Below are 72,089 nucleotides of genomic sequence, written 5' to 3' on the forward strand. Positions count from 1 at the left end.
AGTGCTCAATCAAATACAGATATATAGGGGCAGCCATGAATACAGAGGTAAGCCCTCAGGCTACCTCAACAGTGGACCACGATTGCACTGTGGGGAGGTGATCCACCCCACTAGACCCCCAGGGATGTCTATAAGATCCCTTTAGACACCACTGTCAACTTTGACAGTGGCGATCTGAACTGTTAATATCTGGCCGCAGCGATCGCCACATGCCAGGCTATTAGCAGCCATCCATCTATAATTAAAAATTCCCCAAAGGATTTCAAGGGTTAACAATATTTACCAATTCCTTTCTGGGCCTAAGCCCAGCCGGGACTAGAACCCTATTTCCAGGGAACCCCCCTAAAAATTCAATTTTGTGTGAAATTTTAAACACAATGGGTGCAGATCCGAATAGGGAGATATAGCGGCATACCATTCTGAACACCAAATACTAATAAGGGTCATACCCGTTAAAATAACTGCATCGACAGTATAGTTAGGGATCACTCAGAAACCTGGTATTGCTGCAATAAAATCCCCAAATAGGAGTGGACTAATAATATCCACTCAGAAAAGGATCTGTTCTCCCCTCTGTAATTTTAGTTTCGATATCACTGTATATATGAACACACAGGGTGAATAATAATTGTTCTTTTAAGTGAGACATAATAAAAATTGAAATACATTTTTTTTTGGGGGGGGAGGGGTTCCCTAAAAATAGGGATCTAGTCCCGGCTGGGCTATTGGTAAATAGGGCTATTAGTGGCGGCCCCAACTACTGAAATCAGCTGGGGGCCACCATACTCTATACATCCTGAGTGCTGATGTGGAGTGCAGACTTTCGTTCCATACAAGTCTGCGTCTGCTCCTGCACCTTATAACAGCGTTATAAAAATAAAGAGGGAGGTCGGTCCGGCCCTGCTTGCCCAATACGGGGCTAAATCTATGAAGAATTTACCTGCCCGGTGCCTGGAACTACATGTCCCTGGCTTCGGGCGATATGATTTCCACATCCCTGGTATTAGTATTTGTTTAACTTCTATTATAGTTAGAAGGGTATTATTTAAAGGACATCTGTAGCGTGATTAACACTTATCCCCTTTCCTGTGGATAGGGGCAGGGGCGGACACAGACAGCAGAGGGCCCCTGTGCAAAGAATATGCCTGGGCCCCCCAGGTAATATGTTTGCTAGGTAAGCGGGTAGTACGTTTGCAAGTAGTACATTTGCTAGTTAGGTAGGTAGAACATTTTCTAAGTAGGTAGACAAGTAGTAAATTTGCAAGATATTTAGGCAGTTAGTAAGTTCAGTTGGTAGTAAGGCAGGTAAAAGGTTTGGTGCTAGGTAGGTAGGCAGGTATAAGTTTGGTTGGTAGGTGGGTAGCCACGTAACTTTTGGTAGGTAGGCCCTTAGTCCAGTGTTTTCCAAACAGGCTTTGGCTGTTTGGGCATGCTGGGAGTTGTAGTTTTGCAACAGCTGGAGGCACCCAGGTTGGGAAACAATGGACTAAGGACCTACCTACCAAACCTGAGTGCCTCCAACTGTTGCAGAACTAAAACTCCCAGCATGCCTGGACAGCTAAAGACTGTCCGAGGAATGCTAGGAGTTGTAGTTTTGCAACAGCTGGAGGAGCCCAGGTTGGAAAATACTGACTAAGTAGGTGTTTTCAAAACAGTGTCTCTCCAGGTGGTCCAAAACTACAACTCCCAGCATTCCCGGACAGTCTAGTGAATAGTGAGTACAGCTCTGGAGTATAATACAGGATATAAATCAGTACATAAGTAATGTAAAGTGACCCTACATTCACCGCAATAGTGACATCTTGTACAATGTGTGGCACCCATTGTGCAAAATCTAACTATTGGAATAAATGAAGGCTCACTTTACATTACTTATGGTGGAAGCAGCAGGTCACTCACCTCGTCTCCTAAAGAAACTTTTAGATTCGACTGTTGTGATGCTCCTCAGGTTCTGTTATATGAATGGCGGCTCTGGAGTATAATACAGGATACAACTCAGGATCAGTACAGGATAAGTAATGTAATGTATGTACACAGTGACCCCACCAGCAGAATAGTGAGTACAGCTCTGGAGTATAATACAGGATACAACTCAGGATCAGTACAGGATAAGTAATGTAATGTATGTACACAGTGACCCCACCAGCAGAATAGTGAGTACAGGTCTGGAGTATAATACAGGATATAACACAGGATCAGTACAGGATAACTAATGTAATGTATGTACACAGTGACCTCACCAGCAGAATAGTGAGTGCAGCTCTGGAGTATAATACAGGATATAACACAGGATCAGTACAGGATAACTAATGTAATGTATGTACACAGTGACCTCACCAGCAGAATAGTGAGTACAGCTCTGGAGTATAATATAGGATATAACTCAGGATCAGTACAGGATAAGTAATGTAATGTATGTATACAGTGACCTCACCAGCAGAATAGTGAGTACAGCTCTGGAGTATAATACAGGATATAAGTCAGGATCAGTACAGGATAAGTAATGTAATGTATGTATACAGTAACCTCACCAGCAGAATAGTGAGTACAGCTCTGGAATATAATACAGGATATAACGATTATAATTACTAGGTTCACACTGAAAAATCTCCAGACAGCAATGCATTTCTGAGCGGATCTGCAAAAAGATCTGCACGGTCCTAGCGCCACCCAAAGGGATCGCTTCTGGAGATTCATCAATGTGAACCAAGCCTTATACATGTGAGAAGGGGATTATACATGTGAGCAGGAGATTATTATAATCCTCCACTCACATATATGTAACATCTCCCCCTCACATGTATAATCTAATAATTTCCTCCTCACATTTATAATCGCAAAATCAGATTATACATGTGAGGAGGGGATTATACATGTCAGGAGGGGATTATACATGTCAGGAGGGGATTATACACATTAAAGGATTATTATAATCCTCCCCTCACATATATTTATCATATCTCCCTCACATGTATAATCTGATAATCCCCTCTCATGATAATCCCCTCACATATATAATATCATAATCAGATTATATGTGAGGGGATTATACATGTGAGGAGGGGATTATTACAATCCTCCCCTCACATATATGTATTATCTCCCCCTTACATGTATAGTCTGATAATCCCCTCCTCACATTTATAGTCCCCTCACAAGTATAATCTCCTAATAAAATTATATGTGAGGGGGTTATCAGACTATACATGTGAGGGGGAGATGATACATACATGTGAGGGGAGGATTATAATAATCATTATTATCCTCCACTCACATGCATAATTTCTTCTCCCCCCCCCCTCCCCACACACACAATCGCAACCCTGCACCACCCCCCTCCAATCCTCACCCCCCCCCCCTGTCAAACAACCCCCTACCCCTCAACTCACATGTAATCCAGATGATATACCAGTCCATCTGGCGGTGAGTGACGCTGCAGCATGGAGGCCATGTGGGGGCTGTAAATCACTGATCGAGAGGAACGGAGGACTCCTCTCTGCTCCGCTCCTCTCATCTCTATGATGCCCGCCGTTACGTCGCACGTCACGTCAGCGGGCGTGACTATTTCCCAGACAGCCACTGCGGTCCTGGGATAGTGGCTGCCTGTGAAAGATTGACAGGGGAGGCGGCTGCGGCAATAAGTTAAAAAAAAAAAAAAAGGTAGCGGGCGGCAGCAATGAATTAGAAAAAGGCCCCCTCCCTCCCGAAAAAGGTAGCGGGCGGCGGCGGTGGTGGGCCCACTACCTCCCTTAGTCTAAGGGACTAAGCCTGTCATGTCCAGGGCCCCCCGTGGGGCAAAAGGGGCTAGCTGCTTTTGGGCCCCCAGGAATGAGAGGGCCCGGGGCAGCTGCCCCTTTTGCCCAGCGTTAAAGATGGGCCTGGCCCCAGCGGTCAGTGAGTGACTGTCACTCACTGACTCGCTAACAGTTTCAGTTCCGGATGGGCCCCCCTGGGCTCCTGGGCCCCTGTGCAGCTGAACAGGCTGCACATATGGTATGTCCGCCCCTGGATAGGGGATAAGTGTTTGATCGCAGGGGGCCCGACCGCTGGGACCCCCTGTGATCTCCTGTACAGGGCCGCGGCTGTCCCGTGCAGCGGGCGTGCCGGCCACAGCATGACGTTGCAGCCGGCACGCCTCCTCCATACATCTCTATAGGAGAGGCGGGGAGGCAGCGTTCGTCCTCCCCGTCTGCCCCATAGAACTGTATGGGGACGGGGAGGAGACGGGGCGTCACCGTCGACCTCTAGGTCAACGCTACGCGCCTTAGCACTCAACATGAGCGCTAATGGCGGCGCCCAGTTAGGGAGATTGAGGGGGGTCCCAACGGTCGGACCCTCCGCAATCAAACACTTATCCCCTATCCTGTGGATAGGGGATAAGTGTCATACCGCTGCAGTTGTCCTTTAACCATTGTCTAAGAATAGATGTCATCGCCGCTAATAATGTTAAATTAATACCTTTAGATGATGTTATATTTGAAAAGGTGCTATTAAATAGAATAGGTATATAATGGAAAATATGATGTTGGAAAGTGGGAATTTCTTATCCCAAATGTTCTCTATGAAAGATGAACTTCCTTCCAGAAAGAGTTTATTTCATGGCAATTCCATTGAATACATCTGTCTTTGGAAAAAAGGCATTTCGGACAATTACAGTGGGGATCAAAAGTTTGGGCACCCCAGGTAAAAATTTGTACTAATGTGCATAAAGAAGCCATGGAAAGATGGAAAATTCTCCAAAAGGCATCAAATTACAGATTAGACATTCTTATAATATGTCAACAAAAGTTAGATTTTATTTCCATCATTTACACTTTCAAAATAACAGAAAACAAAGAAATGGCGTCTGCAAAAGTTTGGGCACCCTGCAGAATTTATAGCATGCACTGCCCCCTTTGCAAAGCTGAGACCTGCCAGTGTCATGGATTGTTCTCAATCCTCATTTGGGAAGACCAGGTGATGTCAATCTCAAAGGTTTTAAATGACCAGACTCATCTGACCTTGCCCCAACAATCAGCACCATGGGTTCTTCTAAGCAGTTGTCTAGAAATCTGAAACTGAAAATAGTTGACGCTCACAAAGCTGGAGAAGGCTATGAGAAGATAGCAAAAAGTTTTCAGATGTCAATATCCTCTGTTCGTAATGTAATTAAGAAATGGCAGTCATCAGGAACAGTGGAAGATAAAACAAGATCTGGAAGACCAAGAAAAATATCAGACAGAACAGCTCGCAGGATTGTGAGAAAAACAATTCAAAACCCACATTTGACTGCACAATCCCTCCAGAAAGATCTGGCAGACACTGGAGTTGTGGTACCCTATTCCACTATAAAGAGATACTTGTACAAATATGGTCTTCATGGAAGAGTCATCAGAAGAAAACCTCTTCTACGTCCTCACCACAAAAATCAGCGTTTGAACTTTGCAAATGAACATATAGACAAGCCTGAAGCATTTTGGAAACAAGTTCTGTGGACCGATGAGGTTGAAATTGAACTTTTTAGCCGGAATGAGCAAAGGTACGTTTGGAGAAGAAGGGGAACAGAAATTAAAGGGGTACTCTGGTGAAAACCTTTTTTCTTTTAAATCAACTGGTGGCAGAAAGTTAAACATATTTGTAAATTACTTCTATTAAAAAAAATCTTAATCCTTCCTGTACTTATTAGCTGCTGAATACTACAGAGGAAATTCTTTTCTTTTTGGAATGCTCTCTGATGACATCACAAGCACAGTTCTCTCTGCTGACGTTATTATAATAATAATAATAACGCTTTATTTATTGTTGTCCTTAGTGGGATTTGAACCCAAGTCCCCAGGACTGCAAGGCAGCAGTGCTAACCACTGAGCCACCATGCTGCCCTTAACATACATCTGCTATGCATGGTTGCTAAAATGGACAGAGATGTCAGCAGAGAGCACTGTGCTCGTGATGTCATCAGTGTTCCAAAAAGAAAGGAATTTCCTCTGTAGCATTCAGCAGCTAATAAGTACTGGAAGGATTAAGATTTTTTAATAGAAGTCATTTACAAATATATTTAACTTTCTGCCACCAGTTGATTTAAAAGAAAAAAGGTTTTCACCGGAGTACTCCTTTAATGAAAAGAACATCTGTTCAACTGTTAAGCATGGGGGTGGATCAATCATGCTTTGGGGTTGTATTGCAGCCAGTGGCACAGGGAACATCTCACGAGTAGAAGAAAAAATGGATTCAATAAAATGTCAGCAAATTTTGGATGCTAACTTGATGCTGTCTGTGAAAAAGCTGAAGTTAAAGAGAGGATGGCTTCTACAAATGGATAATGATCCTAAACACACCTCGAAATCCACGTGGGATTACATCAAGAGGCGTAAACTGAAGGTTTTGCCAGGGCCTTCACAATCTCCTGACCTCAACATAATTGAAAATCTATTGATAGACCTTAAAAGAGCAGTGCGTGACAGATAGCCCAGAAATCTCAAAGAACTGGAAGACTTTTGTAAGGAAGAATGGGCAAAGATACCTCAAACAAGAATGGTAAGACTCTTGGCTGGCTATAAAAAGGGTTTACAAGCTGTGATACTTGCCAAAGGGGGCAGTACAAGATATTAACTCTGCAGGGTGCCCAAACTTTTGCAAACACCATTTTTTTTGTTTTCTGTTATTTTGAAAGTGTAAATGATGGAAATAAAATCTAACTTTTGTTGACATTTTATAAGAATGTCTAATCTGTAATTTGATGCCTTTTGGAGATTTTTCCATCTTTCCTTGGCTTCTTTATGCACATTAAAACAAATTTTTACTTGGGGTGCCCAAACTTCTGAACCCCACTGTACGAATATAATTTGATGGTGTGTCTTTATATGGAATATTCAAAATTATGCAATGATGCAAAATAAAAAATTGCATTTCTCTCCATGTTTTGTTAATTATTGAGTTTCTTACATGGTTTAGACCTATTAAAAGTGTCTGATTTAAGTTTTCAGTCTCAATAAAACGGTTACTAGTAGAATCAAAAATTTCCCAAAGGTTTGATATTTTTTTTTTTAACTTTATTTAAGAAGAGAAGATGAAGATGAAAGAGAAGATAAAAAAAAAATCTAAATGTAAAAGTTCTAGTTTATCAAAGTTTTGTGTTCTAGAGCTACAGAATTTTTTTAGTTGTATATAAGGGAGGAAGTGAGATATAGGAATATGATAAATTTCTTCAATCATATTCCACGAATATAAATGGTCGGTTTCAGAAGCGAGGAGAACTTTATTTTCAAGACCTTGATGGAATTCAAGGGAGTTCCAAAAAGTAATATGTGGGGAGATACCATATGGTAGTCCAAAGAGTTTTCTTATAGGGTTCCATGTACTCACTGTGTCCTTTATAATAGAGCTATATCTAAGTAAATGAGGTATTTATTTTAATTTAGAACAAATAAGTGCCTTAAGGTCCTATAGGAAGCATTTATTATTTTAATTTTCAGACATAGCTTTCCCATAACATAAGCTTCAGCCGTCTACCAAATAAAGAAGTCCAACATGACTGATCACAATTCTGACAGATTATCTATGGGTTCTGGATTCATACATCACCCAAAGAAAAACACTGTGACCAGATGTTGGCTTAAAATCCTAACTAAAATACATGTTAAGAATGTGTGTTGTGATTGATGCTTTTGTTGCACATTCTTCAATAGACTAGTTACCCAGGTCCATAATATAATTACTCTAAAATGCCCTACATCACTAATTAACCCTTCCGCTCACACCCTGGCATGCCTGCTGCTCTAAGTTGAGCAGGGGCAGTTGGCGAGTGTTTTGATGGAAACAGCCCTTAAAATTTTGCATAGATCCAACTATGTTCCTACAAGACTGCATTCTGCCTACCCATCAGTATCACCTCTTTTCCTTAGGGGTTGCCCTGACATGGACTTCATGGTCAATATTTGGTGGACTTTTCCACTTGTCTCCACCTTCTGGACTAAAACCGTGGATCTTATATCCACTACTACAGAGAGCAGATGCCCACTTGACCTGGCTTTCTACCTTCTGGGACTTAAACCAGATGGCATGGACCCCTCCACTTTTAAATTAGCTCAATTCATTTTACTGGCGACCAGAATTCATATTGTTCCCAAGTGGCGCACCCCAATACTTTCCCTCTGGTGATCTCACGGGTCAATGACATTAAAATATTCTAAACAATTAAAGCCCCTAGGGCAGACACTGTTGAGCTCTTCCAAAAGGTCTGGCACCCTTGGACGTCCTCTTCCCATATGTCTGACATGTCGTATTATATATCCCTATGAATAACAGTTGCTGTACTCTCCTAATGGTTACCTTGACACTTCTATGTTATATGCTGCATGGTTATTATGTTCTACAAATAGCTCTCTTCTCTTGTTCATTCCTTGGATGACATTCCTTCATTCTCTACTTTGCCCCCCCCCCCCCCCTGTGAGTTTTTGTTGTCCCTTTTGTTTGAATGAGCAGCTGATATTGTTTTTTGTTTATTTTTGTTTATTTTTGTTTATTTGTTTTGACTCATGTCATTTTTCTCAATTGACATTATTGATGTTATACCATTTGCACTGTTTCAGTAATGCCGTTCATATTTCTGTTAATAAAATTTCCCCTTTTGAAACTAAAATGCCCTAGCCTATTAGAGTAATTCATAATATCCCAGATTGGCAGAGCCTGCACCAGTAATAGGCTGCCTGCAGTTTAGGCAGCATAAAACTGATTACAGTTTCCCTTTAAAAAACAAAAATGTTCCCGGCCTGCCACCTAATTCAGTAAAGCCTCCTGTACTGACAGACTAACAACAACTGCTATCATTACCATGACAGACCAGTGATGCCCCTACATGCCTAAATAATACCACCACACCATAACCGCTATCATTTCCACTACAGACTGAATAAGTGATTATAATGCAGTTACATCCGGTTACTCACAGGTAACATCTTCTCTAATTGTCTTCTGAAGTCATTCACTTTCCTCTTCTCCATCCAGCCCAAACCATAGTGTCAATTTCTTCCAGCCACAACTTGTCTCAACAGAACCTGCCAGACAAACATTTTAGGCATTTATCCACGACATATAGTGCCCCAAAAAGTCATAATGCCCCCTAGCTGTCCAAGGCAGTAGATTGGGTAGGTAAGTGGGTCAGGGAAGAGTAGGTAGGTCTCCATTAGGTAGCTAGCCCTGTAGGTAATTTCTCTTGTAGGTAGACCCCCTGGAGATAGTTGCCCCATGTAGGAAGTTTGCCCTGTATATAGAACCCCCTGTAGGTAGTTTTCTCCCTGTATATAAGACCCCCCTTGCAGGTAGTATACTCCCTGCATTTAAGACCCCCCTGTAGGTAGTTTTTACCTTGTATAAAAGGACCCCCTGAAGATAGGCCTGCATTTAGGTAGTTCCTTCCTGTAGGTAGTTTCCCCCCTGCAGATAGGTCCCACTATAGTTAGTTCCCTTCTGTAGATAGATATCCCCCTGAAAATAGGTCCCCCATAGGTAGCTCCCTTGTGTAGGTAGTTTGCACCTGTATATAGGTAGGAGGTACCCAAGATGAATAAAAAAAAAAAAAAATACCAAGGCTTCTAGCTCCCATGGTTCAGCTACTCTTCTATCTTCATCTGCTCTGTATGCACACAATAATAAGGTCATCGTGCCCCAAAGTGCAGAAGACAGGATCCAAACCTCTAGTGACGGGGGGAGGACCCAGGTACTCTTCTCTCCTTTAGTGCTGTGAGCTGAGCACCGCTGCATTTAGCTACAAGCACATCATATGGACACGCTTATAGCTGAACACAGTGCGACTGTCAGTGTTGTGATGTAGGTGTTAAGCTATGTTCACGTGACAGAATTTCTGCACTAGGGCTGCACGATATATCGCAACAGCAATCTCGATTTTTGCTTTTTGCGATATAGCGATACGGCCCCCCCAGGAAAACATGTGATTATCTTCTGGTCACTGATTTAAAGCGACCGCAGTAGCGGCTGCTTGTGAAGTATTAGCAGCCTGGCCGCGGCCACTTTAAATCAGTGACCAGCGGCAGCTCCTCCCCGCTGTGCTTTAAATTTTCCTTACCTCCCTCCCTCATCATTCCCCCTTTTCCCCTGCTTTTTATATATTTTTTTAGGTCATGAAGCAGATGAATGACGTCCTCTCCTGTCTCCTCTGCGTGGCATCAGTGTTCGAAGTGCGGCAACTGCAGTAAATGAAAGGTGACGTCACTGATGCCGCGCAGCGAAGCCGGCAGAGGACGTCACTCATCTGCTTCATGACCACACAGCCTGCAAGACTCGCCGCCTGACCTGGAAAGGAAAGGAAAAAAAATATAGATAAAAAGTAGGGGGGGGGGGGGAAGTGATGAGGGAGGGGGGAGGTAGGCAGAATAAAAAAATTTATATATAAAAAGCAGAGGGGGAAGTGATGAGGGAGGGGGGAGGTAGGGAAAATAAAAAATATATATAAAAAGCAGGGGGGAGTGATGAGGGAGGGGGGAGTTAGGGAAAATAAAAAAATATATAAAAAGCAGGGGGGGGAAGTGATGATGGAGGGGGAGGTAGGAAAAAAAAAATATATATATATATATATATATATATATATAAAGTGGAGTGATGAGGGAGAGGGAAGTGATGAGGGAGGGGGAGGTAGGGAAAATATATATAAAAAGCGGGGGGGAGTGATGATGGAGGGGGAGGTAGGGAAAAAATATATATACATATATAAAGCAGGGGAAAAGGGGGAAGGATGAGGGAGGGGGGAGGTAGGGAAAATAAAATATATAAAACGCAGGGGGGGAAGTGATGAGGGAGGGGGGAGGTAGGCAGAATAAAAAAAAATATATATAAAAAGCAGGGGGGAGTGATGAGGGGGGGGTAGGCAGAATAAAAAAAAAAAAAAAAAAATATATATATATATATATATATATATATATATATAAAAAGCAGGGGGGGGAAGTGATGAGGGAGGGGGATGTAGGGAAAATAAAAAAAATATATATAAAAAGCGGAGTGATGAGGGAGAGGGAAGTGATGAGGGAGGTAGGGAAAAAAAAAAAAAAAAAAAAAAAAAATATATATATATATATATATATATATATATATATATAAAAAGCAGGGGGGGGAGGTAGGAAAAATAAAACAAATATATATATATATATATATATATATATATATATATATATAAATAAATAAAGCAGGGGAAAAGGGGGAATGATGAAGCATGGGGTAGGGATGAGGAGGCATGGGAAGAATGGCATAGGAGGAACATGATGGGACACAGAGGGAAATGATGAGGGGGGGAGATTATAAGACATGAGGGGGAGGCAGTGAGAGGGGTAAATGTGGCACAGGGACTGATAAAAGGGGAGCAATGATGTGACACTTGCAGGGGACAAGACCAAACTGAGGTGTAGAAGAAATCAAAGTTGGGGGGATGATGTGGCATTTAGTCCAAGTCATTTATATTTTATTTTTTTTACTTAAATTTCCCTGTTAAAATGGGTGTCCCTGTTATATGCCAGTGTATGTTATACGTCGATAAATACAGTACTAAAAGTCAGTGTTTCCCAACCAGGGTACCTCCAGTTGTTGTAAAAATACAATTCTCAGCATGCCCACAACCGGCAAAGGCTGTCCGGGCATGCTGGGAGTGGTAGTTTCACAACAGCTGGAGGCACCCTGATGGAAAAACACTGAGCTTAGTAAAAGGGTGCAGGGAGAAAAATAAAAAATAAAACTTCTGCTCACCTACTCCCGGTCCCAGCAGACGCTGTTCCCCTCCGTGCGGTCTGGGGTGTCCTCTCTTCACCATTCAACTAGTAGGACCTTTCCCTTTTCAGCCAATCACTGGCCGCAGTGGTGTCATGTGTCAAGCCAGTGATTGGCTGATGGGGAAAGGTCTTTTTCGGCAGCAAACACACTGTGTTTCACGCAGAAGATTTGAAAACCGCCCGGGAAACCTAGTGTATTGCTGCAGTACAAGAATGTGACAGGGGGGGAAGAATGTGACAAGGGGGGGGGGGGGGGGGGGATGTGACAGGGGGAAGAATGAGACAAGGGTGGGGGGATGTGACAAGGGGGAGATGGGAGGTGGGCACAAAATGGGTAGGTAGGTGGGAAATGGGGGCAAATGGACATGAAATGGGGGGATTTCACCATTTAATTTATTATATTGCATCACATATCGAAATTGCAATTTTTAGGCCCAAAATCGCAATCGCACATTTCCCCTATATCGTACAGCCCTAGTCTGCCCAGAGAATCTCCATGCAGCATTCCGGACACTGCGGTGTGTCGGCATAATATGCCGGCGCTAGGACCGCACAGGAATGCGCTGTCTCATAGACACCGCTGTGTACACAGAGCAGCAGAATCCCATTGAAATCAACAGGATTCTGCTGCAGTGGAATTTCGGATGTGTGAACTTAGCCTTAGGTTATGCACACACACAGTATTACCATAAACTGCGCAGTGTACAAACAAAACCCCTCAAAAGTTGCAAAATAGTTTTTATTTTGATTTACCACATAATAATAAAAAAAATAATAATAATAAAGTTTGGTTCGGTATAAAACAAGTTCTCATATAGATCTGCAGGTGACAAATTGGAAGAGTTATGTTTTAAAAAGAAATGATGACAAATAAAAATAACCAGATCATCAAGGGGTTAAATTAATGGCAGATTTTTCCACATGACACTGCTGAGACCAGAGCTGTGAGAGTGCTGCAGTACCGATCCTCCGTACTAGGGGGCAGCACTGTGTCTCCGGAGTCTGCCATATACTGGAAAGTTAGCTGAGAATACCGAGCTGCAGATGTTTCCTCGGTTGTGTCCCGCAGCGGTGAGGGCCCGGGGGTGGGCAGTGACCGTGCTGAGGAGGGGGCTGGCGGGCACAGGGCAGCAGGAACATGTGCCCCTCACCCAGTGCGTGCAGCAGGCTGGCATAAGGTACGGACAGTTCAGTGTCCGGGCACAGCAAGGTAGTGTGTCCGTGTAATGTGGAGCCCTGAGGGTCAGCCGAGTCCCCTGGATAATACAGTGACGTCATCAGCATATATTCAGCTTTCTGGTGTTCAGCTACATTGTGCGGTATTACATTGCTGAGATATTTACATCGCCACTCAGGTATGGAGGAGGGAGTGCACAGGGTGACACACAACTGACCCCTCCCTCCTGCGGGTCACTGCGAGCTGTCAGCCAGGGGGCGGGGCTAAAACCAGTCCACGTGTGCTACTATGCCCCAGAGCCACCTGGGAAATTACATTTTATTATATTCCCTCCATATACACTTTAAGGGTCTATTCACTAGTTTTGGACGCGAATATTCGCATTTCGAATTTTTAACACAAATTCGCGAATATATATTCGAAATTGCGAATATTCACTTTTTTCCCACATATTCGCATATTCCTCCTTTTCCCTTGTGAGCCAATTAGAATGATGCAAATCCATTTGTCAGAGGTTATCAACAACATCCCTAGCAACCAATAGTAACGTTGTCCACCCCCTCACTGTTTTCTTCCAGGAATATGCGAATATAACGAACATGCGAAATTCTCAAATAAATGTATATTTGTCTATATATTCGCGAAATATCGCAAATTCGAATATGGGCAATGCCGCTCATCACTACTATTCACATGTACAGTATTCTACGCGGATTTGACGGGCAGGATTTTTATATTTATCAACTGGCTCCAGAAAGTTAAACAGATTTGTAAATTACTACTATAAAAAAAAAATCTTAATCCTTTCAATAATTATCAGCTGCTGAAGTTGAGCTGTTGTTTTCTGTCTGGCAACAGTGCTCTCTGCTGACATCTCTGTTTGTCTCGGGAACTGCACAGAGTAGAAGAGGTTTGCTATTGGGATTTGCTTCTAAACTGGGCGGTTTCCGAGACAGGTGTCAGAGAGGACTTGGACAGAAAAGAACTCAACTTCAGCAGCTCATAAGTACTGAAAGGATTAAGATTTTCATAGAAGTAATTTATAAATCTGTTTAACTTTCTGCAGCTAATTGAGATATATAATGTTTTTTTTCCTGGATAACCTCTTTTATGATCTATTATTCTATGATCTATTTTCTGCTGCAGATTTCAGTGTAAACTGAACACAGCTTGAAATCCTGCGCATCAAATCTGCGCAGAATACTGTACGTGTGAATAGACCCTTAAGGGGCATTTTCTGTTTGCAAAATGGATAAAAGTAGCTTATGCTGAATATTTTTTAACTGTTCACCTATTTTATTTGCCTGTGTGAATAGTCCCATAGAGTAACCTTAGCTCTGCAAAGTATTGTAATACAAAGGGTAGATACACTTATGTAAAAGCAGCCTGAGGGTATGTTCACACGGTAGGAAAATGTGCAGAATGTCTGCCAGGAAAACACATGAAGACATTCTGCTCATTTGGAAGTTCTGGCGGGTGTTAGGACTGCTCCTAAGGCTAGGTTCAGACTACAGAATTTCCGACAGAAATTCAGTCGTAAAATTTTCGTCAGAAATTCCGCTTGCTAAAATGTCTAGTGTAGTGAATGGTTTTCTGTTCACAAATTCACACTTTGGAATTTGTGAAGTGGAAAATCCGCTTAATAAATCCGCTTAGAAATTTCCGTCTGAAGAAAGGGGTTGCTCTTTCTTCAGGCGGAATTCCTCGCGGAACACATTGCAGTCTATGGGAGACTGCAGTGTCCGCACGGTCCTAGCGCCGACTTATTCAGTCGGCGCAGGCGGAAGTCAGAATCTCCGGGCAGAAATTTTCTGCCCGGAGATTCTGTAGTCTGAACCTAGCCTAAATGCGCTGTCTCCTAGAGGGCGATGCATTTCCGAGCGAAATCCGCAGTAAAAATCTGCGGTGGAAATTCCACCGTGTGCACAGTGCAGCAGAATCACATTAAAATCAATGGGACTCTGCTGAAGTGGAATATTCTGACGGAATTCTGCACGGACAATCCGCTGTGTGAACATGCTCTAAGGGAAGGGTCACACGCTGCGGATTTTGCAACGAACAGACACCCAGGACTCCTTCTCACCCCATACACGTAAACGTTTGGCTCAGCTGAACTTTCATGTGTTCTAAATGGAAAGAGAGGTACTGCCAGACCGCTCCTGAATGCTGCAGCCGGCCTCTTCTTTCTGTCTAAGGCAGTGATTCCCAACCGCGGTGCCGTTCGGCACTGTGCGTGGTGCCGCAGGATTTTGCCGTGATTTATTTTTTTCTTTTATTTTTTTTTAAATGCCCCGCTCTGGCCCGACGGCTTTGCGCACACAGCGTCCCCCTGCGTCCCCTCAGTCCCCCTCTCCCTTGCGGCGCAGTGAGCCAAAAATGGTGCCCTGGGGCGGAACGAGCTGCATCTGCTCCGGACTCCTGTGCCTGCCGTGGAACTGCAAGCTGCGCGGGCCGGCTTGCTTAAGGCACCGTACCCTTTCCACCCCTGTGTTACCCCTTCTCAACCCTGTCCAAACTCCACCACCGTCACCCACCTCTACCCCCCCCCCCCCCGTCACTCATGTCCACTCCCCCTGTCATCCATGTCCTCCCTGTCCATCCCTGTCACCCATGCCCGTCCATCACTGTCACCCATGTCACTCATGTCCACCCTCCTGTCATCTATGTCCGCCTTGTCCACTCCCCTGTCACTCATGTTTACCCCCCTTCTACCCCCGTTGTCTACCCTGTCACCCATGTCCACCCTCCTGTTCAGCCATCTGTCCTTTTTTCACCCCAGTTTACCCCTCTCTGTCACTCCTGTCCCTCTTTTACCCCCTTGTCACCCTTGTCCACCCCCCCATCCATCCCTGTCACCCATGTACACCCTCCATTGTACACCCCTCTGACCACATCCTTGTCACCCATGTCCACCCCCTATTCACACCTGTCCACCCCGCTGTCACCCCCTATGCCCCCGTCACCCATGTTCACTCTTGTACACCTGCCTACACCCCTCTGTACACTCCTCTACACCCCTCTGTCACCCATGTACACTCCTCTATACCCCTCTGTCACCCATGTACACTCCTCTACACCCCTCTGTCACCCATGTACACTCCTCTACACCCCTCTGTCACCCATGTACACCCATCTGTCACCCATGTACACTCCTCTATACCCCTCTGTCACCCATGTACACTCCTCTACACCCCTCTGTCACCCATGTACACTCCTCTACACCCCTCTGTCACCCATGTACACCCATCTGTCACCCATGTACACTCTTCTACACACCTCTGTCACCCATGTACACTCCTCTACACACCTCTGTCACCCATGTACACTCCTCTACACACCTCTGTCACCCATGTACACTCCTCTACACACCTCTGTCACCCATGTACACTCTTCTACACCCCTCTGTCACCCATGTACACTCTTCTACACCCCTCTGTCACCCATGTACACTCTTCTACACCCCTCTGTCACCCATGTACACTCTTCTACACCCCTCTGTCACCCATGTACACTCTTCTACACCCCTCTGTCACCCATGTACACTCTTCTACACCCCTCTGTCACCCATGTAAAAAAAGAAAAAAAAGTGCAGAGCCTAATAGGTTTGTTTTGCAGTTTTAAATTGTGTGTGGAAGAAATCGTGATGATGCCCCGGACCAGATGGAGAAGAGAAGGCAACAATTCAAATTAGAGAAGACGTCATTGGTGAGTTGCTGTATAAAGCAGCACTTACAGCAACTACATCCCCATTTATAAATAGATATAGTGCATTGCGTTTTTTACCATTTTTCCCTTTTTTTTTTTTTCTTTTTCTTTGCTTGTCAACCTCGGTAGCGATGCCCCATGGAAATTTTTTTTCCTGAGGTGTGCCCCGACCCGAAAAAGGTTGGGAAACACTGGTCTAAGGCTATGTTCACACAGCGACTCCCGTTGATTTCAATGGGATTCTGCTACACTATGCACATGGCTGAATTGAAAAAAAAAGGTAATTCTCACCTACACGATTCCCCACAGCTTCTACTCCGAGGGCTACCGATGCCTGCTCTTTACTGCTTCTTCCTGGTTCCTGTAACACGTGGTCCCCAGAAGAACTGCACCACACAGCCAATTACAAACCACAGCAATGTAACCCCTTTTAAACCTCCTGTAATTCTATGTATTTCTGCAATAGCTGAGCCCCCACTCTGTCTGAAAAGCATCAAATCGTACATAGTGCTTGGATTGAATAATTGAAGAATAAAGCCTTTGAAAATGTCAATGGGATGCCGGAATATCTCTGCACAAAACACAGAGATGAAAATAATTAAATTCTATTTTCTCCTGGTTTTGGCTTACAAATACTGATACAAAATACTGACTGAAATAGTACTGTGTGAAGGTACGTTCACATGGGCAGGTTACCCGCGAGTTTACCTCTCTGGGTTTGTGTTTCCTGCTGTGGATTTTCCACAGTGCAATCTCTACAGCAGAAAATCTGCAGCAGACTACATTGACCTCAATGGGAGCTGCTGTGGCTTTTTTGCTGCAGAAGTTCAGCTCTGGGAAATGTGCCGGTAATGCCCATTTGAATGTACCCTGAAAATGGCCTTAGGATAGGGAACATTCACAGCAGACAATAAACTGGTAACTCAGAATGTGCTACTATTTCTGAGTAAGGGGTATGTTCCCACTGCGTAGTTCCCGCGGAATTCCGTGAGCAGTAATCCGTGCTTTGAACATTAGCATCAGTGTGAATTGGTCTTCCACAGACCCCTCCGCTGAGGAATTTCAATGGCGGACAATTCTGCGGCTGAAATTGTTCTGCGCAAAGAATGTATTTGTTCTTTGCGCAGAAGTCCGCGAGCACTGCATAGCCATCAGCAGTGATGGCGCAGTGCTGCGCGGTCCTACCACCAAAGTATTTTTGGTGGCGGCCGACAGATGGAATTCTGCGAGCGGAGATTCCACAGTGTGCACATACCCTTAGAAGTAAACTAAGGCCATGTTCACACAGCAGCATTTCTGAGCGGATTCCAGTGGAAAGATTGTGCTTGGAAACATCTGTTGCAAAGATTTCTACGAAATCTGCTTGAAAATGCATTGATATCTCTGGAGACAGGGCTTTTCTGAGTGGTCTTAGCACCGGCATGTTCTTTTTGCAAAATGTGCGTCAGAAATTTTTTGGGTGGACTTTCTGCAAAAATTCTGCTGTGTTAATATGGCTATAGGCAGCCCCTCCACTACAGTGAATGGAGCTGAACTTCAGTACAAAACATATCCAAATGGATCTATTTGCTCATATATGTCTATTCCCCTGTCTCCTCAATATTCAGCGCCCACCCCGCCCCCATAATGAATATTCAAATTTCTTCACACCTCCCGGCATGTGAGCTCTCTGATCAGACCACAGGCGCCGCTGCCTCTTTACACCCAGGTGTAGCAAAGCAACGCCACCTGCGCTCTGCTCAGAGAGCATAGCACTCACACGCTGGCAGGCTCTCTCATCCTCGTGATGTGAGAGTGAAGACATTTGCATATTCATGAGAGGGGCGGGCTGGCTCACCTCCTCCTTTGTGCACAGCAGTGCAATAGATGAAAAAAACTGACATATCTCTCCACCTATTAAAGTAAGTGCCCTTTTTTTATTTATTTTATGCTGGTCATCCGCACTATAACCCAATATATTGAGTTTAGTGTGGGTTAACAGGCTGTCAGTTTTCCTTTAAAGGGGTACGCCCACCCTAGACATCTTATCCCCTATCCAAAGGATAGGGGATAAGAAGTCTGATCGCTGGGGACCCCCGCATTATTGCTTGCGGCACCCACCTGTGTTCTCACCGGAACCTCTGAGTCGCGACTCCGGGAACGGAAGTCCGTGTCGTCAGGACTCGGCCCCCGTGTGACGTCACGACCGTCCCCTTAATGCAAGTCTGTTGACTAATGCTGACTGAGCAGGGGTCGGACCACCAGTAACCACACACTGATGACTTATTTTATTTTTGTTTTCTGTAGTTGTAAAGCGCTGTAACGCTGGCTTTGTGGGAATAATGGTTGTCATTTTTATCTGTTTCTGTATAGAAAAATTACCATGAATAATCCTCAGAAGAGAAATGCATTGTCACTTGCTATGCTTCAAGCTCTGCAAAAGGACATCCTACATGAAATTGATGACAAGGATTTGAGGGTCATTGTGATTGCAGGTATTCCCAGAATTACAGTCTACATGCCTAGAAGTATAGAAATCATTGTGCATTGTATATGACTAATGTATGGGTCCCACAGCAGTCACCTGTAATCGATGTGGGAAGTGTCCAGTTTCCCTACAGTGCCACTACAGGGCAAGTAAAGCATTACACATGAGGGTTGTCTGCAGGACAGGTCGGGTTCTCCAGAGGGCGATGCCTTGTAGAAATACTCATAGTGGCCAAAAGTAATTCAAGAAATGTTATGGGCTTTTCTATTGCCTACTGACAGCTCTCACAAGAAGCTAGGCAGCAGTGACTTATGTAAAGGTCACTAGGAGTGGCAAATACATTTAGTAATACATTTTTTTTTTTTTACAAGGCTGTTATTTTCTCATGTAATATGATGCACACAATAATGTGAATAATTAAAATATACTATATGGCTAAACATGTGTGCCAGCTCAACTTTTATGTGCTTGTTGGACAACACATTCTAAAACTATGGGTGTTCGTATAGAGTTGGGCAGTAACAACCTCCACTCATTTGGGAAGACTTTCCCCATGGTTTTCAAATGTGTCCTAGGTACTTTTTGAAAATTCAGCCAGAAGAACATTTGTGACGTGAGACAATCATAGTAGATAACATAAACTCCCAAAACAGTCCCTTTCCATTTTAGGGGTCTGGTGAATACCTGAACTCAACCTTCTAAAAAGCATAGGAAGAAATACATCAAAACCCATGTAGAGTTTATAGTGCTGCAGTTGCCCATAGCAACCAATCAGATTGCTTCTTTTATTTTTAAAAAGGGCATCTGAAAATGAAAGAAGCGATCTGATTGGTTGCTATGAGACAGCTGCACCACTATAAATCCCCCCCCCCCCCTATAGTGCCTACTGTAAAATTTGGTGAAGGACATTGTTGGAAATGTCAGAATCAAGAAAACATTTCTCATCTACAATTGAGAAATTATCCTGCCAGGCTTTTATATAAAAAGTAAATTATTTATTAACTAATGAGTAAATATGGCACTTATGCATACATACATAGATATACTGTATCTATTACAATGATTAGTTTATATACTATGTAGGAATTTTCATAGAAATGGTAGAGTTTAATGTCAAGATAATCTCACCATCTCAGGCCTAGTCAGTCCATACAAAATAATGGATTCATCTTGCTCCCTTGTCGAAGATGGCCGCCTCCTTCTTCCATCTGGTCAGTTGTCCTAGCGTCTTCATCCACGCCTCCTCCAGGTTGGCCTGGTCTCCTGAGCTTCCTTCCTCCATGCACTCCCGTTGGCTTTCTCTGGAGCCACTTATTCTCAGATGATGGGTGTGTTTATGATGACTGAAGGAGTGTTTATAAATGTGGACATGTTTATCCTAATTCAGGATGTATTCCCGATCTATAAATATACAGGAGACATAGAAAAAAGAGCCACTCAGCTCACTTACCACATTGGCCCAGTTGTATTCGTGTTGGGAGATGCCTGTTTTCAGAAGCGCTGGAGCTCGGAGAAGCGGGCCGCCTGCCCGTATATAATTTTAGAGAAACAATAGGGGGTATCCAGCTTCACAGCAAACTGTTCAAAGTTCAAGCTTTAATGTAGTCGATTAAAAGAACATGGCAGTGAAGATAAAACAAGCGCACCAACGCGTTTTGAACTTACATGGCCATGACTAAGGACTTATTGTAAGTCTGAAACGCGTTGGTGCGCTTGTTTTATCTTCACTGCCATCCATGTTCTTTTAATCGACTACATTAAAGCTTGAACTTTGAACAGTTTGCTGTGAAGCTGGATACCCCCTATTGTTTCTATAAATATACATATATGGTTTACCATGTGGGTTGATTGAGTATGCATTAACTTGTGGGGGTATGTATTATGTACTCGTTCCTGATTGGAAATTACCAACCATCCACATATGGCCTTGTTCTTCCTCACACTACATGTGTACTTGAAATAGAATGGCAATATGTCATAGATGCCATATCTATATATACTATTCTGTGATATTCTAGAAACTGCTGCTGGTGACCTTGTTATTTTAATACATGGTTGCCATAACTTTTGATACATATATATTCAATGATATTGTATATTGAAAAATATATACATCTCATGATATTTTAAAGACATTAATAGGTGTATGATCAGCAAAGGTCTTCAAGCTGACACCCCCACAGATCACAAGAACAGGTGTCCTGTTTTCCTTTTGGTTGAATGGAGAGGCAGTAGTATGTGTTTACAGTTTAGGCTATCTTTGTGTGCAGGAGCACACATGCCCGTCATTTCTCCATTCAATCAGAAGGAACCCCCATTCTTGTGATTGTTGGGGATCCCAACAGTCATACCCTTATCAGACACTCATTAATGCCCTTCACTAATTTTACATTAGTAGGCACTATACATTTTAGAAGGTTAAGTTCTTCAGGTGTCTGCCAGACCTAGATTTTCTCCATAAACCTGATCAGAGCATGCTGTGTACATAATTTATTATTGACCGTCACTATTATTGTTGCTACATCCTAATGCACAGATGTCTTATCATAATAAACTTTCTCTATTGTTTGCTTTCTAGCAAATGGACCAGTCTTTTCATCTGGACACAATTTGAAAGAATTCACAGCTGCTCATGGCAAGGCCCATCATATTGATGTATTTGATGCCTGTGTCAAGGTGAGCATCGTGTGTTTTAACAAAACTAAAAAAAACTAAAAACTCTGGGTTATTTATTAATTTTTGCTGATATAGTGCAGCATAGGCAATTATTAGAGAAAAATCTAGATGTTGATGTGTAAGCCTTGTAGCTTACCTGTTTTACTATGTGTGGCATGAAGAGAGAGTGAGTGGAGTCTTATCACTGCATTTCTCCTTATGAGATCACCTGCTAATCTCTCTATCACTTGGCTAGACTCCATGGGGGGAATTTATCATTGTATATAGAGCTATTTTGTGTCTATTTTTTTTCCGCAAAAAAAAAAGCGCAAGTGTTTTTTTGCGTCTTTTTTTTTGCGCAAATTTGGATAGAATTCTTCATCACCTTTTCTACGGTTAATTCTACCATAGAGCATTTTCTACTGTAGAATCAATTTACTAACTGCGTTTTTTTTTTTGTATTTTTTTCGCAAAAAAATGTGCAAACTGTATTTTCATGCGCAAATATACACCACCTCGGAGGACACGTACCAAAGTGTCTATTTTGGCACAGTAAGGACTGCTACTCCCATCATGGGACAGACTGGTGGGTAAAGCTGACTGGTGGGTAAAGTTCATTTCCCCTGCTCTCCCCGCCGCTCGAAGTTGGGGCACAGCAGGGGAAGATGACGCCGAGAGCTGCTGGAGGCACACGGGTTGGGGGCAGCGGGTAAGTGGAGGTGGCAGCAGTGAAGCTCTTCACTGCTGCTTCTGGGAGTTGTAGTTTTGCAACATCTGGAGGGCCGCAGTTTGGAGACCACTGTACAGTGGTCTGCAATCTGTGCTCTTCCAGATGTTAAACTACAACTCCCAGCATGCCCAGACAGTCCAGGCATGCTGGGAGATGTAGTTCTGTAACATTGGCCCTTCAGATGTTGCCGAACTACAATTCCCAGTATGCCTTGGCTGCCTGGGCATGCTGGGAGTTGTAGTTTTGCAACAACTGGAGGCACACTGGTTGGGAAACATTGTCTGTTTCCTAACTCAGTATTTCCCTACCTGTGCGCCTCCAGCTGTTGCAAAACTATAACTCCCAGCATGCACTGACAAACCGTACATGCTGGGAGTTGTAGTTTTGCAACAGCTGGAGGTGCACAGGTTGGGAAACACTGAGTTAAAGGGGTACTCCGCCCCTAGACATCTTATCCCCTATCCAAAGGATAGGGGATAAGATGTCAGATTGCCGCGGTCCCACTGCTGGGGACCCCGGGGATCGCTGCTGCAGCACCCCGCTATCATTACTGCGCAGAGTGATATCACTCTGCACGTAATGACGGGCAATATGGGGGCTGGAGCATCGTTACGTCACGGCTCCACCCCTCATGACATCACGGCCCGCCCCCGTCAATACAAGTCTATGGGAAGGGGGCGTGGTGGTCGTCACGCCCCCTGCCATAGACTTGCATTAAGGGGACGGGCCGTGATGTCATGAGGGGCGGAGCCATGACGTCACGCTGCTCCGGCCCCTGTATCGCCCGTCATTACGCACAGAGCGATCTCGCTCTGCGCAGTAATGATGGCGGGGTGCCGCAGCGGCGATCCCCGGGGTCCCCAGCAGCGGTACCGCGGCAATCTAACATCTTATCCCCTATCCTTTGGATAGGGGATAAGATGCCAGGGGCGGAGTACCCCTTTAAGTAACAAACTCTCAGTGTTTTGCAACCAGTGTGCCTCCAGCTGTTGCTTAACTACAGCCCCCCCATGATGGGAGTTGTAGTTTGGCAACAATTGGAGGCTCCCTGTTTAAGAACACGCTGCATTATGTGCGCTCTTCCCAGGGAAGAGCACAAAAAATGTACTAACCCCTATTTCTTGTTTTTTCTTTTCTTCTCATTTCAGATACGTGAATGCGGAGGACTGCGTCGCATTCGGTGGACTGCGACGATGACCAGTGTTTTTTTTTTTTCAATAAAATGGTTAATGAGGGCTGTGGGGGAGTGTTTTTTTTAAATAAATTTTTTCAATGTGTCCGTGTTTTTTATAATTGAAGTTTCAGGGTTAGTAGTGGAAGCCGGTCTTATAGACGGAATCCATTACTATACCAGGGCTTTGCGTTAAGCCCCAAAAACAGCTAGTGCTAACCCCCAATTAATACCCCGGTACCCACCGCCACAGGGGTGCCGGGAAGAGCCGGTACCAACAGGCCCGGAGCGTCGAAAATGGCGCTCCTGGGCCTAGGCGGTAACAGGCTGGCGTTATTTAGGCTGGGGAGAGCCAGTAACAATGGTCCTCGCCCACACTTGTAACATCAGGCTGTTGCTGCTTGGTTGGTATCTGGCTGATACTGAAAATAGGGGGAACCCTATGCGTTTTTTTTATTTTATTTTTATAAATAAATAAAAGTGTGTGTGGTTCCCTAATTTTTTTCAGTATCAGCCAGAAGCCAACCAAGCAGCAAAAGCATGACGTTACCAGGGTGGGCGAGGACCATTGTTACTGGCCCTCCCCAGCCTAAATAACGCCAGCCTGTTACCGCCTAGGCGCAGGAGCGCCATTTTTGACGCTCCGGGCCTGTTGGTACCTGTTCTTCCCGGCACCCCTGTGGCGGTGGGTACCGGGGTAATATCTGGAGGTTAGCGCTTGCTGTTTTGGGGGCTAATGCTAAGCCCCGGCTTAGTGATGGATTCTGTCTACAAGACTCCTTCCACTACTAAGCCTGAAAATTCAATTATAAAAAAACAACACTTTGAAAAAAATTTTTTATAAAAAAAACCACTCCCCCACAGCCCTCGTTAACCCTTTTATTGACATTTAAAAAAAAATGCTGTTCATCGTCGCAATCCACCAAATCTGACATAGTGCTCCGCATTCACGTATCTAAATTTCAAAGAAAAAAAACTAAGTTTAGTACATTTTTTTTGTTTACACACACCAGCATAAACGCTAGTAAAAAACACAAGAAAAAGTGAAAAAACACAGGAAAAAGCTGGGACAGTTTTCTGGCATTTTTGCTGATGGACAAAAAACCTCAATGGAATCCGACCTCACAGCAATAGAACAAAATCCCTATGTCCACTTTTCCTGTGAGGTAGAGAAGGAGTGTACGGTAGAGCGAGGGGGGCGTTTCTATAGTTACACAAGATTTATCAAAGGAGTGTACAGCCTTAGTAAATTCTGAGCAAGAGTGTACAATAGACAAGCAGTTTAAAGGGGTAGATCTGTGTCTACAATAGACACAAAATGATAAATTCCCCCCATAATTGCTGAGACTCATAGGTAGGTTAGGGTCAGTTCACATTTTGTGCAGTTCTGATGAGTTTTCTTACTTTTGTGTGTTTTTTTGAGAAATGTTATAAGGTGAAAGTAATTTGAACTATAATAAATGTTTCATGAAGATTTTAAAATCTTTAGATTATGTTGACATGTTGCACATTCTGTGATCTGTCAGTTATGAGGGGGAGCAAGATAGGAACTAGATTCAACAACCCCAGGCCTACTGTGGTGTCCTCAGGCTCCATTGTTTAGGTTATCATTTACTAGTATACATAATAGGGAAAGAAGACTAGGTCTGACAGCTTTGCCCCCAGCTTTTAGCAAGACAGAGTGAGCTGGGGAAGATCTGCCGGATTCTGGAGTGTTGTTAAAATGTGAATGCATTTTTCTGCTTCATTAATATCTTTCCTGTATGTTGTGTGCAGCTTATGACAACAATCCAAACCGTTCCGGTTCCTGTTATAGCCCAGGTGAATGGACTTGCCACAGCAGCTGGATGCCAGCTTGTTGCCAGCTGTGATATTGCTGTTGTGTCTGAGAAGTCTAAATTTGCAACTCCGGGTGTCAATGTAGGACTGTTTTGTTCTACACCTGCTGTTGCTTTAGGAAGAGCAGTACCAAGAAAGGTTAGTATCATTTTGGAATAAGACCATTTCAGTAAATACCTATTTTCTACCATATTTTTGGCTAAGAAGCTATAACATACATATATTTTTGTACAGGAAGCTATAACATACAAACTACATTTTATCTAGGGAAAGGACCATTTGAAAATGAATTGAATGCATTACTGTACAATTACTGCTTCAGGTGAGGTTCCATTTGGGTTGGGGCTTCCTCTCAGGTGAAGCTCCACCTATCAGGGCTTTTCTTTAGAATTCATGAGAGGGGATCATTTATCAATTCACTAAAGATGTTAATTTTTTAAGTATGAATCATATACAATGTGTTACGTTTTCAGAATGTTTTCAGATCCTTTCACTTTTTTTTACATTGTATGTTGTGGCCTTATGCCAAAATCAGGGGTGTGGAAATAAAAAAAATACTTGTCCAAGGGACTAAAGCGGAACATAATATACTTGTCCCTCAAGAAAATCCACTTGTCCTGGTAGATAACATAATTTCAGCCAAAATAGTATGTAAATAAGGTCTTCATTAGTTTCTGCACTTTTGTTTTTCCTCCTCATCCTATAATAGCCATTACACTTATTTTTCCATCTGTCAGGGGAAATTGAAAAAAGTGCAAATTTTGGGGTTTTCTTTTTTTCGTCATTCACCTTGTGGTCAAACTTACATATTATTTTGATACTTTAGGTCGGCCTGATTACACAAATACCAAATTAATTTCGTTTCCGTCATGTTTTTAATAATTTTTTTTTTACTTTTTAATTTAAAAGAAAAAATTCCTGACCCCTATAACATTTTTATTTTTCTGTATACTGAGCTGTATGGGGGCTCATTTTTTGGGCCGTAATATGCTGTTTGTATCGGTACCATTTTGGTATTGATCTGACTTTTTGAACACTTTTTTTTTACTTCATTTTCTCTGGGATATGATGTTATAAACATAAAAAATGCAATTCTGTGTTTGTTTTTTACGTTAACGCCATTTACCGTACGGGATATGGAATTTTATTTTTTAATAGTTCGGACAATTGCGCATGCGCCAATACCAAATATGTTTATTTTTATTATGTTTACATATTTTATATGGAAAAGGGGGGTGATATAAACTTTTAATATGGAAGGGGTTAATGGGTGTTTTTAAACTTTTATTAAACGTTCTTTTTTTTAATACACTTTTTTGGGGGGGAATGATTTAGATTCCTCCTACAGATCAATGCAGTTCTATTAAACTCCATTGATCTGTGTTCATTTGGTTGAGCCTGCTCAAGGCAGGCTCAATCAAATGCAGATCTATGGGGGCAGCCATGATGCAGAGGTAAGCCCTCCGGCTACCTCCACAGGCTATTCACCCCGCTAGACCACCAGGGATGGTTAAAAGATCCCTTTAGACACCGCTGTCAACGTTCGCAGCGGTGATCTAAAGGGTTAATAGCCGGCCACAGCGATCGCTGCATGCCGGGCTATTAGCGGCGGCACCCGGCTACTGAAATCAGCCGGGGGCCGCCGAGTATGGAGTGGGCTCGAGTCAGGAGCCTTGCTCCATTCACGCTGAGCGCTGGTGTGTGGTGCAAGCTTGCATCCCAAACAAGTCTGCGACCGCTCCTGTACCTCACATCGGCATTATTTGAAAAAAAAAAAAAAAAAGTCAGTCCGCCCTGCTTGCCTGATACAGGGCTGAGTCTATGAAAAATTCACCTGCCCGGAACTACATGTTCCAGGCGTTGGGCAATTGGATTTCCACATCCCTGGCCAAAATATCCCATAATCATAATGTGCAAACAGAATTTTAGAAATTTTGCAATTTTTAAAGGAAAAACTACAATTGTGCATGGACACTTGAAATTTAGCTATGGGGCCTCCTACTTCTCTTGATCATCTTTAAGATGTTTCTACACCTTGACTTGAGTCACCTGTTGTAAATTCAGGTGGTTAGACAGGATTTGGAAAGACACAGGAGGAAAGAACTGCCAGAAAAGCTCCAAGACATGGCTGTGTGGAGGCATAGATCTAGAAAGGGTACAAAACATTCCTGTTTAACTTGAAGCTTCCAAGAGCACAGTGGCCTCCATATTCCTTACATGAAAGAAGTTTAGAACTACCAAGACTCTTCCTAGAGCTGGCCGCCCCACTAAACTAAGTTATCGGGGGCGAATGGCCTTGGTAAAAGAGCTCAATAATCACTCTGGTTGAGCTCCAAAGATCCTATCAAAGATGGCAGAAACCACCAAAAGGTAAAATTTCACTGCAGCACTCTAACAGTCTGGACACTATGGCAGAGTGTGCAGAAGGAATCCTCTTAGTAAAAAATAAAAACACATGAAAGACTGCCTGGAGCTTGTGGGAAAAAAAAACCTTAAAGAGGTACTCCACTCCTATCCCCTTTGGACAGAGGATAAGATGTCTGGGGCAGCACCACAGCATTCTGAACTCGGAAGCTTTGGGCTAGCTGTTATGCCTCCTCCCAAGCTTCCGTGTTCAGAACACTGCAGTGATGCCCCAGACCTTTGGATAGGGGATAAGATGTCTAGGGGCGGACTACCCCTTTAAGGACTCTCATAATGTGAAAAACAAGATTCTATTATCAGAAAATCAAAATTGAACTTGAATTCTAAGCATCGTGTGTGGACAAAACCAAGCACTGCTCATTACCCACCCAATACCATCCCTACAGTTAAGCATGGTTGTGACAGCATTGTGCTGTGATGGTGTTTTTTATCGTCTAAGACGTGGAGACTTTTCCCTTCAGAGATCCCTAAACCCTGAGAGAAAGCTGCAACGAGATTATATAGATTATTTACCCTTTGCTAGCTAATTAATGTTAATAATATTCCCACAAGGTAACTTATTTTAAATTTCCATCCAAATTAAGTACCAATGATTATATATATATATATATATATATATATATATATATATATATATATTGTACTATGACTTTAAAAGTATCTTTTCAGAGTTGTCTGCGAGTTAGTTAGAAATGGGCGGAGTGATCATTTTTATATATCTAGAAATTTAATTTTGCCCATTATTGATATAATTGGATGTGATTTCTTTTATCAGAGTAATACACTGCTCAAAAAAATAAAGGGAACACTAAGATAACACATCCTAGATCTGAATGAATGAACTAATGGTATGAAATACTTTCATCTTTACATAGTTGAATGTGCTGACAACAAAATCACACAAAACTTTTCAATGGAAATCAAATTTATCAACCCATGGAGGTCTGGATATAGAGTCACACTCAAAATCAAAGTGGAAAACCACACTACAGGCTGATCCAACTTTGATGTAATGTCCTTAAAACAAGTCAAAATGAGGCTCAGTAGTGTGTGTGTGTGTGTGTGTGTGTGGCCTCCACGTGTCCGTATGACCTCCCTACAATACCTGGGCATGCTCCTGATGAGGTGGACAAGTCCTGGACAGTATGTTGTGCAACGTGGCATTGATGAATTGAGCAAGACATGATGTCCCAGATGTGCTCAATCAGATTCATGTCTGGGGAATGGGCGGGCCAGTCCATAGCAGTTCCTGCAAGAGGAAGGCATTGATGGTAGCACACTCCAGCCACATGAGGTCTAGCATTGTCTTCCATTTAGAGGAACCCAGGGCCAACTGCACCAGCATTTGGTCTCACAAGGGGTCTGAGGATCTCATCTTGGTACCTAATGGCAGTAAGGCTACCTCTGGCAAGCACATGGAGGGCTGTGCGGCCCCCCCAAAGAAATGCCACCCTACACCATTACTGACCCACCGGTCATGCTGGAGGATGTTGCAGGCAGCAGAACGTTCTCCACGGCGTATCCAGACTCACGTCTGTCACGTTCTCAGTGTGACCCTGCTTACATCTGTGAAGAGCACAGGGTGGCAGTGGTGAATTTGCAAATCTTGGTGTTCTCTGGCAAATGCCAAATCTCCTGCACAGTGTTGGGCTGTAAGCACAACCCCCACCTGTGGACGTTGGGCCCTCATACCACCCTAATGGAGTCTGTTTTTGAAAGTTTGAGTGGACACATGCACATTTGTGGCCTGCTGGAGGTCATTTTGCAGGGCTCTGGCATTGCTCCTCCTGCTTCTTGCACAATGGCGGAGGTAGTGGTCCTGCTGCCTGGTTGTTGCCCTTCTATGGCCTCCTCCATGTCTCCTGATGTACTGGCCTGTCTCCTGGTAGCACCTCCATGCTCTGAACACTACGCTGACAGACACAGCAAACCTTCTTGCCACAGCTCGGATTGATGTGCCATCCTGGATGACCAAAACATCAGCCAGGAAGCATAGGAACTGAGAAGTGGTCTGTGGTCACCACCTGCAGAACCACTCCATGTGTCTTGCTAATTGCCTATAATTTCCACCTGTTGTCTGTTCCATTTGCACAACAGCATGTGAAATTGTCAGTGTTGCTTCCTGAGTGGACAGTGTGATTTCACAGAAGTGTGATTGACGTGGAGTTGCATTGTGTTGTTGAAGTGTTCCCTTTATGTTTTTTGAGCAGTGTATATCTGTATATGATATTGTATTTGTATGTATTGTATCTTATATGATGTCTGAACTAACTTTGTTACTAATGTTATATTGTGATATAGTTACTTACTTCTGTGACTGGTAATTCTACTATATGTAGTTAACATCATAAGCCTATAATGCTTTATTTACCCCTTAACGACAATGGATGTAAATGTACGTCATGGTGACGTGGTACTTAATGACGTACATTTACGCGCCGACATGATCGCGAGCACCGCAGCAGTACTCGCGTCATGCCCGGCAGGTTCCGGCTGCTATCAGCAGCCAGGGACCCGCCGGTATTGGCGGACATCCGCGATCGCTCGGATGTCCGCCATTAACCCCTCCAATGCCGTGTTCAATACTGATCACGGCATCTGCGGCATTGCGGTACTTTGAACGGATGATCGGATCGCCCGCGGCATTGCCGCGGGGATCCGATCATCCAGCATGGTGGCCGGAGGTCCCCTCACCTGGCTCCGGCTGTCTCTCGGGGTCTTCTGCTCTGGTCTGAGATTGAGCAGACCAGAGCAGAAGATCACCGATGATACTGAGCAGTGCTGTGTCCTATACATAGCACTGCACAGTATTAGCAATCAACTGATTGCAATGAATAGTCCCCTATGGGGACATAAAAAGTGTAAAAAAAAAAAAAAAAAATAAAAAAAAAAAAAAATTTAAATAAAAGTACAAAAATTTGAAAAATCCCCATCCCCAATAAAAAAAGTAAGACGTACGTTTTTTCCCATTATACCCCCAAAAAAGCGTAAAAAAAAATTATTTATACACATATTTGGTATTGCCGCGTGCGTAAAAGTCTGAACTATTAAAATATATTGTTAATCATCCCGTACAGTGAACGGCGTAAACGTAAAAAAAATTAAAAAGTCCAAAATTGCTGCTTTTTTGTCACATTTTATTCCAAAAAAAATTTATAAAAATTTATAAAAAGTAAAACCTAAGCAAAAGTGATACTGATAAAACAGTATCATGGAGTAAAAAATTTGCCCTCATATCGCCCCATATACGGAGAAAGTTATAGGTTGTCAAAATAGGGCAATTTCAAACATACTAATTTTGTTAAAATGGTTTTAAATTGTTTTTTAAGCGGTACAATTATAGAAAAGAATATAATCATGGGTATCATTTTAATCGTATTGACCCACAGAATAATGAAAACATGTCATTTTTACCGGGAAGTGTACAGCGTGAAAACAAAACCTTCCAAAATTTGCTAAATTGCGGGTTTCTTTTCAATTTTCCCACATAAATATTTGTTTGGTTGCGCCGTACATTTTATGGTAAAATAAGTGATGTAATTACAAAGTACAATTGGTGATGCAAAAAACAAGCCCTCATATGGGTCTGTGGATGGAAATATGAGAGTTATGATTTTTAGAAGGCGAGGAGGAAAAAACGAAAATGCAAAAATAAAATTGGTCTGGTCCTTAAGGCCAAAATGAGGGGTTAATTTTATTTATATATTCATATCTAATTGATACTAATTTTATATTTATCAGTGTTTATATACTCATTTATTTATGACTTATAACAAAAAATCTGCATATTTTTAGAATACCTGCGTATTGCTTTATTATATTGCAAAAACTACCTTCCTAGAATTACTGACATAAAAAAGTACTTAAATGGGCACTGTCATTTGAAATAATTTTTTTTCATATGATACAGCTGGTAAAATAAGATTTGTAATTTACTCCCTGTAAAAAAAACAAAATAAAAATGGCCTTATAAATCTGACCACTAGGGGTCTCCCTTCTGGTCCAGACGACATTCCGTCTGCTCAAAAGCACAGACTTTGGTCTCCTGCTGGGCTGGCAGGAGACCAAACTCAGGAAGTGCTGTCTGGCCATAGGCAGTAAATAGCACATGCTCTCTGACTGTGTATGAAACAGGGAGGGCGAGTGCTATTCACTGCCTATGATTTATTAGGCCATGAAAGTGACATAAAGACTTTTTTTTTTTTTTTTTTTTTTTTTACAGGGAGTAAATTACAAATCTTATTTATTTTACCTGCTGTATCATATGCAAAAAATGGATTTTAATGACACTGCCTATTTAATATATCTGGGAAATAGTTGGCTCAGATGTAAATTACATTGTTTATATTTTCCTGCAATTCATGAGGTCATAATGTTAATAATTTTTGTTGACCATATTTCATACATGAGTTATGAACCTGTTAAAACTACTGACAGGACCTTAACTGAGGGGAAGCCTCACCCCCAGTCAGGACCTCACCTGAGGGGAAGCCCTGACCCCAATCACGATCTTACTGAAGCAGTAATTGCACATACATTTATAGATGGCACTAAAAGGCATCATCTGTACCTATCCATCAGCTGTTGCTAGGTTCCCCTAAGAGAAAATAGACTAATGAGGGAGAATATATAGTAAAATGCGCTAAATTTCTTAAGAGGTACAAACTTCTTTAGCGGCATTCCCACATGCCGGTGAAACCATGCACCCATAAGTTTACCAATCGCTGGGCAATGTTGCCAAGATATTCAGCAACATTGCACCACTATTGGTGAAAGCATGGGGGTGTGGTTTCATTTGGATCTTTATTATAAATTAAATATGGCACAGTCATTATTAAATTCCCCCCCCCCATTATTTTCAAACATTTGAGTTTGTCCATATGTATTTGTGTATCTTTAAAAATGCATTTTTTTATGTACATAATAAAATATGTTATGCCCATATTCATAGCATAGCTGTTACATTATACAGTATACAGTATACTTTTTTTTTTTCTTAAATGTATTGTTCCTTTTATTCTTACAGGTTGCCTTAGAAATGTTGTTTACAGGTGAACCTATATCAGCACATGATGCTTTGTTGCATGGACTAGTCAGTAAGGTGGTACCCGAGGAGAACTTGGAAGAAGAAACCATAAAACTTGCACGTAAAATTTGCCAGACTAGCCGCGCAGTAGTTGCTCTTGGAAAAGCTACATTTTACAAACAAATTTCACAAAGCCTGGAGGAGGCGTACAGATTTACATCTGAAGTTATGGTACAAAACCTGATGTTAAAAGATGGACAAGAAGGAATAGAGGCCTTCACACAGAAAAGGAAACCATTGTGGACTAACTCACAAGAGTAATCACCTGTGAAGTTATTACTACTGGAAATAAAATCAATTGTAACTGCCTAATTTAATTGAAACATAAATAATTGATTTTATAGGGTGGGCTTTATTATACATTACTTTTTGTATTTAGTGCATTTATGTAATGCTTTGTTCACACAGTATGCGTCAGGTTTTCACTTTTTATGCTGCAGATGTTACCTTCAGTGGGTCTAATTTGCTTCTAGGTTACCCATCCCGAATCTAAAATGACTGACAGCTTGTTCACCTGCACTAAACTCAATACCCTTGGTTATAGTGTGGTTGAACAGCATTAAAATTAGGGGTCACTTACATAATTCTGTCCAGCAGATAAAAAGTTAGACCTCCCGGTAGCAGCTTTGCTATAGCGCTTCTGAGCGCATTAAAGCCGGGAGCTGACTTTCCATGCTCCCCTGCCTCCTCTTTACGCAGAGCCATGCCCATTAATTTGATAAATATATTCTTATTTCTTCACTCTCTCATCACTAGGACTGAATATCAAATCTGCCTCATCATCTTAGGTTAAAAATCTATAAAGATGTTATCCAATAATAGAAAAACAGAGCTAATTTCTTTAAAAAAAAAAAAAAAACGCTCCCCATCTGTCTCCAGGTTGGGTGTGGTTCTGCAGCTCAGTTCCATTGAAGTGAATGGAGCCAAGTTGTAATACCACACACAACCTGGAGACGTGGAGCTGTTTTTAAAAGAAATTAGCTGGGTTTTTTTTTCCTGAAAAAACCCTTTTTAGTTGTCACAAAACAGCAGATCTAACTTCACAAAGAAGCATTTCTATATGTTTAGATGTTTCATAAACTTTTTCAAGCAAATTACATCTATTTCCATTGTGCTGGTAAGGCAATATTAACATGTGATGTGAGAGAAGTTTAGTTTGCAGAATCCATTGAAGAATTACATCTTCATGAAATACCGCAGGGAAAATTGCTGTGTCTTCAGCAAAGCATTCCTGCTACCACATATTACTTCTCATGCTCTCATAGAAAACATAAGTAGCAAAAACAGATTGAGATCTGTCCACAGAGTATTTACAAGTTTAATGGAAGTTGCTGAAAAGATGATGTGGATCGCAAAGTAAATTATACTGAACCATGCTTCTCACCTATCATCCACATGAGTGCACCTTTCATGGCCATAGCAATTTGCTTCATTATCATAGGAACAGTTACAGATAGAAGTTGAAAACAAAATTTAGAGACCACATATTTAACCCCTGAACGGTTGTAAAATTGGTGAACAAATCTGCCAAAATTGTCTTATCATAAATATTTACATCATCAATATAGCTGGCACAAAATTATTTTAAGTGCATATTGATGATGTATGGGATTTGGGTATTTAAGGAAACTAATAACCAAGATTTAATTTTTCTAAATAAAACCATATACAAAACATTTTTCTTTTTTAATCTGTTTTATTTCCTTAATTATATTTTTATATTATTTTCTGTATACAGTGGGGATCAAAAGTTTGGGCAACCCAGGTAAAAAAATGTATTAATGTGCATAAAGAAGCCAAGGAAAGATGGGAAAGTTTGGGCACCCTGCAGAGTTAATATCTTGTACTGCGCCCTTTGGCAAGTATCCCAGCTTGAAAACGCTTTTTGTAGGCAGCCAAGAGTCTTTCAATTATTGTTTGAGGTATCTTTGCCCATTCTTCCTTACAGAAGTCTTCTAGTTCTTTGAGATTTCTGAGCTGTCTGTCATGCACTGCTCTTTTAAGGTCTATCCATAGATTTTCAATTATGTTGAGGTCAGGAGATTGTGAAGGCCATGGCAAAACCTTCAGTTTACGCCCCTTGATGTAATCCTCCGTGGATTTCGAGGTGTGTTTAGGATCATTATCCATTTGTAGAAGCCATCCTCTCTTTAACTTCAGCTTTTTCACAGATGCCATCAAGTTAGTGTCAGGATTCGGCAGGCTGGAGGTGGATCCTCTGTGTCAGAGAGGGATTGGCGTGGACCATGCCGGCGGACCGGTTCTAAGTTGCTACTGGTATTCACCAGAGCCCGCCGCAAAGTGGGATGGTCTTGCAGCGGCGGTAGCAACCAGGTCGTATCCACCGGCAACGGCTCAACCTCTCTGACTGCTGAGATAGGCGCGGTACAAGGTATTAGGCAAGAGCAAGGTCGGACGTAGCAGAAGGTCAGGGCAGGCAGCAAGGATCGTAGTCAGGGGCAACGGCAAGAGGTCTGGAACACTGGCTTGGGATACACAAGGAACACTTTCACTGGCACAATGGCAACAAGATCCGGCAAGGAAGTGAAGGGGAAGTGAGGTAATATAGGGAAGTGCACAGGTGAACAGACTAATTAAAACCATTCGCCAATCAGTGGCGCACTGGCCCTTTAAATCGCAGAGAGCCGGCGTGCGCGCGCCCTAGGGAGCGGGGCCGCGCGCGCCGGGACAGCACAGACGGGGAACGAGTCTGGTAAGCGGGCCGGGATGCGCACCGCGAGTGGGCGCGACCCGCATTGCGAATCGCATCCCGGCTAGGGACATTATCGCAGCGCTCCCTGTCAGCGGGTCTGACCGGGGCGCGGCGAACAGGAGAACGCTGTGAGCGCTCCGGGGAGGAGCGGGGACCCGGAGCGCTCGGCATAATAGTTAGCATCCAAAATTTGCTGAAATTTTATTGAATCAATTTTTCCTTCTACTCGTGTGATGTTCCCTGTGCCACTGGCTGCAATACAACCCCAATGCATGATTGATCCACCCCCCCATGCTTAACAGTTGGACAGAGGTTCTTTTCATTAAATTCTGTTCCCCTTCTCCAAACGTACCTTTGCTCATTCCGGCCAAAATTAAATTTTAACCTCATCGGTCCACAGAACTTGTTTCCAAAATGCATCAGGCTTGTCTATATGTTCATTTGCAAAGTTCAATCGCAGATTTTTGTGGTGAGGACGTAGAAGAGGTTTTCTTTTGATGACTCTTCCATGAAGACCATATTTGTACAAGTATCTTTTTATAGTGGAATAGTGTACCACAGCTCCAGTGTCTGCCAGACCTTTCTGGAGGGATTGTGCAGTCAAACGTGGGTTTTGAATTGTTTTTCCACAATCCTGCGAGCTGTTCTGTCTGATATTTTTCTTGGTCTTCCAGATCTTGCTTTATCTTCCACTGTTCCTGATGACTGCCATTTCTTAATTACATTACGAACAGAGGATATTGACATCTGAAAACTTTTTGCTATCTTCTCATAGCCTTCTCCAGCTTTGTGAGCGTCAACTATTTTCAGTTTCAGATTTCTAGACAACTGCTTAGAAGAACCCATGGTGCTGATTGTTGGGGCAAGGTCAGATGAGTCTGGGCATTTAAAACCTTTGAGACTGACATCACCTGGTCTTCCCAGATGATAATTGAGAACAATCCATGACACTGGCAAGTCTCAGCTTTGCATAGGGGGCAGTGCATGCTATAAATTCTGCAGGGTGCCCAAACTTTTGCAGATGCCATTCTTTTGTTTTCTGTTATTTTGAAAGTGTAAATGATTGAAATAAAATCTAACTTTTGTTGACATATTATAAGAATGTCTAATCTGTAATGTGATGCCTTTTGGCGATTATTCCATCTTTCCTTGGCTTCTTTATGCACATTAATACAAATTTTTACCTGGGATGCCCAGACTTTTGATCCCCACTGTGTATGTATATATATATGGCAAAAACTCCAGGAGAGCAGCACAACCAGGGTAGAAAATGAGGGGTGCGTATTGATAAAATCCAGGTCACAGATTTTCCATGTTGATAATAGCAAAAAGATTCAGCAGCACTTCCAAAAGAAACTGAAAAAAAAAAACTCTGGCTTTTATTCAGCACAAAGTTTATACCAGCGATGATTCGATTGCCTCATGCAAACATTTTCAAGCAATATAGTGCATACACAACCCAGTTTACATAGGCTTAGGAGTGATATGTTATTAATTTATAATGTATCACCTATGGTGCATATATTAAAATTCATACTAGAGTCCATATATATAAAAATATACCAATGTCGGTGTAGTACAGTTTATACAAGACTTGAGGCACCAGACTTATGTTGCATGTTACTGTAACAACCGTAAACAATCCAACATGTGTAAATATGCCTAACATGTTGGCGTCCATGCCGAGATTAGAGGGGAGGGATCAGCCAGGTCAGTCACATGCCAGTACTGGATGATCAGTACACGTGTGCTACAGAGTATGGGCTGCGACTCTCACCCTGGTTAAGCGCAGTTGGCCAGTACTATCTGTCTATTGTGTTTAGTAATGTACACACACTGTAAAGACCCCTCTGCTCCTTTAACCCCTTGGGGACGGAGCCCATTATGACCCTAAGGACGGGAGCATTTTTTGCAAATCTGACCACTGTCACTTTAAGCATTAATAACTCTGGGATGCTTTCACTTATAAATTTGATTCCGAGATTGTTTTTTCGTGACATATTCTACTATGTTAGTGGTAAATTTTCGGCGATACTTGCATCCTTTCTTGGTGAAAAATTCAAAAATTTCATGGAAAATTTTTCATTTTTCTAACTTTGAAGCTCTCTGCTTATAAGGAATATGGATATTCCAAATAAATTATATATTGATTCACATATACAATATGTCTACTTTATGTTTGCATCATAAAATTGATGAATTTTTACTTTTGGAAAACATCAGAGGGCTTCAAAGTTCAGCAAAAATTTTCCAATTTTTCGCAAAATTTTCAAAATCGGAATTTTTCAGGGACCAGTTCAGGTTTAAAGTGGATTTGAAGGGTCTTCTGGTTAGATATACCCGATAAATGACCCCATTATAAAAACTGCACCCTTCAAAGTATTCAAAATGACATTCAGTAAGTGTGTTAACCCTTAAGGTGTTTCACAGGAATAGCAGCAAAGTGAAGGAGAAAATTCAAAATCTTCATTTTTTACACTGGCATGTTCTTGTAGACCCAGTTTTTGAATTTTTACAAGGGGTAAAAGGAAAAAAAATCCTCTCAAAATTTTTAACCCAGTTTCTCTCGAGTAAGAAAATACCTCATGTGTATGTCAAGTGTTCGGCGAGTGCACTAGAGGGCTCAGAAGTGAAGGAGCAACAATGGGATTTAGGAGAGTGAGTTTTTCTGAAAAGGTTTTTGGGGGCCATGTCCCATTTAGGAAGCCCCTATGGTGCCAGGACAGCAAAAACACCCACATCGCACACTATTATGGAAACTACACCCCTCAAGGAATATAACAAGGGGTACAGGGAGCCTTAACACCCCACAGGTGTTTGAAAACTTTTTGTTTAAGTCGGATGTGTAAATGAAAAAAAATATTTTTCCACTAAAATGCTGTTTTTTTCCCCAAATTTTACTTTTTTACAAAGGGTAATAGGAGAAAATTTGAAACCCCATTTCTTCTGAGTATGGAAGTACCCCATGTTTGGACATCAAGCGCACTGCGAATGAACTACAACGCTCAGTTGAGAAGGAGCGCCATTGAGCTTTTAGAGAGATAATTTGTTTGGAATGGAAGTCGGGGGCCATGTGCATTTACAAAGCCCCCCGTGGGGCCAGAACAGTGGACCCCCCCACATGTGACCCCATTTTGGAAACTACACCCCTCACGGAATGTAATAAGGGGTACAGTGAGCATTTATACCCCACTGGCGTTTGACAGATCTTTGGAACAGTGGGCTGTGCAAACAAAAAAATTACATTTTTCATTTTCACGTACCACTGTTCCAAAAATCTGTCAGACCCCTGTGGGGCGTAAATGCTCACTGTACCCCTTATTACATTACATCAGGGGTGTAGTTTCCAAAATGGGGTCACATGTGGGTATTTATTTTTTTGGGTTTATGTCAGAATAGCTGTAAAATCAGGCACCCCTGTGCAAATCACCAATTTAGGCCTCAAATGTACATAGTGCGCTCTCACTCTTGAGCCTTGTTATGCGCCCGCAGAGCATTTTACGCCCACATATGGGGTATTTCCGTACTCAGGAGAAATTGGGTTACAAATTTTGGGGGTCTTTTTTTCCTTTTACCTCTTGTGAAAATAAAAAGTAAAGGGCAACACCAGCATGTTAGTGTAAAAAAATTTTTTTTTACACTAACAGGCTGGTGTAGACCCCAACTTTTCCTTTTCATAAGGGGTAAAAGGAGAAAAAAAAAAAAAAATTTGTAGTGCAATTTCTCCCGAGTACGGCGATACCCCATATGTGTCCCTAAACTGTTTCCTTCAAATACGACAGGGCTCCAAAGTGAGAGAGCACCATGCGCATTTGAGGACTAAATTAGGGATTGCATAGGGGTGGACATAGGGGTATTCTACGCCAGTGATTCCCAAACAGGGTGCCTCCAGCTGTTGCTAAACTCCAAGCATGCCTGGACAGTCAGTGGCTGTCCGGAAATGCTGGGAGTTGTTGTTTTGCAACAGCTGGAGGCTCCGTTTTGGAAACACTGCTGTACAATACGTTTTTCATTTTTATTGGGGGGACAGTGTAAGGGGGTGTATATGTAGTGTTTTACTCTTTATTAGATGTTAGTGTAGTGTAGTGTAGTGTTTTTAGGGTACATTCACACTGGCGGGTTACGGTGAGTTTCCCGCTAGGAATTTGCGCTGCGGCGAAAAATTTGCCGCAGCTCATACCTGAAGCAGGAAACTTGCTGTAAACCCACCCGTGTGAATGTACCCTGTACGTTCACATGGGGGGGGGGGGGGGCAAACCTCCAGCTGTTTCAAAACTACAACTCCCAGCATGCACGGTCTGTCAGTACATGCTGGGAGTTGTAGTTTTGCAACAGCTGGAGGCTCACTGGTTGGAAAACCTTCAGTTAGGTTCTGTTACCTAACTCAGTATTTTCCAACCAGTGAGCCTCCAGCTTTTGCAAAACTACAACTCCCAGCATGCACGGTCTGTCAGTACATGCTGGGAGTTGTAGTTTTGAAACAGCTGGAGGCACACTGGTTGGAAAATACTGAGTTGGGTTCTGTTACCTAACTCAGTATTTTCCAACCAGTGTGCCTCCAGCTGTTGCAAAACTACAATTCCCAGCATGACTGATCACAGAAGGGCATGCTGGGAGATGTAGTTATGCAACAGCTGGAGGTACACAACTACAACTCCCAGCATGCCGAGACAGCTGTTTTCTGTGTGGGCATGCTGGAATTTGTAGTTTTGCAACATCTGGAGTGCTACAATTTAGAGACCACTGAACAGTGATCTCCAAACTGTGGACCTCCAGATGTTGCAAAACTACAACTCCCAGCATGCCCAGACAGCAAACAGCTGTGTGGGCATGCTAGGAGTTGTAGTTTTGCAAGATCTAGAGGGCAGTATAGAGATCACTGTGCAGTGGTCTCTAAACTGCAGACCTCCAGCTGTTGCAAAACTACAAATTCCAGCATGCCCACACAGCAAACAGCTGTCTGGGCATGCTGGGAGTTGTAGTTTTGCAACATCTGGAGGGCTACAGTCTAGAGACCACTATAGTGGTCTCAGACTGTAGCCCTCTAGATGTTGCTAGGCAACTACTCACCGGCTTCCGTCGCATCCAGGGAGCCGTCCTCTTCTGCCGCACGTCGATTCCCGTCGCTCCGCTGCCTCCGGAGGGGTAAGTGGACTCCGGCGCCGGTCCTCTTCGTTTTCCCCGTTCTGCCCCGCCTATTGTGGGTGGGCAGGACGGGGAAAACGAAAGTAAACCCCTCCACCCCTGATCTGCTATTGGTGGTCGCGTCTAGACCACCAATAGCAGAGATTGGAGGGGTGGCACCCCTGCCACCTCACTCCTATCGCTTTAGGGGGATCGTGGGTGTCTTAGACACCCACGATCCCCCTTCTATTCCGGGTCACCATAGACCCGTAATGACCCGGAATCGGCGCAAATCGCAAGTGTGAATTCGCCGATCGCCGACATGGGGGGGTCTAATGACCCCCCTGGGCATTTGCACGGGGTGCCTGCTGATTGATATCAAAAGTCACCCCGGCCCGGTCCCCGCCCGGCGCGCGGCGGGGGCCGAAATTCCCACGGGCGTATGGGTACGCCCTTCGTCCTTAAGTACCAGGACGCAAGAGCGTATGCATACGCCCTTCGTCCCCAACAGGTTAAATGTGTGTTGGCACTGGGACACAGCACTCCCTGTGTCCCACATTATTAGCACTACTTAGTCTTTTGTGCATACTTAGCATCGCTGGATCACGCAGGGAGCTGTCCGTATACCGCTGGAACAACCATAGGTATATATACGCTCAGCGTCTGTAAGCATATAGAGATTAACCCCTTAACGACCAAGGATGTATCACGTGGTGATCCCGCGTCATATCGGGTCGGTCCCGGCATGTATCTGATGCCGGGACCCGGGGCTAATAGCGCGTGGCAGCGATCGCGGTGCCGTGTGCTATGAACCCTTTAGACGCAGCATTCAAAGTTGAATGCCGTGTCTAAACCGAAAGTGAAAGCTGCCCGGCTGCTCAGCGGGGCTGATCGGGACTACCGCAGTGAAAATGCGGTGTCCTGATCAGCTGGGGCACGAGCGGAGGTCCTCTTACCTGCCTCCGGCGTGTCCCCTCGGCGATTGATTGCTCCAAGCCTGAGATTCAGGCTTGAGCAATCGACCGCCGATAACGCTGATCATTGCAAACCTATGGCTTTGCAGTGAACAGTGCTGGCAATCAGTGTGTGCAGTGTTATAGGTCCCTATGGGAGCATTAACACTGCAAAAAAAAGTGGAAAAAAAAGTTAATAAATGTGATTTAACCCTTTCCTTAATAAAAGTTCAAATCACCCCCCTTTTCCCATAAAAAAAAAACACCATGTAAATAAATATAAACATATGTGGTATCGCCGCATGCGTAAATGTCCGAACTATAAAAATATATCATTAATTAAACTGCACGGTCAATGGTCACGATCAAAAAGTTCAATCAATACAAAAATGGTACCGCTAAAAACTTCAGATCACGGCGCAAAATATGAGCCTTCATACCGCCCCATATGTGTAAAAATAAAAAAGTTATAGGGGTCAGAAGATGACAATTTTAAACGTATAAATTTTTCTGCATGTAGTTATGATTTTTTACAGAAGTACAACAAAATCAAACCTATATAAGTAGGGTATCATTTTAATCTTATGGACCTACAGAATAAAGATAAGGTGTCACTTTTACCAAAATGTTACCCATTTCCTGGTATCCCTATTCAGTATTGGATGAATGCCAGGGATACCAGGAAATGGGTGACATCAATTATGTTGGTGTGGTCAATCCTGTTTTGTGCTTGCATGTATAAAAGTTACATAGTGACTTTGTGTGAGTTCCTCCAATCCCATTACACTCACTATAAAATATACCAACACAGGGAAAAATTACAACTATGTATAGAAGTAAAGCAAACAGGCACAATAAAATAACATTATGCATTACAAATTTTATGAATATCCTTAAAGTCAACATTTAAAACCAGTGGTTTTTAATGTGTGTAATTTATATGTACACATCAATTATTTTTGCTTTAGCATACTGACACTCTCTCCCCCTCTCTTAGGTACATGGTCTAAAAGCATAAATCGTCTTTTTATTTTTTTTTTAATGTCCCTACTTGGGGAAACACTTGGGCACTGTTAAAAGAAAAAAAAAAAAAAAAAAAGTTTTTGTTTCCTTGTTTCCTGATCATATATCTGTGCTGATTAATATGTGTTTTAAAGTTGTATGTTGTTTCGCCTATGCAAAACCGATTTTATTTAAATAAAAGACGCTCCTATTATGCTATAAACCTCTTTTACTAACTCAGCAACAAAAGAATGTATAAGTAAATAATACAGAAAAAACTTTGACAACGTAGCCAAACATGGGGCCATGTATAATGACCAATCAGAGTACAATGTAAGATATAACAGTGACAGTTGATAATATCTCTTCCTTCTTCTTTTGCTGCTCAGCAGTACGGAGTACATACAGATGAGTATTATTTTGCTCCTTATTCTTGTTATTAATTTTAATATTTATAAATTTTCAATAAATTATATACATTTATATAATTTATCTATAATCTAATAAAGATCATTTTATTGATTATTTTATTTATAAATTTACATCCCCTTTTCCCCTCTTTTTTTCTTTATATCGCTTCTTTTTATATATAAACATATATGTAGGTTTATTCATATATAATATATATATATATTTTTTTATTACGTATATATTCCTAACCGTCTCTCTTTCTCCTATTGGGCTCATTTCCTTATACATATATATTTTTCAACATTCTGTTCGTTGGTTTTTCCTTCTTTTCCCATATATTCTTATATTTACCTTTTATATAACGTGTTACCTGTGGTCTCCGGTCTCCTCCGCTGCACCACACCGCTCTCTCAAACCTTGTTTTCTCCTCCGCATCTTCTTATTTCTCCTGTATCATGACGGCCATTTTTTCTCTCTCCGAGATCTCGGACTTTAGTCTTGCGATATCCTTTCAAGAAGTGTGGTGATCACCTGTATTACGTCGGCGGGAATCCTGTCAGTCATCGGAGCAGCTGTCAAGATCCTATCACAGTTCTTCTACAGTCTCTGTATCGCCAAGTGTGTGTATATATATATATATATATATATATATATATATATATATATATATATATATATATTTCTTGCCATCTAGTGGCCAATTGTTGTATTAACCTCATTAAAAGATTTTAATACTTTATTACTCCATCTGCCAGTTAATATCCTCATAGTGCAGATATATAATTTGAGTATAAGTATTCCTCACATAAATACTTTTACTTTACTTGTGTCATATATATTTTAATTTATATATATATATAAATTGCCCCATACTATCTAATATGGATATATCTGATGACACCAGGAACCCTTCTAGAGAGGTACGCCCTCCATCTTTGTTTTCAGATAATATTAACCACAACCACTTGCAATCTTTAGTGGATTATTCAGTGGCCCGTTCTGTCCAATCTGCAGTATAATCTGCATCTGTGCTACAAGATAGCATTTCAAAATCTGTTTCCATGGCCTTTTCTCGCTGTGGTCCCTCTAACACTTTGACAGGACCTACTACTCCCTCAGAGATTTACTGGTCTTCAGAAACTGGTCTTACTGGTCTTCAGAGTCCAAAATGGACAAAGTTTTTAATGTACCAAAAAAGGCTATTGCCAAAAATCATCATACTGTAGACGGCAATGCTCCCCCTAAAAAGTCCTCTAAGGGAGTTCGCCAAGACACATCTCATACTAAAAGACCAAAACCTGGTCATTCTGATGGTGTTACATCCAAGTACCCATTACCCTCTGCCCAAGAGGAAGATATTTCTAAAAGGGCTCAAAAAGCCACCAAGTGGTCGAAACCTGATTCCTACAATGAATCAAATTCTGAGGAATCTAATGATTCTCTTGTCTATGATGACATCATAATCAAATCTGATTACTCCTCTGAAGAAAGTGGAGAACTTGTTGATGACCCTGATAATCAGGAGGAAAGCTTATTTATGGACTCTGATCCATCCTATTTTGACCCCTCTTTAATTCGTCACCTCAGATCAGAGGGAATGGCTTCCCACTCCGAAGGTGGCAAAAAAAAAATTCTGTCAGAATTAATAAGAGTTTGGATAGAGCCACTCGCAACCAACTCAAAGCAGAGTGTCCAAGGCCAACTCTGCCACATAACACTGCACTTACTCTAGAACTAGACCCTGTTCTAACTAAATTTTTCATGAAAACTGGAAAAAATCCCCAAAAAGGAATGGACAGAAGTTTCCGTTCTTGCCAAGACAAACTAATGGATCTTATAGGTCCTCTTACTAAAATATTAGATATGGCCAAGAACTTTTGGGTTGGGCAAAACGTGCCATCTGCCTATTCGGAAACGCTAATTCAGAGCTATCCACAGAGCGCAAGTGCTCGATCCCCATGAAGATTGACCCCCAACTCAGTAACCTTGCCTCCAAAAGATTCTGAAAAACCCACGGAAGGCATGCTTTTTGAGGAAGATTTTATTCACTACATGGGAAAATGTCAGTCTTTTCTCATCTATTAACAAAGCTCAGACTTCGCTTAGAAAAGTCCTTTTCCCAACGTGTTTTTGGTTGGGCTGGGAAAGGAAGGAGTCCCTTCCCCGGCCGATCCCTTCCAAACAGACAAAACCCCAAAGGCTCTTACCACACCAACCAACCCTATTTGAGTCCACCATCAAATCCTACACCATTCTTCCCATACTGTGCCAGACTTTGGTGGGCTAGAGGACAAAGAGGAGTTCCTTGCGCAAGAGCATCTACAGGTAAGTCTCCCTATTTCTTTCAAAGATCTTCCATTAGGCAGAAGAATCATAATTTTTTTTTTAATTGGACTATGATTACTTCTGACTCATGGATCCTAAATACTGTATCAGGTTTCCTAATAGAATTTGTCTCCCAACCCATACAATATTTTCTTCCCAATCCCATTCAGTTTTCAAAAACAGATCAAGATCCTCATAGATAGAGGCTCTTATCACAAAGAAAGCCATTATACCTGTCCCTGTAAATTCTCCAGGTTTTCTCAACAACTTATTCCTTGTAAAAAAGAAAGATGGAGGTCAAAGACCTGTTCTCAATCTAAGACTAATCAACAATTTTGTTGTGTACAGGCATTTCAAGATGGAAGGCATCCATCTATTAAGAGACATACTACTGAAAGATGATTGGTTAATCAATATAGACCTAAAAGAAACTTACCTAACTATCCAGATCCATCCCTCTTCTTCTATCCTCGGACGTCAAAGAAGCACTTCTTTGGTGGTTATCCCACATTCAAACATGGAACGGCAAAGCAATTTGCTATCCCAATCCAGATCTTATCATAAAATCAGATGCAAGTCTTGTTGGATGGGGAGCTCGCTGCGATTCCCTCTCTACTGGAGGGAAATGGTCTCCTTCCAAATCTACCCTTCACATCAATTGCTTGGAACTTTTGGCTGGGTCCTTCGCATTAAAAAGCTTTGCGAAGGATTTATCTCATTGTTGTGTATTACTTTGCATGGACAACATCTCTGCGATCCAATATATCAACCATCTTGGTGGAACAACATTCAGAGCCCTTGCCGACATTGCCAAAGATTTTTGGCATTTCTGTCCAGACAGACATATCCCTCTGAAGGCAGAGTATCTTCTGGGAGTTTCCAACTCAATCGCAGATTGGAATTCCCGATTCCTGATGGATTTCAGCGATTGGAAACTCCCTCCTAAAGTTTTTCAACTCGTCAATTATGGGGCCCCTTACATCTCGATATGTTCGCTTCTCGTCTGAACTGTCAAATTCAACAGTTTTTCATCTGGAAACAAGATCCAGAAGCCTTAGGAGTAGATTTTGGCCTCAAAATACTCTTTACGCGTTTCCTCAATCTTATTCCACGTGTGCTGCTTCAAACCTCACTTCCGAAATCAACTATAGTTCTCATCACCCCCTGGTGGCCAACTCAGTCATGGTTCCCTCAACTAATACATCTTTTAATAGATTACCCTCAAATTCTCCCTTCCTCTCTAGATCTCCTCCAGGACCCTCTTGGCAACTTTCATCCACTAATCTTGTCAGATCAACTAGTTCTAGTCGCTTGGTTGATTTCGGGTCTTCCAGATCACTCTCACCTTTTTCTCTCACAACTAGAGAAATCCTTTTCGATGCTTGGGCTCCAGGTACCAGATCTGCTTACAGATCAGCCTGGAAAATTTGGCTTCATTGGTGCTCTCAACAGGATCTGGATCCCTTACAAACATCTAAAATTACATCTAAAACATCTTAAATTTCTTATCAGTTTCTTTTGATGATGATAAAGCCTATAGAACTATCAATTTATATTGTTCTGCTATTTCAGCCAGACACTCTCTTATAGAATTCATACCAATAGGTAAACATCCTTTTGTGTGCAAACTTTGAAAAGGCATATGTTTTCAATGTCCTCCCTTACCTAAATACAATTCGACCTGGGACGTCAATCTTGTTCTAAATCTTTTCCTTTCCTGAGAAGATAATGATTTACTATCTCTGAAATTACTTTCCTTCAAACTCACGATTCTTCTATGTCTTATTTCTGTCAAACGTGTTTCTGACCTCAGGACCTTAGATATTTCTAGAAAACAATACTCACCTGAAGGTGTTCATCCGTACAAAAACTAACCTACGTTCTGTATTTTACCCAGCCTTTCCTCATCAACCCAAGCTTTGTGTAGTGCGTTGTTTGCATTTTTATGAATCTAGAACTGAATCTTTAAGATATTCTTCTTCCCAACTTTATATATATATATTTATTTAATTAAAAAAAAATTATAATTTTTATTTTTATTTTTTATTTTTTTTGCAAACCACACAATCCTGTTTCTTCCTGCACTCTAGCTCGCTGGGTTAAATCAACTATGGACATGGCTGTTTTAGACATCTCAAAATTTGGCGCTCCCTCTACCAGAAGAGCTGAGTCAACTAATTCTTAAAGCGGCTAATTGGTCGTCTGATTCTACATTCAAGACATTCTATTTCAAACCCGATTCTCATGTATCTATGGTTCTTTTATAATTCAATATTGTTTTTATGTTTCAATTTTGTATATATTTTACATGTTTCTTATGCTTAGCTTGAACTAGCATAATAGGAGCGTCTTGTATTTAAATAAAATTGGAGATTTTACTATCCTTAGTGAAGGAAAATATAGATTTTTATTAAAGACAAGACGAAAGTATTATCCCTCCCTATATACCCATCCCTATAATGCATTTTTATTTGTTCTGTTTCTTTACAGCATCTTATGATGGATATTTTTCAAGAAATCTCTACTCTTCTTCTGAAGTTTTTCTCCTGTTAAAGACTCCTGCCTATTCTGGGTTCCTAATATGCCTTTCATTGTCAAAGTTTTTTCTGTATTATTTACTTATACATTCTTTTGCTGCTGAGTTAATAAAAGAGGTTTATAGCATAATACTCGCATCTTGTCTATTAATAAAATCCCCAAGGATAGAAAAATCTCCAATTATATTGACACCAGAGAGCATATATTACAAAATAAGTCACACATATTAAGTAGAAATACATTTAATATTTCTTTTTTGATCCAGGGTGAATAAATTCACTTCCTTTGGACATTAATGGGCAGTTTTATGGAGATGTTGGGCTTAGCAAAGTCGGGAACATAGTTTGCCCTCATGTAGTAGCTGTGATCTATCTTGTGTCATTACTTAATTTTTACTGCGTGTTACCCTCTCTGTGAAGTTCTGTGCCATCCTATTAAGTGCAGATTCAAGTCTGCCCTCTGTACTTACTACACATTTATTTCTCAGCTATTGGCTGATGGGTAATGAGCTCAACATGGGAAGGAGGTGACAGCCATCAAACCTCAGTGTTGAGTTGCTGTCAGTTTAGCATGTAGATAATTTCTGTCTGTCAATCCTTACAACCATGTCTAGAAATTCTACTAAGGCAGGTGAAGAGGTTAATTTGAAGTTAAAGGGGTACTCTGCTGCTCAGCGTTTGGAACAAACCGTTCCAAACGCTGAAGCCGGCGCCGGGAGCTGGTGATGTCATAGTCCTGCCCCCTTGTGACGCCCCGCCCCCTCAATGCAAGTCTATGGGAGGGGGGCGTGACAGCTGTCACCCCCTAGCATAGACTTGCATTGAGGGGGCGGGGCTATGACATCACAAGCTCCCGACTCCAGTGTTTGGAACAGTTTGTTCCAAACGCTGAGCAGCGGAGTACCCCTTTAATGTCACTGAGGATCTGATTCAAAAAATTATGAAAATCATATGGATGGGGTCAGATGTTATTATAAGATTTTCATAATTTTCTGAATCGGAAAATGCCACAGTGACATTAAATTCACATTAATGTCTTCACTTGTCTCAGTTCAATTTCTAGACATGATTGATGGACAAAAATGATCTACAGATCTTCATGTTAAACCAACTGACAGCAACTTAATACTGAATTTTGATAGCTATTACCCCCGCCCCATTTTGAGATCATTACCCATCAACCAAAGACTAAGAGCTTATTGTGTAGTACATAAATGGGGAGACATGATAGGATGGCACAGAGTTTTACTCAAAGGGGTTGCCCTGAACATTTGATAACACACCGTAAAAATGAAGTAATGACATGAAATAAATAGCTACTACATGAGGGCAAACACACACCCTCGTCCCAAAGACATTTGTGTGAAGGGTTAAACCACATTCCTGACTTTGCCACCACACTTAATGTCGTACAAACACTTTATAACTCTGCACAACAGATTAATTCAGACCGACATCTCCATAAAAAGAGAAAGACATACATATCTTCTGTTAACAATTTCCCATACCGTTTCCATACCTGAACTTCTACTAATTGTGCAAAGGAAGTTAATATATTCATCATTTACACTTTCAAAATAACAGAAAACAGAAAAAATGGCGTCTGCAAAAGTTTGGGCACAATGCAGAATTTATATCATGCACTGCCCCCTTTGCAAAGCTGAGACCTGCCAGTGTCAAGGATTGTTCTCAGTCATCATCTGGGAAGACCAGGTGACCAGGTCTAGAAATCTGAAACTGAAAATAGTTGACACTCACAAAGCTGGAGAAGGCTATAAGAAGATAGCAAAACGTTTTCAGATGTCAATATCCTCTGTTCGGAATGTAATTAAGAAATGGCAGTCATCAGGAACAGTGGAAGTTAAAGCAAGATCTGGAAGACCAAGAAAAATATCAGACAGAACAGCTTGCAGGATTCTGAGAAAACCAATTCAAAACCCACGTTTAATTGCACAATCCCTCCAGAAAGATCTGGCAGACACTGGAGTTGTTGTACACTATTCCACTATAAAGAGATACTTGTACAAATATGGTCTTCATGGAAGAGTCATCAGAAGAAAACCTCTTCTACGTCCTCACCATAAAAATCAGCGTTTGAACTTTGCAAATGAACAAATAGCGAAGTCTGATGCATTTTGGAAACAAGTTCTGTGGACTTGTTATGATACGGCAGGCTGGAGGTGGATGCTCTGTGTCAGAGAGGGATTGGCGTGGACCGTACCAGTGGACCGGTTCTAAGTTGCTACTGGTATTCACCAGAGCCCGCCGCAAAGTGGGATGGTCTTGCTGTTGCGGTAGCATCCAGGTCATATCCACCGGTAACGGCTCAACCTCTCTGACTGCTGAGACAGGCGCGGTACAAAAGGACAAGGCAAGAGCAAGGTCGGAACACAGCAGAAGGTCTGGAACACAGGCTTGGGACATACACTAAACGCTTTCTCTGGCACAAGGCAACAAGATCCAGCAAAGCAGTGAAGGGGAAGTGAGGTTGTATGAGCAGGGAGCAGGTGGAGGCTAATTAGACTGATTGGGCCAGGCACCAATCATTGGTGCACTGGCCCTTTAAATCTTAGAGAGCTGGCGTGCACGCGCCCTAGAGAGCGGAGCCGCGCGCGCCAGAATGTGACAGCCGGGGACCGGGACGGGTAAGTGGTTTGGGATGCGATTCGCGAGCGGGCGCGTCCCGCTATGTGAATCGCATCCCCGTCGTGAATGTCAGTGCAGCGCTCCCGGTCCACGGGTCTGACCGGGGCGCTGCAGAGAGGAGAACGCCGCAAGCGCTCCGGGGAGGAGCAGGGACCCGGAGCGCTCGGCGTAACAGTACCCCCCCCTTAGGTCTCCCCCTCTTTTTGTGTCCTTGTCCCTTCAAATGAGACGAGAACATAGGGGAAAAAAGAGAAGTCCTGGGAAGCAACATCAGCGGCAGGCAATCCAGAAGAAGTGGGAATGGGGAGGGGGGGCAGAGGGTGAAGCTTGTCACGGTTCAGAGTGTTACCAGGGAGGGGGCTATGAGGAGCAGGACCCCAATTCTTGATCTCCCCGGTGGTCCAGTCAAGGGTGGGAGAATGACGTTGGAGCCATGGCAGACCAAGGAGGACTTCAGGGGTGCAGTTGGGCAGAACAAAAAATTCAAGTTTCTCGTGATGCAGTCCAATGCTCATAAGCAGGGGTTCTGTGCGGTAACGCACAGTGCAGTCCAATTTTACTCCGTTGAACGAAGAAATGTAGAGCGGCTTGACGAGACGGGTCACCGGGATGCAGAACCTATTAACCAAAGAGGCCAGAATAAAATTTGCAGCAGAACCAGAGTCCAAGAAGGCCACAGCTTAGAAGGAAGAGTTGTCAGAAGGAGCAATCCGCACGGGCACAGTGAGACGTGGAGAAGCAGAATTCACACCAAGGGACGCCACTCCCATTTGAACAGGGTGCGTGTGTGCGTTTCCCAGACGCGGAGGACGAATAGGGCAGTCCACCAAGAAATGTTCGGTACTAGCGCAGTACAGACATAAATTTTTATCTCTGCGGCGAGTCCTCTCTTCATGGGTCAGGCGAGACCGATCCACTTGCATAGCCTCCTCGACGGGAGGCACAGGGGTAGATTGCAAAGGATACTTGGAGAGAGGTGCCCAGAGATCAAGGTCCTTTTCCTGGCGGAGCTCCTGGTGTCTCTCAGAAAAACGCTTGTCGATGCGGGTGGCCAAAAGGATAAGTTCAGACAGGTTAGCTGGAATTTCTCGTGCGGCCAGTACATCTTTGATGTTGCTGGATAAGCCTTTCTTGAAGGTCGCGCAGAGGGCCTCATTGTTCCAGGTTAGCTCTGAGGCAAGGGTACGAATTGGATGGCGTATTCGCCTACGGAAGAAGTTCCTTGGACTAAGTTCAGCAAGGCAGTCTCGGCAGAGGAGGCCCGGGCTGGCTCCTCGAAGACACTACAGACTTCAGCGAAGAAGGACTGGACTGTGGCTGTGGCAGGATCATTGCGGTCCCAGAGCGGTGTGGCCCAAGACAAGGCCTTTCCAGACAGAAGACTAACTACGAAAGCCACCTTAGACCGTTCTGTAGGAAATTGGTCCGACAACATCTCCATATGTAGGGAACATTGAGACAGAAAACCACGGCAGAGTCTAGAGTCCCTATCAAATTTGTCCGGCAGGGACAAGCGGAGGCTAGGAGCGGGCACTCGCTGCGGAGGAGGTGCAGGAGCTGGCGGAGGAGATGGTTGCTGCTGTAGCAGTGGCAGAAGTTGCTGTAGCATGGCGGTCAACTGCGACAGCTGCTGTCCTTGTTGGGCGATTTGCTGAGATTGCTGGGCGACCACCGTGGGTAGGTCAGCGAGACTTGGCAGCGGCACCTCAGCGGGATCCATGGCCAGATCTACTGTTATGATACGGCAGGCTGGAGGTGGATCCTCTGTGTCAGAGAGGGATTGGCGTGGACCGGTTCTAAGTTGCTACTGGTATTCACCAGAGCCCGCCACAAAGCGGGATGGTCTTGCTGCGGCGGTAGCAACCAGGTCGTATCCACCGGTAGTGGCTCAACCTCTCTGACTGCTGAGACAGGCGCGGTACAAAAGCAGTGAAGGGGAAGTGAGGTTATATGAACAGGGAGCAGGTGGAGGCTAATTAGACTGATTGGGCCAGGCACCAATCATTGGTGCACTGGCCCTTTAAATCTTAGAGAGCTGGCGCGCGCGCGCCCTAGGGAGCAGAGCCACGCGCGCCAGAACGTGACAGCCGGGGACCGGGAAGGGTAAGTGGCTTGGGATGCGATTCGGGAGCGGGCGCGTCCCGCTATGCGAATCGCATCCCCGTCGTGAATGTCAGTGCAGCGCTCCCGGTCCGCGGGTCTGACCGGGGCGCTGCAGAGAGGAGAACGCCGCGAGCGCTCCGGGGAGGAGCAGGGACCCGGAGCGCTCGGCGTAACAGGACTGATGAGGTTAAAATTGAACTTTATGGCCGGAATGAGCAAAGGTACGTTGGGAACAGAATTTAATGAAAAGAACCTCTGTCCAACTGTTAAGCATGGGGGTGAATCAATCATGCTTTGGGGTTGTATTGCAGCCAGTGGCACAGGGAACATCTCACGAGTAGAAGGAAAATGAATTCAATAATTTCAGCAAATTTTGGATGCCAACGATGCCATCTGTGAAAAAGCTGAAGTTAAAGAGAGGATGGCTTCTACAAATGAATAAGGATCCTAAACACACCTCGAAATCCACGGGGGATTACATCAAGAGGCGTAAACTGAAGGTTTTGCTATGGCCTTCACAATCTCCTGACCTCAACATAATTGAAAATCTATGGATAGACCTTAAAAGAGCAGTGCGTGACAGACAACCCAGAAATCTCAAAGAACTGGAAGACTTTTGTAAGGAAGAATGGGCAAAGATACCTCAAACAACAATTGAAAGACTCTTGGCTGGCTACAAAAAGCGTTTACAAGCTGTGATACTTGCCAAAGGGGGCAGTACAAGATATTAACTCTGCAGGGTGCCCAAACTTTTGCGGATGCCATTTTTCGTTTTCTGTTATTTTGAAAGTGGAAATGATGAAAATAAAATCTAACTTTTGTTGACATATTATAAGAATGTCTAATCTGTAATTTGATGCCTTTTGGAGATTTTTCCATCTTTCCTTGGCTTCTTTATGCACATTAATAAAACATTTTACCTGGGGTGCCCAAACTTTGGATCCCCACTGTAAAATTCTATTTAACACGTATAAGTTTTTTTTGTAAGACATTCTCTTTGGTGTCCATGTTTTCTGCTATACATAGTTGAAAGGACATGCCACTTTAATTCCTTAAGGACCAAGCCCATTTTGACCTTAAGGACCAGGCCAATTTTATTTTTGCATTTTCGTGTTTTCCTCCTCGCCTTTTAAAATACATAACTCTTTTATATTTCCATCCACAGACCCATATGAGGGCTTGTTTTTCACATGACCAATTTATGGAGGATTTCGTTTTCACACTGTACACTTTATGGTAAAAATGACATGTTTTCTTTATTCTTTGGGTCAATACGATTAAAATGATACCCATCTTTACATTTCTATTATTGTACTTGTCACGCACCTGAATGCGGGCTGTCACGAAACTGAATGTGGATCCGCTACCTGTGTGGCTGATGACTCGGACCATTTCGAGGAGTGGAGTCTAAGGTGCCGCTGGTCTTCACCAGAGCCTGCCGCAAAGCAGGATGGATTTGCTGTGGCAGGCGACACCCAGGTCGCTACCCCCGACACAGCTTGAGCACACAGGTAACTGGGCAAGGCGGCGTACCGGAGGATGAGGCAGAGGCGTAGTCAACGTAGCAGAAGGTCTAGGCAGGCGGCAAAGGTTTGGAGTCAAAAAACGTAGCAGGAAGGTCAGGAAACACGGGTAGGCAAAACAGGCAATGGGAATGCTTTCTCTTAGGCAATAAGCACTGAAGATCCAGCAGAGGGGTGTGGGAGATGCAAATAACTTATAACATGGTGACAGGTGAATTCACTAATTATGGGTGCACTGGCCCTTTAAATTTCAAAGCTCCGGCGCGTGCGCGCCCTAAGGGATGGGGACGCGTGCACTTGGGCTGAGAGGAAGCAGCGGGCAGGAGTGGAGTGAGGTAGGAGACGGGCCTGGATTCGCATGCGGGCGCGTCCCTCTATGCGAATCCCGGCCCCGCAGGCGGTCGGGGGCACAGGGACGCTGTGCTCAAGGCCGCTGTCTGTGACCGGAGCGCAGTATTTAACAGTCCCCCCTCTTTGGTCTCCCCCTCCTTTTACGGCTCAAGAATCTTTTGAGAAGATCCTGATCCAGGATGTTATCTTGTGGCTCCCAAGACCTCTCTTCAGGACCAAATCCTTCCCAATCAACAACAAAGAAACGTTTACCTCTGATGAGCTTGGAGTCCAGAATTTCCTTGACAGAATATACATCAGTGGTACCAGAGATGGGAGTGGGAGAAATTTCCTTTTTAGTGAAGCGGTTATAGATGACTGGTTTCAGGAGGGACCATGGAAGAAGGAGGGGGGCTCAACCAAACAAACAATAATAATAGTAATAAGGGGTGATACTAACAGCAAAGCCAAATAGATACAGCACAAGAAGAAAGAGAAATTGCTGCAAAAAGTGCACACCCAATCAGAAATTCATAAATGCACAGAAAATTTTTGTTAAATACAAAAACACACAGATATGAGTTAGATGAGACAGTATAGACTTCTAAAAACAATTAAAATGCTCAAAAGATGAGCAAAGCCATGAACCCCCTGCCCAACCTGTCCTGCAGAAATAACAAAATATAAGGCTGCTACTCCAAGTTGCACATTATCAAATAATACAGATACCTAAAAAGATTATGCAAATAAATACCCAAGTGCATAAGTAAAGCAACATAGTAAATAATATTAATGGCAAACCATAAACGGAGGAGAAGCTAGATGTAGGTGAAGGACAGGACAGCTAGGACCCCACGCGTTCTGTCACTCCATAGTGACTTCCTCAGGGGTTTCAGGAGGGAGACATGGAAAGAATTTGGGATCCGGAGAGAGGAAGGCAGATATATCGGATAAGCCACTGGATTAAGACGTCTTTTGACCTTTAAAGGCCCCAAATAGCGTGGTCCCAGTTTGTAGCAAGGTACTCTGCAGCGGATATACTTAGATGACAGCCATACCTTGTCCCTGGGTGAAAATTCAGGAGGAGGACGCCTTTTCTTGTCTGCTTGAGATTTCTTTCGGGTCGTGGCACGAAGAAGGTGATAGGCAGAGGAGAAATCCAAATTAACTTGAAGTTGTGAGCAGAGTGCCCTCCAGAATTTGGAGCCGAACTGGACTCCCCTGTCAGAGACAATATGTGTCAGCAATCCGTGGAGACGGAAGATATGGGAAAGGAACAGTTTAGCTAGTTGAGGTGCGGATGGTAACCCAGGCAAAGGCACAAAATGAGCCATCTTAGAAAATCAGTCCACAACAACCCAGATGACTGTATTGCCGCTAGAAGAAGGAAGGTCCGTAATAAAGTCCATTGCAATGTTAGACCAGGGCAGATCAGGAACAGGCAAAGGTTGTAGTAGATCGGCAGGCTTGGTGTGTGGTGTTTTGTCCCAGGCACAAACAGAGCAAGAACAATAGAAAGTCCATGATATCCCGTTTCAGAGTGGGCCACCAATACTGTCGAGAAATTAGTTGCAAGGATTTACGGATACCAGCATGACCTGCCAACAGAGAAGAATGACCCCATTTCAAGATCTGAAGTCTCAAATGAGTAGAAACATAAGTTTTCCCAGGGGGCAGATGCTGAAGACTTGCCGGTACTGGGGAAATAAGACGATCCGGAGGGACAATATGTTGCAGATGGGGTTCCAGGTCTTGTACCTCAGAAGATTCTTCTCTGCTGGATGAAAATGAATAAAAAAGTTAAATCTGGAGAAGAACAGGGACCAAGTAGCTTGACAAGGATTGAGACGATGGGCTGACTGAAGATAAAGCAAGTTTTTGTGATCCTTATAGATGGTTATAGGATGCACAGAGCCCTCTAAGAGATGACGCCATTCTTCCAAGGCCAACTTAGGAGCCAGGAGCTCTCGATCTCCTATAGTATAATTTCTCTCCCCTGGAGAGAAGGTCTTTGAGAAGAATCCGCAAGTCACAGTCTTACCCTTGAAAGATCTTTGTGTCAAGACTGCTCCTGCACCAACAGATGACGCATCCACCTCTAAAGTAAATGCCGTGTCCGGATCAGGTCTTGACAACACCGGAGCAGATGCAAAGGCAGACTTTAACTTTTTGAAGACAAAGCCAAGGAAGCGCTGAATCACTTTCAGTCTAGCTGGTTGAGGCCACTCCAGTACAGCGGATAACTTGCTGGGATCCATTTGTAGTCCTTGTCCCTGGTAACAATATATCCCAGAAACGGAAGGCTGGTCTTTTCAAAGGTACACTTTTCTAGTTTTGTGTAGAGTTGGTTGTCTCAGAGATGCTGCAAAACTTGATGGAGATGGAGACGATGAGTGTGGAGATTGGGTGAATAGATGAGGATGTCATCCAAATAGACAACGACACAGGAGTAGAGGAGGTGCAACTTGGTCACACATATGTAAATGCAGTGATTGTTGCAGTGCGGACCCCAGCGAAGGACTTCTCCGTTTTTCCAATCCAGCTGGGGGGCATGGAGCTGCAACCAAGGTAGACCAAGCAAGAGAGGTGAAGTACAGTGTGGGAGTATGTAGAAGGACTGTCACGATGCCGGCTGGCAGGTAGTGGATCCTCTGTGCCAGAGAGGGATTGGCGTGGACCGTGCTAGTGGATCGGTTCTAAGTCACTACTGGTTTTCACCAGAGCCCGCCGCAAAGCGGGATGGTCTTGCTGCGGCGGTAGTGACCAGGTCGTATCCACTAGCAACGGCTCAACCTCTCTGACTGCTGAAGATAGGCGCGGTACAAGGGAGTAGACAGAAGCAAGGTCGGACGTAGCAGAAGGTCGGGGCAGGCAGCAAGGATCGTAGTCGGGGGCAACGGCAGGAGGTCTGGAACACAGGCTAGGAACACACAAGGAAACGCTTTCACTGGCACAATGGCAACAAGATCCGGCGAGGGAGTGAAGGGGAAGTGAGGTATAAATAGGGAGTGCACAGGTGAACACACTAATTGGAACCACTGCGCCAATCAGCGGCGCAGTGGCCCTTTAAATCGCAGAGACCCGGCGCGCGCGCGCCCTAGGGAGCGGGGCCGCGCGCGCCGGGACAGGACAGACGGAGAGCGAGTCAGGTACGGGAGCCGGGATGCGCATCGCGAGCGGGCGCTACCCGCATCGCGAATCGCATCCCGGCTGGAGACGGTATCGCAGCGCACCGGGTCAGTGGAGCTGCCCGGAGCGCTGCGGTAGCGAGAGAGAAGCGAGCGCTCCGGGGAGGAGCGGGGACCCGGAGCGCTCGGCGTAACAGTACCCCCCCCCTTGGGTCTCCCCCTCTTCTTAGAGCCTGAGAACCTGAGGAGCAGACTTTTGTCTAGGATGTTGTCCTCAGGTTCCCAGGATCTCTCTTCAGGTCCACAGCCCTCCCAATCCACCAAAAAGAACCTTTTTCCTCTGACCGTCTTGGAGGCCAGTATCTCTTTCACTGAGAAGACGTCAGAAGAACCGGAGACAGGAGTGGGAGAAACTAATTTGGGAGAGAAACGGTTGATGATGAGTGGTTTAAGAAGAGAGACATGAAAGGCATTAGGAATACGGAGAGAAGGAGGAAGAAGAAGTTTGTAAGAGACAGGATTAATTTGGCACAAGACTTTGAAAGGACCAAGATAGCGTGGACCCAGTTTGTAACTGGGGACACGAAAGCGGACATATTTAGCGGAGAGCCATACCTTGTCTCCGGGAGCAAAAATGGGGGGAGCTCTTCTTTTCTTATCGGCAAACTTTTTCATGCGAGATGAAGCCTGTAAAAGAGAATGTTGGGTCTCTTTCCATATGGTGGAAAGATCACGAGTCACTTCATCTACAGCGGGCAAACCAGAGGGCAAGGGAGTAGGGAGGGGGGGAAGAGGGTGACGGCCGTACACCACGAAAAATGGGGATTTGGAGGAAGATTCAGAGACTCTAAAGTTATACGAGAATTCGGCCCATGGTAGAAGATCTGCCCAATCATCCTGGCGGGAGGAAACAAAATGTCGTAAATAATCACCCAAGACCTGGTTAATTCTTTCTACTTGTCCATTGGATTGAGGATGATATGCAGAAGAAAAGTTTAATTTAATCTTGAGTTGTTTACAGAGAGCCCTCCAGAATTTTGACACGAATTGGACGCCTCTATCCGAGACTATCTGTGTGGGCAACCCGTGAAGACGAAAAATGTGTACAAAAAATTGTTTAGCCAACTGAGGCGCTGAAGGAAGACCAGGAAGAGGGATGAAATGTGCCATCTTGGAGAATCGATCAACGACCACCCAAACAACAGTGTTGCCACGGGATGGGGGTAGGTCTGTAATAAAATCCATACCAATCAGAGACCAAGGCTGTTCGGGGACAGGCAGAGGATGAAGAAAACCAGCGGGCTTCTGGCGAGGAGTCTTATCCCGGGCACAGACAGTGCAGGCTCGCACAAAGTCCACGACATCCGTCTCCAGAGTCGGCCACCAATAGAAGCGAGAGATGAGTTGCACAGATTTCTTGATGCCTGCATGACCTGCGAGATGGGAGGAGTGACCCCATTTGAGGATTCCGAGGCGTTGGCGTGGAGAGACGAAGGTCTTTCCTGGAGGAGTTTGCCTGATGGAGGCTGGAGAAGTGGAAATCAGGCAGTCAGGAGGAATGATGTGTTGCGGAGAGAGTTCAACTTCCGAGGCATCCGAGGAACGAGAGAGAGCATCGGCCCTAATGTTCTTATCGGCAGGCCGAAAGTGAATTTCAAAATTAAATCGGGCAAAGAACAGAGACCACCTGGCCTGGCGAGGATTCAGCCGTTGGGCAGACTGGAGATAGGAGAGGTTCTTGTGATCGGTGTAAATAATAACTGGAAATCTTGATCCCTCCAGCAGATGCCTCCATTCCTCAAGTGCTAATTTAATGGCTAGAAGCTCTCGATCCCCGATGGAGTAGTTCCTCTCCGCCGGAGAGAAGGTCCTAGAAAAAAAACCACAAGTAACAGCATGCCCGGAAGAATTTTTTTGTAGAAGGACCGCTCCAGCTCCTACAGAGGAGGCATCAACCTCCAATAGGAAGGGTTTAGATGGGTCAGGTCTGGAGAGCACGGGAGCCGAAGAAAAGGCAGACTTGAGCCGTTTAAAGGCGTCTTCCGCTTGAGGAGGCCAAGACTTGGGATTGGCATTTTTTTTGGTTAAAGCCACGATAGGGGCCACAACAGTAGAAAAATGTGGAATAAATTGCCTGTAATAATTGGCGAACCCCAAAAAACGTTGGATAGCACGGAGTCCGGAGGGGCGTGGCCAATCTAAGACGGCAGAGAGTTTGTCTGGATCCATTTGTAGTCCCTGGCCAGAGACCAAGTATCCTAGGAAAGGAAGAGATTAGCATTCAAACAGACATTTCTCTATCTTGGCATAAAGTTGATTGTCACGAAGTCTCTGAAGAACCATACGGACATGCTGGCGGTGTTCTTCTAGATTGGCAGAAAAAATCAGGATATCGTCCAGATATACAACAACACAGGAGTATAAGAGATCACGAAAAATTTCATTAACAAAGTCTTGGAAGACGGCAGGGGCGTTGCACAGGCCAAAGGGCATGACCAGATACTCAAAGTGTCCATCTCTAGTGTTAAATGCCGTTTTCCATTCATCCCCCTCTCTGATGCGGATGAGATTATAAGCACCTCTTAAGTCCAGTTTGGTAAAGATGTGGGCACCTTGGAGGCGATCAAAGAGTTCAGAGATGAGGGGTAGGGGGTAGCGGTTCTTTACCGTGATTTTATTAAGACCGCGGTAGTCAATGCAAGGACGTAGAGAGCCATCTTTTTTGGACACAAAGAAAAATCCGGCTCCGGCAGGAGAGGAGGATTTACGGATAAAGCCTTTTTTTAAATTTTCCTGGATGTACTCCGACATAGCAAGAGTCTCTGGGGCGGACAGAGGATAGATTCTGCCCCGGGGTGGAGTAGTGCCCGGGAGGAGGTCAATAGGACAATCATAAGGCCTGTGAGGAGGTAGAGTCTCAGCTTGTTTTTTGCAAAAAACATCCGCAAAGTCCATATAGGCCTTAGGGAGACCGGTTACAGGGGGAACCACAGAGTCACGGCAAGGGGTACTGGGAACCGGTTTTAGGCAGTCCTTGAAACAAGAGGGCCCCCAACTCTTGATCTCCCCAGTGGACCAATCCAGGGTTGGGGAATGGAGTTGAAGCCAGGGTAGTCCAAGGAGGATTTCGGAAGTGCAATTGGGGAGGACCAAAAATTCAATCTTCTCGTGATGAGGTCCGATGCACATTAGAAGGGGCTCCGTGCGGAAACGTATGGTACAGTCCAATCTTTCATTGTTTACACAATTGATGTAGAGGGGTCTGGCGAGACTGGTCACTGGGATGTTGAACCTGTTGACGAGAGAGGCCAAAATAAAATTTCCTGCAGATCCGGAATCCAAGAAGGCCATAGTAGAGAAGGAGAAGGCAGAGGCAGATATCCGCACAGGCACAGTAAGACGTGGAGAAGCAGAGTAGACATCAAGGACTGTCTCACCTTTGTGCGGAGTCAGCGTACGTCTTTCCAGGCGGGGAGGACGGATAGGACAATCCTTCAGGAAGTGTTCGGTACTGGCACAGTACAGGCAGAGATTCTCCATGCGGCGTCGTGTCCTCTCTTGAGGTGTCAGGCGAGACCGGTCGACCTGCATAGCCTCCACGGCGGGAGGCACAGGAACGGATTGCAGGGGACCAGAGGAGAGAGGAGCCGGGGAGAAAAAACGCCTTGTGCGAACAAAGTCCATATCCTGGCGGAGCTCCTGACGCCTTTCGGAAAAACGCATGTCAATGCGAGTGGCAAGATGGATGAGTTCATGTAGGTTAGCAGGGATTTCTCGTGCGGCCAGAACATCTTTAATGTTGCTGGATAGGCCTTTTTTAAAGGTCGCGCAGAGGGCCTCATTATTCCAGGATAATTCTGAAGCAAGAGTACGGAATTGTACGGCGTACTCGCCAACGGAAGAATTACCCTGGACCAGGTTCAACAGGGCAGTCTCAGCAGAAGAGGCTCGGGCAGGTTCCTCAAAGACACTTCGAATTTCCGAGAAGAAGGAGTGTATAGAGGCAGTGACGGGGTCATTGCGGTCCCAGAGCGGTGTGGCCCATGACAGAGCTTTTCCAGACAGAAGGCTGACTACGAAAGCCACCTTAGACCTTTCAGTGGGAAACTGGTCCGACATCATCTCCAAGTGCAGGGAACATTGGGAAAGAAAGCCACGGCAGAATTTAGAGTCCCCATCAAATTTATCCGGCAAGGATAGTCGTAGACCAGAAGCGGCCACTCGCTGCGGAGGAGGTGCAGGAGCTGGCGGAGGAGATGATTGCTGAAGCTGTGGTAGTAGCTGCTGTAGCATCACGGTCAGTTGAGACAGCTGTTGGCCTTGTTGCGCTATCTGTTGTGACTGCTGGGCGACCACCGTGGTGAGGTCGGCGACAACTGGCAGAGGAACTTCAGCGGGATCCATGGCCGGATCTACTGTCACGATGCCGGCTGGCAGGTAGTGGATCCTCTGTGCCAGAGAGGGATTGGCGTGGACCGTGCTAGTGGATCGGTTCTAAGTCACTACTGGTTTTCACCAGAGCCCGCCGCAAAGCGGGATGGTCTTGCTGCGGCGGTAGTGACCAGGTCGTATCCACTAGCAACGGCTCAACCTCTCTGACTGCTGAAGATAGGCGCGGTACAAGGGAGTAGACAGAAGCAAGGTCGGACGTAGCAGAAGGTCGGGGCAGGCAGCAAGGATCGTAGTCGGGGGCAACGGCAGGAGGTCTGGAACACAGGCTAGGAACACACAAGGAAACGCTTTCACTGGCACAATGGCAACAAGATCCGGCGAGGGAGTGAAGGGGAAGTGAGGTATAAATAGGGAGTGCACAGGTGAACACACTAATTGGAACCACTGCGCCAATCAGCGGCGCAGTGGCCCTTTAAATCGCAGAGACCCGGCGCGCGCGCGCCCTAGGGAGCGGGGCCGCGCGCGCCGGGACAGGACAGACGGAGAGCGAGTCAGGTACGGGAGCCGGGATGCGCATCGCGAGCGGGCGCTACCCGCATCGCGAATCGCATCCCGGCTGGAGACGGTATCGCAGCGCACCGGGTCAGTGGAGCTGCCCGGAGCGCTGCGGTAGCGAGAGAGAAGCGAGCGCTCCGGGGAGGAGCGGGGACCCGGAGCGCTCGGCGTAACAGTACCCCCCCCCTTGGGTCTCCCCCTCTTCTTAGAGCCTGAGAACCTGAGGAGCAGACTTTTGTCTAGGATGTTGTCCTCAGGTTCCCAGGATCTCTCTTCAGGTCCACAGCCCTCCCAATCCACCAAAAAGAACCTTTTTCCTCTGACCGTCTTGGAGGCCAGTATCTCTTTCACTGAGAAGACGTCAGAAGAACCGGAGACAGGAGTGGGAGAAACTAATTTGGGAGAGAAACGGTTGATGATGAGTGGTTTAAGAAGAGAGACATGAAAGGCATTAGGAATACGGAGAGAAGGAGGAAGAAGAAGTTTGTAAGAGACAGGATTAATTTGGCACAAGACTTTGAAAGGACCAAGATAGCGTGGACCCAGTTTGTAACTGGGGACACGAAAGCGGACATATTTAGCGGAGAGCCATACCTTGTCTCCGGGAGCAAAAATGGGGGGAGCTCTTCTTTTCTTATCGGCAAACTTTTTCATGCGAGATGAAGCCTGTAAAAGAGAATGTTGGGTCTCTTTCCATATGGTGGAAAGATCACGAGTCACTTCATCTACAGCGGGCAAACCAGAGGGCAAGGGAGTAGGGAGGGGGGGAAGAGGGTGACGGCCGTACACCACGAAAAATGGGGATTTGGAGGAAGATTCAGAGACTCTAAAGTTATACGAGAATTCGGCCCATGGTAGAAGATCTGCCCAATCATCCTGGCGGGAGGAAACAAAATGTCGTAAATAATCACCCAAGACCTGGTTAATTCTTTCTACTTGTCCATTGGATTGAGGATGATATGCAGAAGAAAAGTTTAATTTAATCTTGAGTTGTTTACAGAGAGCCCTCCAGAATTTTGACACGAATTGGACGCCTCTATCCGAGACTATCTGTGTGGGCAACCCGTGAAGACGAAAAATGTGTACAAAAAATTGTTTAGCCAACTGAGGCGCTGAAGGAAGACCAGGAAGAGGGATGAAATGTGCCATCTTGGAGAATCGATCAACGACCACCCAAACAACAGTGTTGCCACGGGATGGGGGTAGGTCTGTAATAAAATCCATACCAATCAGAGACCAAGGCTGTTCGGGGACAGGCAGAGGATGAAGAAAACCAGCGGGCTTCTGGCGAGGAGTCTTATCCCGGGCACAGACAGTGCAGGCTCGCACAAAGTCCACGACATCCGTCTCCAGAGTCGGCCACCAATAGAAGCGAGAGATGAGTTGCACAGATTTCTTGATGCCTGCATGACCTGCGAGATGGGAGGAGTGACCCCATTTGAGGATTCCGAGGCGTTGGCGTGGAGAGACGAAGGTCTTTCCTGGAGGAGTTTGCCTGATGGAGGCTGGAGAAGTGGAAATCAGGCAGTCAGGAGGAATGATGTGTTGCGGAGAGAGTTCAACTTCCGAGGCATCCGAGGAACGAGAGAGAGCATCGGCCCTAATGTTCTTATCGGCAGGCCGAAAGTGAATTTCAAAATTAAATCGGGCAAAGAACAGAGACCACCTGGCCTGGCGAGGATTCAGCCGTTGGGCAGACTGGAGATAGGAGAGGTTCTTGTGATCGGTGTAAATAATAACTGGAAATCTTGATCCCTCCAGCAGATGCCTCCATTCCTCAAGTGCTAATTTAATGGCTAGAAGCTCTCGATCCCTGATGGAGTAGTTCCTCTCCGCCGGAGAGAAGGTCCTAGAAAAAAAACCACAAGTAACAGCATGCCCGGAAGAATTTTTTTGTAGAAGGACCGCTCCAGCTCCTACAGAGGAGGCATCAACCTCCAATAGGAAGGGTTTAGATGGGTCAGGTCTGGAGAGCACGGGAGCCGAAGAAAAGGCAGACTTGAGCCGTTTAAAGGCGTCTTCCGCTTGAGGAGGCCAAGACTTGGGATTGGCATTTTTTTTGGTTAAAGCCACGATAGGGGCCACAACAGTAGAAAAATGTGGAATAAATTGCCTGTAATAATTGGCGAACCCCAAAAAACGTTGGATAGCACGGAGTCCGGAGGGGCGTGGCCAATCTAAGACGGCAGAGAGTTTGTCTGGATCCATTTGTAGTCCCTGGCCAGAGACCAAGTATCCTAGGAAAGGAAGAGATTAGCATTCAAACAGACATTTCTCTATCTTGGCATAAAGTTGATTGTCACGAAGTCTCTGAAGAACCATACGGACATGCTGGCGGTGTTCTTCTAGATTGGCAGAAAAAATCAGGATATCGTCCAGATATACAACAACACAGGAGTATAAGAGATCACGAAAAATTTCATTAACAAAGTCTTGGAAGACGGCAGGGGCGTTGCACAGGCCAAAGGGCATGACCAGATACTCAAAGTGTCCATCTCTAGTGTTAAATGCCGTTTTCCATTCATCCCCCTCTCTGATGCGGATGAGATTATAAGCACCTCTTAAGTCCAGTTTGGTAAAGATGTGGGCACCTTGGAGGCGATCAAAGAGTTCAGAGATGAGGGGTAGGGGGTAGCGGTTCTTTACCGTGATTTTATTAAGACCGCGGTAGTCAATGCAAGGACGTAGAGAGCCATCTTTTTTGGACACAAAGAAAAATCCGGCTCCGGCAGGAGAGGAGGATTTACGGATAAAGCCTTTTTTTAAATTTTCCTGGATGTACTCCGACATAGCAAGAGTCTCTGGGGCGGACAGAGGATAGATTCTGCCCCGGGGTGGAGTAGTGCCCGGGAGGAGGTCAATAGGACAATCATAAGGCCTGTGAGGAGGTAGAGTCTCAGCTTGTTTTTTGCAAAAAACATCCGCAAAGTCCATATAGGCCTTAGGGAGACCGGTTACAGGGGGAACCACAGAGTCACGGCAAGGGGTACTGGGAACCGGTTTTAGGCAGTCCTTGAAACAAGAGGGCCCCCAACTCTTGATCTCCCCAGTGGACCAATCCAGGGTTGGGGAATGGAGTTGAAGCCAGGGTAGTCCAAGGAGGATTTCGGAAGTGCAATTGGGGAGGACCAAAAATTCAATCTTCTCGTGATGAGGTCCGATGCACATTAGAAGGGGCTCCGTGCGGAAACGTATGGTACAGTCCAATCTTTCATTGTTTACACAATTGATGTAGAGGGGTCTGGCGAGACTGGTCACTGGGATGTTGAACCTGTTGACGAGAGAGGCCAAAATAAAATTTCCTGCAGATCCGGAATCCAAGAAGGCCATAGTAGAGAAGGAGAAGGCAGAGGCAGATATCCGCACAGGCACAGTAAGACGTGGAGAAGCAGAGTAGACATCAAGGACTGTCTCACCTTTGTGCGGAGTCAGCGTACGTCTTTCCAGGCGGGGAGGACGGATAGGACAATCCTTCAGGAAGTGTTCGGTACTGGCACAGTACAGGCAGAGATTCTCCATGCGGCGTCGTGTCCTCTCTTGAGGTGTCAGGCGAGACCGGTCGACCTGCATAGCCTCCACGGCGGGAGGCACAGGAACGGATTGCAGGGGACCAGAGGAGAGAGGAGCCGGGGAGAAAAAACGCCTTGTGCGAACAAAGTCCATATCCTGGCGGAGCTCCTGACGCCTTTCGGAAAAACGCATGTCAATGCGAGTGGCAAGATGGATGAGTTCATGTAGGTTAGCAGGGATTTCTCGTGCGGCCAGAACATCTTTAATGTTGCTGGATAGGCCTTTTTTAAAGGTCGCGCAGAGGGCCTCATTATTCCAGGATAATTCTGAAGCAAGAGTACGGAATTGTACGGCGTACTCGCCAACGGAAGAATTACCCTGGACCAGGTTCAACAGGGCAGTCTCAGCAGAAGAGGCTCGGGCAGGTTCCTCAAAGACACTTCGAATTTCCGAGAAGAAGGAGTGTATAGAGGCAGTGACGGGGTCATTGCGGTCCCAGAGCGGTGTGGCCCATGACAGAGCTTTTCCAGACAGAAGGCTGACTACGAAAGCCACCTTAGACCTTTCAGTGGGAAACTGGTCCGACATCATCTCCAAGTGCAGGGAACATTGGGAAAGAAAGCCACGGCAGAATTTAGAGTCCCCATCAAATTTATCCGGCAAGGATAGTCGTAGACCAGAAGCGGCCACTCGCTGCGGAGGAGGTGCAGGAGCTGGCGGAGGAGATGATTGCTGAAGCTGTGGTAGTAGCTGCTGTAGCATCACGGTCAGTTGAGACAGCTGTTGGCCTTGTTGCGCTATCTGTTGTGACTGCTGGGCGACCACCGTGGTGAGGTCGGCGACAACTGGCAGAGGAACTTCAGCGGGATCCATGGCCGGATCTACTGTCACGATGCCGGCTGGCAGGTAGTGGATCCTCTGTGCCAGAGAGGGATTGGCGTGGACCGTGCTAGTGGATCGGTTCTAAGTCACTACTGGTTTTCACCAGAGCCCGCCGCAAAGCGGGATGGTCTTGCTGCGGCGGTAGTGACCAGGTCGTATCCACTAGCAACGGCTCAACCTCTCTGACTGCTGAAGATAGGCGCGGTACAAGGGAGTAGACAGAAGCAAGGTCGGACGTAGCAGAAGGTCGGGGCAGGCAGCAAGGATCGTAGTCGGGGGCAACGGCAGGAGGTCTGGAACACAGGCTAGGAACACACAAGGAAACGCTTTCACTGGCACAATGGCAACAAGATCCGGCGAGGGAGTGAAGGGGAAGTGAGGTATAAATAGGGAGTGCACAGGTGAACACACTAATTGGAACCACTGCGCCAATCAGCGGCGCAGTGGCCCTTTAAATCGCAGAGACCCGGCGCGCGCGCGCCCTAGGGAGCGGGGCCGCGCGCGCCGGGACAGGACAGACGGAGAGCGAGTCAGGTACGGGAGCCGGGATGCGCATCGCGAGCGGGCGCTACCCGCATCGCGAATCGCATCCCGGCTGGAGACGGTATCGCAGCGCACCGGGTCAGTGGAGCTGCCCGGAGCGCTGCGGTAGCGAGAGAGAAGCGAGCGCTCCGGGGAGGAGCGGGGACCCGGAGCGCTCGGCGTAACAAGGACAAGTTCTCCGTATGGGAGACTCCGACTTGCATCAACAGGGGTTCTGTGTGGTATAGCATGGTACAGTCCAGTTTTTCTCCATTGACCATAGAGATGAACAGAGGTTTCAGGAGGTGGAAAACTGGCACTAAAGAGGCATCAATAAAGTTTCCCACAGAGCCTGAGTCCAGGAAGGCCAGAACTGAGAGGTTCTCTTTGGAGGGAAGAAGAAGCTGAACCGTCAAATGTAAGCGTGGAGAGGAGGAATTCACACTTAGGGAGGCCTCTCCAACAAACCCTAGGTGCGAGCGTTTCCCTCTGGCTGAGGACGCAGAGGACGTGGTCTGCACTAGCGCAGTATAGACAAAGATTTTCGGTTTGTCGGCGAGTCCTTTCGTGCAGGGTCAGGTGAGACCGATCCACTTGCATAACCTCCACTCTGGGGGGCAATGTAGAAAATTGCGGTGGTTGCTAGAAGACTGGTGCCAGCCGAGGAAAGCGCAGAGGTAGTGCAGATTACCTTTCTTGACGTAGTTCCTCTCGTTGCTTAGAGGAACGGATATCAATCCGGGATGCCAATTGTATTAGTTCATTCAAGGTAGATGGCAATTCCCAGGCAGCAAGGACATCCTTAATTTGACTCGATAATCCTCTCTTGAAGGTAGCTCAGAGAGCTTCATCATTCCAGGCCAACTCTGACGCCAGGGTTTGAAACCGGATGGCATACTCGCCAACAGTGGAGTTGCCCTGAGAAAGACTCAGCAGAGCTGTCTCAGAGGAGGAAGCATGAGCAGGTTCCTCGAAGACTGTGCGAAATTCCGTCAGGAATGCCTGTAGATTGGTAGTGATGACATCACTGCGATCCCACAGCGGAGTTGCTCATACCAAGGCCCTTCCAGAAAGGAGACTAATGACAAAAGCTACCTTCGCTCGTTCTGTGGAGAACTGGTCCGCCATCAGTTCAATGTGCATGGAGCACTGCGTCACAAAACCTCGACAGGAATCCCCCTCATATTTTTCAGGAAGCGACAAACGGAATTTGGTTCCGTAGGAGACTGCAGCAGCGGGAGGCTGTACTGGAGCTGGAGGAGGAGGCTGTGGCAGTTGTTGCTGAGCAGATAGCAACTGCTGCATCATGGCGGATAGCTGGTTAAGCTGCTGTGCCTGCTGGGCAAACTGCTGGGACTGGAGCGCCACAATAGATGCAAGATCCGTGTTGTCAAGCAGAGGAACCCCAGTTGGATCCATGGCTGGATCTTACTGTCACGCACCTGAAAGCGAGCTGTCACGAAATTGGATGTGGATCCTCTACCTGTGTGGCTGATGACTCGGACCATATCGGGGAACGGAGTCTTCACCAGAGCCCGCCGCAAAGCAAGATTGATTTGCTGCAGCAGGCGACACCCAGGTTGCTACCCCCGACACGGCTCGACCACACAGGTAACTGGGCAAGGTGGGGTGCCAGAGGATGAGGCAGAGGCGTAGTCAACGTAGCAGAAGGTCTAGGCAGGCGGCAAAGGTTCTGAGTCAAAAAACGTAGCAGGAAGGTCAGGAAACACGGGTAGGCAAAACAGGCAATGGGAACGCTTTCTCTTAGGCAATAAGCACTGAAGATCCGGCAGAGGGGTGTGGGAGATGCAAATAACTTATAACATGGTGACAGGTGAATTCACTAATTATGGGCGCACTGGCCCTTTCAATTTCAAAGCTAAGGGATGGGGACACACACGGTTGGGGCTGAGAGGAAGCAGCTGCAGGAGTGGAGTGAGGTAAGAGACGGGCCGGGAATCGCATGCGGTCGTGTCCCACAATGCGAATCCCGGGCCCGCTGGCGGTCGGGAACACGGGGACGCTGCGCTCACGGCAGGTGTCTGTGGCCGGAGCGCGGTATGTAACAGTACTGCTTTTGAAAATATCAAACTTTTTGTACAAAATCAGTATGTTTAAAATCGCCCTATTTTGACCACTTATAACTTTTTAATTTTTCCATATACACGGCTGTATGAGGGCAAATTTTTTGTGCCGTGATCTGTACTTTTTATCAATACTACATTTTGCGTATATGAAACTTTTAAACCACTTTATACATTTTTTGGGGAATAAAATGTTAACAATGAGAAGCAATTTTGGACTTAAAATTTTTTTTTTCGTTTACGCCGTTCACCGTACGGGATCATTAACATTATATTTTGATAGTACGGATATTTATGTACGCGATGATATCAAATATGTTTATTAAATTTTTTTACACTTTTTGGGGGTAAAATGGTAAAATGGGACAATTAAAATTTTTATAGGGGGAGGGGATTTTTCTAATTTGTAACTTTTTTTTATTTTTTTTTACATTCTTTTCCTTTTTTTTTTTAACACTTTTTATGTCCCCCATATGGGACTATCTATAGCAATCATTTGATTGCTAATACTGTTCAGTGCTATGCATAGGCATAGCACTGATGAGGGTTATCAGCGATCTTCTGCTCTGGTCTGCTCGATCTCGAACCAGGCAGCACCGCGGGCAATCCGACCATCCATTTAAACACGTGCATTGCCGCAGATGCCGTGATCTGTATTGACGCTGACATGAGCGCGATCGCTGATGTCCACCATTATCGGCAGGTCCTGGCTGCTGATAGCAGACAGGACCTGCAGTGCATGACACGAGCACCGCTCCGATGCTCGCGGTCATGTACAGGACTTACATGTACATCCTGGTGCACAAAGTACCTCCGCTCAAGGACGTACATTTACGTCTGTGGTCATTAAGGGGTTAAAATGCATATGAATCAGCATAGATATACAGTGACCCCCCCGACCTACGATGGCCCCGACATATGATCAAATCGACATACGATGGCCTCTCAGAGGCCATCGCATGTCGATGTCAGCATCGACATACAATGCTTTTTTATGTCGGGGCCATCGCATTAAGTGCTATCCGGCAGCGCAAAATGCTTAAGCTGCTGCCTGATAGCAGCTTAATGTTCCCCGTGTGGTACGGTAAGTATTACTTACCCCTCCACGATGCTCCGCGGTGCCCTCCGGGTCCCGCGCTGGTCTTCCGGTGTCTTCTCGGCCCTCCCCGATGACGTCAATACGCTGCTGCGCACGTCATCCAATAGGAATCGCGTACGCAGCGGCGTAATGACGTCGCTATGCAGGCCCAGTAAGGGCTTGCGGAAGACAGCGAAGGACCGGAGAAGACAGCAGAGGACCGGAGAAGACAGTAGAGGACCGGAGAAGACCAGGAGAGCCCCGCGGAGGCCTGGGGTCACCATCGGGGGCGGCGGGGACACCATCGCGAGCGGCGGGGACAGGTGAGTATAGCTTTCTATACTTTACATTGCCCGAATCCCTCAACATACGATGGATTCGACAAACGATGGCTCGTTTGGAACGAATTACCATCGTATGTTGAGGGACCACTGTACGATCAGGAAACGACTTGATTTACCAGTATCCAAACATTTCACTGAACAGGTACATTCAGAAAATGGTCTATGATTTATTCTTTTAGACCATCTAAGAGAGGGGGAGACAGGGTCGGTATGCTAAAGCAAATATAATCAAAGTGGATATATGAATTGCACATTGGTCTTAACGTGGTCACATAAAATTTGTAATCCATGGCAGGAACTAGGCATTTTTTGCATGGTTTTCCCTACTTTCCAATTCTCATGTATTGTGTGTTATTCCTTTGCACTTTATTCTACTTATCATATGTCTTGTATTAGTTCTTTTGTTTATGTGCATATTATTTGATCACATCTTGCATTTATTTGTCAGTTATACCACACATCCTAGCCATGGTTTGCCTACCCTCCCTGTACATTTATCCATGTCTTTTTGACATGTCATTTTATTATTTATTTTTTAAAGGGTACCTGTCATGCCAGACATATCAAAGAGACATATATCTTGTTTCTATGGTCAGACATTTTGTGGGCTACAGCAAAAGCTGCATAGGATTTTTTGGTACATAAATGGCCCCCCAAAAAAGTCAGTTTAACCTAATTTTACAGCTGTAACAGTTACCTCTGAAAAATTAAAGTGAGCCCTTTCCCCCTTCAATTCCATGGGAAAAAACAAGCATTTTTTGTGACATTATGCTGGATATCAGCACCAATCACAGTCTGTTTATAGTCATTTGACTTTATAGTCATTTGACTTTTTTTGTCAAAAATTGTGAATGAGTTTTGTATATATTTAGATTGCAAACATGCATGTTTATGTGATTATGCAGCTACATAACATGATGTCC

The 72,089-nt window shown here is 44.6% G+C and overlaps 1 protein-coding gene across 4 annotated transcripts; it reads left to right on the top strand.

Annotated features, from left to right (window-relative positions):
• Positions 1-12,546: 12,546 nt before the first annotated feature.
• On the top strand, positions 12,547-34,697 carry ECHDC3 (enoyl-CoA hydratase domain containing 3). 4 transcript variants are annotated; one of them, XM_056573305.1, is made up of 6 exons: positions 12,797-12,928; positions 16,543-16,632; positions 18,985-19,106; positions 21,678-21,775; positions 25,432-25,632; positions 32,945-34,697. In XM_056573305.1, exons 3-6 carry the CDS (start codon positions 18,995-18,997, stop codon positions 33,263-33,265), a joined length of 732 nt encoding a protein of 243 aa, XP_056429280.1. In that variant the 5' UTR covers positions 12,797-12,928; positions 16,543-16,632; positions 18,985-18,994; the 3' UTR covers positions 33,266-34,697. The 4 variants fall into 4 exon arrangements, with proteins under 4 accessions (XP_056429279.1, XP_056429280.1, XP_056429281.1 ...); XM_056573306.1 differs by lacking the exon at positions 12,797-12,928 and adding an exon at positions 12,939-13,105; XM_056573304.1 differs by lacking the exon at positions 16,543-16,632 and having other exon boundaries at positions 12,547-12,928.
• Positions 34,698-72,089: the final 37,392 nt, after the last annotated feature.

This window comes from Hyla sarda, chromosome 4, assembly GCF_029499605.1.
Source record: "Hyla sarda isolate aHylSar1 chromosome 4, aHylSar1.hap1, whole genome shotgun sequence".
Taxonomy (NCBI): domain Eukaryota; kingdom Metazoa; phylum Chordata; class Amphibia; order Anura; family Hylidae; genus Hyla; species Hyla sarda.

What these genes read in the sequence shown, in the direction of transcription:
- ECHDC3 (XM_056573304.1), top strand. Translation starts at nt 12,795, where the DNA reads ATGTTTCCTCGGTTGTGTCCCGCAGCGGTGAGGGCCCGGGGGTGGGCA. An exon ending in TATTTGATGCCTGTGTCAAG is followed by an intron (nt 21,776 to 25,431) that starts GTGAGCATCGTG and finishes TGTTGTGTGCAG; the next exon opens with CTTATGACAACAATCCAAAC. An exon ending in GAAGAGCAGTACCAAGAAAG is followed by an intron (nt 25,633 to 32,944) that starts GTTAGTATCATT and finishes TTATTCTTACAG; the next exon opens with GTTGCCTTAGAAATGTTGTT.